The 72,089-nt window shown below is 46.7% G+C and overlaps 3 protein-coding genes across 4 annotated transcripts; 1 reads left to right on the forward strand and 2 right to left on the reverse strand.

Moving 5' to 3' along the window:
• Window positions 1–9,016: 9,016 nt before the first annotated feature.
• Window positions 9,017–30,032, reverse strand: PPP1R13L (protein phosphatase 1 regulatory subunit 13 like). Of its 2 annotated transcripts, none has more exons than XM_069942974.1 (12): window positions 29,932–30,032; window positions 16,817–16,908; window positions 14,756–15,039; window positions 14,143–14,641; window positions 13,664–13,756; window positions 13,498–13,586; window positions 10,778–11,647; window positions 10,540–10,677; window positions 9,866–9,999; window positions 9,609–9,775; window positions 9,324–9,520; window positions 9,017–9,225 (listed from the first exon to the last, which is right to left on the reverse strand). In XM_069942974.1, the coding sequence occupies exons 2-12, from the start codon at window positions 16,869–16,871 to the stop codon at window positions 9,187–9,189; spliced, it is 2,565 nt and encodes an 854-aa protein (XP_069799075.1). In that variant the 5' UTR covers window positions 16,872–16,908; window positions 29,932–30,032; the 3' UTR covers window positions 9,017–9,186. The 2 variants fall into 2 exon arrangements, with proteins under 2 accessions (XP_069799075.1, XP_069799076.1); XM_069942975.1 differs by lacking the exon at window positions 29,932–30,032 and adding an exon at window positions 23,416–23,516.
• An 82-nt stretch (window positions 30,033–30,114) lies between these two features.
• Window positions 30,115–45,520, forward strand: POLR1G (RNA polymerase I subunit G). Its single transcript, XM_069985561.1, has 4 exons — window positions 30,115–30,250; window positions 37,593–37,646; window positions 40,622–40,751; window positions 43,884–45,520. The coding sequence occupies exons 2-4, from the start codon at window positions 37,640–37,642 to the stop codon at window positions 44,284–44,286; spliced, it is 540 nt and encodes a 179-aa protein (XP_069841662.1). The 5' UTR covers window positions 30,115–30,250; window positions 37,593–37,639; the 3' UTR covers window positions 44,287–45,520.
• LOC138802355 (CLOCK-interacting pacemaker-like) lies at window positions 44,392–49,061 on the reverse strand. The gene is made up of 4 exons (XM_069985560.1): window positions 49,040–49,061; window positions 48,232–48,387; window positions 45,606–45,742; window positions 44,392–45,138 (listed from the first exon to the last, which is right to left on the reverse strand). The coding sequence occupies exons 2-4, from the start codon at window positions 48,359–48,361 to the stop codon at window positions 44,575–44,577; spliced, it is 831 nt and encodes a 276-aa protein (XP_069841661.1). The 5' UTR covers window positions 48,362–48,387; window positions 49,040–49,061; the 3' UTR covers window positions 44,392–44,574.
• Window positions 49,062–72,089: the final 23,028 nt, after the last annotated feature.

Below are 72,089 nucleotides of genomic sequence, written 5' to 3' on the forward strand. Positions count from 1 at the left end.
AGACCATTAAAGTCAATGGGACCTGTACCTGTCCATGTTCATTTATGTTGTTATATTGCCATGTATACATGTGACAGATGGCCCAGTTGTGATATGAGTGAACCATAAGTGAATTAAAGGGGTACTTCACTGAAACATAACTTTTGATATGTTGCTGCCCCTGGTGAGACTAACAATTCCTTCCATACTTGTTATTAACTATTCAGTCTCCTTCCCCCAGTTCTGAGCTGCTGCTTTCTGCTGATGACACAAAAATCTGTGTGTGAGCTTTTCTTTCTGTCTCCCCCTCCTCCCCCCTTCCTTCTGAGATAGCTGATGTAAACAAGTCCCTGGCAGGCTTTATCTGCAACATTGTAGTTTCTTTTTAATGTTGGGAGGGTTATTAATAGTGAGTTTATCAGCAACTTGACCTCAGATTAACCCTCCCAGCATTACAAAGAAGCAACAATGTTGCAGATTCAGCCAGTCAGGGACTTTTTTACATCATCCGTCTCAGTAGGTAGGGGGAGACAGAGAGAAGGGCTCACACACAGATTTTTGCGTCTTCAGCAGAAAGCAGCAGCTCAGAACTGGGGGAAGGAGACTGAATAGATAATAACAAGTATGGAAGGAATTGTTAGTTTTACCATGGGCAGCAACATATCAAAAGTTATGTTTCAGTGGAATACCCCTTTAATGTCTGGAACCTTTCAGGTATAAAGTATAATATAAGGGTGGGTTCATACTGGGGAATTCTGGCGGATAATGTCTGCGGAATTCCACTGTCTGTCCGCGCGCCTTTCCGCCGGCTCCATAGACACCATTCTATGGGCCATAACTCCCCAGAAAGACAAAAGCATATGCACAAAGAGGTAGCACATCACAAAAAATACTTTATTGTAACAATATAGAAAATGTCATAACAAACTATGCAGGAGTAAAGCAATAAGGGAGACAAACCCCAAACATTACCCTACATTAAAAACACTTAAAATGTCAACCTAGAACCTGCCGGCGTACCAGCCAGGTCTATACAACCACACTGACCCCGGACCATATGAATAATATTAGAGTTTAACAAAGCTGTCCAAGCAGAGTCCCTGTAGCATATAACATCACACACACTGTGGTATAGATATTAGACAGAGAAATCAAAACTATCACCATATGCAGTCCTAAAAAATAGATAGCAGGTCAGATAGGAAAGAGTCACCCCACGCGTTCCACCGCCCAGTGGCTTCCTCAGGGATGTGGGTAATGGAGTAAGGGGCACACTATATATACATGTAAAACATGTGGAGACAATACCCAACCTTAATGAGAGCATGTGCAGGAGAATCCAGCGTCCAGCGATAACGGGCGCCATCTTGGAATGCTGCGCGTGCGCAGAGCGTATAGAATGACGAGCACAGGAGGCCATACCACTCGGACTACATATGCATTGGTTTAGCACTCCTTAATTATAGCCGTGCCCACAATTTCTATATATATATACCATTCTATGGGCCGGCGTATTCCGCTATCCGCCGAAAGAAGTGACGTCACTTCTTTCGGCGGATAGCGGAATACTCCGGCCCATAGAATTGTGTCTATGTAGCCAGAGGAAAGGCGCGCGGCCGTGCGCGCAGACAGACAGCGGAATTCCGCTGACATTATCCGCGAGAATTCCTCAGTATGAACCCACCCTAATGCTGCAGGATAGTGATTCAGAATCCTTTGTGCTTTTTTCTCTCCCATAAAATCATCCTCGGTGTCCGTCCCCACAGGTTGTGTGTGTGTTTATGGTCCTACCCAACCAGGCCTGGGTATGAGGGAACACATACTGCACCCACTGCCGTTCCCCGAAGATAAAGGGTGAATTTACTTTTAAACATAAAAAATCCTGTAAGTGAGCGCCAAGGTAAACTGCAGGAAACATAATACAAACAGATTGTGTAAGCTGAGGTGCGGCCGCTTGTCCCACTGCCCAGATCCCGGATGCTGCTGTGCAATGACTCCATGTCTACTTGTCTGGGGATGTTCGGCCATTCTTCTCTGCAGACCTTCTCACGCTCTATCAGATTGGATAGGGGGCCATCAGTGGACGCCATTGTCAGGTCTCCAGAGATAAATGATCCATTAAGTTCAGGGCCACTCATTGATTTTAAAGTATTCTATATGAAAACAATAAAAACATTATTAAATAAAAAAAAGTTCAGGGCCACTCAGGAACATTCAGAGTTTTTCCTGTGTGGCCCTGGCTTTGTGCTTTGGGTCCTTGTCTTTTTGGAAGGTAAAGTTTTGCCCCAGTCTAAGGGTCCTATTACATGGAGCGATTTTTAACGATTAACAACTAACGATAAACGATCGCAAACAAGATTTATTGTTAACCTGAAATCGTTCACCATATTAGGGTCCATTTACACAGAAAGATTATCTGACAGATTATCTGCCACAGATTTGAAGCCAAAGCCAGAAATGGATTTGAAAAGGAGAAATCTCAAGCTTTCCTTTATGACCTGATCTGTGTTTCTGGTTTTGCCTTCAAATCTTTGGCAGATAATAATCAATCTTTCTGTGTAAATGGACCCTCATGCTGCGTTTACACGGAACGATTATCGTGTGAATTCGCACAATAACGATCGAATTCGAATGATAATTGTACGTGTAAACGCAGCGAACGATCAAACGATGAGCGAGAAATCGTTCATTTTGATCTTTCAACAACTTCTCAAATCGTCGTTGATCGTTTGCAAAAAATTCGCAGATCGTTCCATGTTTACAGTTGTTTGCCGATTTAACCAATGTGTGAGATAGGCTTAAGCGATCGCAAAACGAATTTCCGTACGATATATCATACCGCCTAAACGCTGATCGTTATGAAAAAAAAATAACGTTACTCCGACATAGTTAATCGTACGATTGGGCGAATTATCATTCCGTGTAAACACAGAGGAATAATCGTTAGTTACGATCGTTATTATGATCGTTTGCTTCATCTGATCCCAGCAAAACAATAGGCAATGTGCAATTACACTGAACGATTAGTAAAAATAATGCAGAACTTGAGCGAACCAATGTGGAATTACAAGGAACGATTAACGATAATTTTAGGTTGAGATCTAAATCAACGACATACGAACGATTTTTCGATCGTTGCCTGCAATTACACAGAACGAATATCGTTTAAATACGAACGATACAACGATTATTCACACGATAATCATCCCGTGTAATAGGGTCCTGAGGTCCGGAGCGCTCTGGGTAAGGTCTACATTAAGCAGATCTCTGTTCTTTGTTCTATTCAGCCTTTAATCCACCCTGACCAGTGTCCATGTCCCCCACAGCATGATGGTTCCCCACTGTAGGGGTGGTACGGGGAAGACGGTGGAAAAGAACTGTTTCCTCCAGCCATGACGCTTGGCCACTCTTGGTTTCCTGAGGGTATGTTCACACTAAGGAATCTGGGCAGATCACCTGCTGTGGATTCCGCAGCTCGCCCCCGCGCATCTTCATTCGTGCCATATGGGTCAGTTGGATTCTGCCGTTTGTCTAAAGAATGAACCTGCTCGCGCGGGGGTGAGCTGTGGAATCTGCGGCAGGTGATGCGCCCGGATTCCTCAGTGTGAACATACCCTTAGAGCAGAGAAACTTGTTCAGCATTTGAATACCGTTGGCTAAAGAAGTCGGATTCAGCACCAGGGAGTCTGGAAAAACATGGATAATGCCATAGGCTGTCTCCAGGTTTTTCAGGCAACCGTAGGGCTGCATCTAAGTTCTGCAGCCACTGGCATTCAAATGCTGAACGATTGGACTTGAGCGCGCTCCTGTTGTTCTCATCTCTAATCAAAAGGGCTGAGGGACAGACGCCAGATAGGGTAATCCTTATAGATATAAGAGGCCTCTATAGTCGGAGTTTTAGGGTATAATAAGGAGGCTTAGCATCAACTTACCTCAGCTCTTCAATGTGGCCACTTCTATTTGTATTGTTTGAATTGATTTTTGCCTTTCACTTACAGTGATGGTGGACAGTGGGAAAGACTACAGTATATGGTGATATATAGTATTAGCCCTTATATGTGATGTATTAGGTGTTGGCTATGTTCTCCTGTATACAGTGCTAGTGCCTATATGTGATGTATTAGGTGTTGGCTATGTTCTCCTGTATACAGTACTAGTCCCTATATGTGATGTATTAGGTGTTGGCTATGTTCTCCTGTATACAGTACTAGTCCCTATATGTGATGTATTAGGTGTTGGCTATGTTCTCCTGTATACAGTGCTAGTCCCTATATGTGATGTATTAGGTGTTGGCTATGTTCTCCTGTATACAGTACTAGTTTATATGTGATGTATTAGGTGTTGGCTATGTTCTCCTGTATACAGTACTAGTCCCTATATGTGATGTATTAGGTGTTGGCTATGTTCTCCTGTATACAGTACTAGTCCCTATATGTGATGTATTAGGTGTTGGCTATGTTCTCCTGTATACAGTACTAGTCCCTATATGTGATGTATTAGGTGTTGGCTATGTTCTCCTGTATACAGTACTAGTCCCTATATGTGATGTATTAGGTGTTGGCTATGTTCTCCTGTATACAGTACTAGCCCTTATATGTGATGTATTAGGTGTTGGCTATGTTCTCCTGTATACAGTACTAGTCTCTATATGTGATGTATTAGGTGTTGGCTATGTTCTCCTGTATACAGTACTAGTTTATATGTGATGTATTAGGTGTTGGCTATGTTCTCCTGTATACAGTACTAGTCCCTATATGTGATGTATTAGGTGTTGGCTATGTTCTCCTGTATACAGTACTAGCCCTTATATGTGATGTATTAGGTGTTGGCTATGTTCTCCTGTATACAGTACTAGTCCCTATATGTGATGTATTAGGTGTTGGCTATGTTCTCCTGTATACAGTGCTAGTCCCTATATGTGATGTATTATGTGTTGGCTATGTTCTCCTGTATACAGTACTAGTCCCTATATGTGATGTATTAGGTGTTGGCTATGTTCTCCTGTATACAGTACTAGCCCTTATATGTGATGTATTAGGTGTTGGCTATGTTCTCCTGTATACAGTACTAGTCCCTATATGTGATGTATTAGGTGTTGGCTATGTCTCCTGTATACAGTACTAGTCCCTATATGTGATGTATTAGGTGTTGGCTATGTTCTCCTGTATACAGTGCTAGTTTATATGTGATGTATTAGGTGTTGGCTATGTTCCCCTGTATACAGTACTAGTTTATATGTGATGTATTAGGTGTTGGCTATGTTCTCCTGTATACAGTACTAGCCCTTATATGTGATGTATTAGGTGTTGGCTATGTTCTCCTGTATACAGTACTAGTGCCTATATGTGATGTATTAGGTGTTGGCTATGTTCTCCTGTATATAGTACTAGTTTATATGTGATGTATTAGGTGTTGGCTATGTTCTCCTGTATACAGTGCTAGTCCCTATATGTGATGTATTAGGTGTTGGCTATGTTCTCCTGTATACAGTACTAGTCCCTATATGTGATGTATTAGGTGTTGGCTATGTCTCCTGTATACAGTACTAGTCCCTATATGTGATGTATTAGGTGTTGGCTATGTCTCCTGTATACAGTACTAGTCCCTATATGTGATGTATTAGGTGTTGGCTATGTTCTCCTGTATACAGTGCTAGTCCCTATATGTGATGTATTAGGTGTTGGCTATGTTCTCCTGCGTTGCAAGCATCCCGCCATCACCATGTAACACCCAAAATGTTCCATTATTCTTAAAAATACCCCCTATTCTGTTCATATAGGGGTCACAATACCTTGTTTCTCTAAAGAAAATCTATACCCCAAACCGTTCCTCTAGGGGTAAATACGCCCTTTCTATTCAGGGTAATTATATATTTAGGTATCTAGGGGTAACTATACTTCATTCTATTTATTTGGGTGTAAATACATCTTGTGAGTAACTGAATCTTGTTTTATTCACGTAGGCGTAACTACATCCGATTCTACCATTAAAGTGTTACTGTCGTTTAAATTTTTTTTTTTGCAGAAATCAATAGTACAGGCCATTTGAAGAAACTTTGTAATTGGTTTTATTAGCCAAAAAATGCATTTTTATCATGACAAAGCAGTTTGAAGCTCTACCCCCTGTCTTCATGGTTTTCTTATACAGAGGGGAGGGGTAAAAAGTGATGCGGCACAAAAACAGGACCAAGGGTTAATTTACAGCTACATCACCAGGCTATCTCCTCTGACAGTCAGCACTGACCTCTGAATACCGGCTTTCACACAGTTCCCGCTGTGTAATCCTTTGTTCTCTGCTGGTGGCTAATCTCCCCTCTCCCCTCTCCATAGGTTACACAGGGCTCGACTGATGTAAAAGAGTCAAGATTTCCTGATAATGAGCAGTGGATGAGAGAGAGGAGGGAGGGGGGACCTGGGGAAAGTCTTTTTGAATGCAGATAATGGCATATATGCCTAATAAACCCAATTACAAAGTTTCTTAAAATCGCCTGGACTATTGATTTCTGTAAAAATAAAATACGACAGTGACACTTTAAAAGTTTCACAAAAAACTTTTGACATGTCATAGAGACATGTCAAAAGTTTTGATCGTTCCAGGTCTGAGTGTTCAGACCCCTACAGATTGGCAGAGCCGGGAGAAGAGTGCCCAAAGCGCGGTCCTCTCCAGGCTCTGGATCAGTCAGACTTATAATGAAGCTCTATGGAGCCTGACTGATAAGTCTGACTGATCACGTGACAGGACGCTGGTTGACCTCAGGGAGATCAACCAAAACACCGCAGAGACACCATCACGTGTCTCAACGTCCGTGTATTCTAGAACATTGCCCCCTGGGAAATCAAATATGCAAAAGAACACTGCAGAGACACCATCACATGTCTCGACAACAGTGAACTAGCCAGACCTTCCCTCCGGGAAGGAACAACCAAGCCAAAGGCGTTCTCCAGTCAAGAAAACCACCTCAGCATATTTGATTTCCCAGGGGGCAATGTTCTAGAATACACTGACGTTGAGACACGTGATGGTGTCTCTGCGGTGTTTTGGTTGATCTCCCTGAGGTCAACCAGTGTCCTTTTGCATGCACTTACTAGTCATTGCTCCCACTAGCCAGAAACCTACTCCACACTGATAAGGGGCAAAACCCCGAAACAGCTGTCTGTGGATGGATACCTTGCTGAGGTGGTTTCCTTGACTGGAGAACGCCTTTGGCTTGGTTGAGACATGTGATGGTGTCTCTGCAGTGTTCTTTTTTATATTTGATCATGTGACAGAGCCTGGAAATCACTGCGTTTGGCGCGGTCTTCTCCTAGCTCTAACTCCTGATCGGTACAGGCCTGAACATTCAGACATTTGTTAAATTCCTCAACATGCCTCCTTTAACAACTTTACACCCCCCCAGTTTCACCTTTAGTTATCAGGGGCAATTTCTCTTTTTGTTATTTGAATGTCAATTGGAATAAAAAAAATTGAGAATAAAAGTGCTGAGAAGGGATTGAATGCATGTTGATGTGAGCGCTTGTTCCAAGCAGAGGTCAGGTACACGGGGGCACGTCCCACAGCGGTTACTGGGGCCGCTCCTCATTCCTTTCATTGAGCACAAGGAACACTATATAGGGGGAAGTAATCCAAAGAAATGCTGTCCATGGACTATACCCAGGACCTCCATCCCAGAAGCTTTTACTACATCCTTCCTCTCTAATAGTCAATGCTTTTATGTTTTATTTTCCTGAAAGGCTATAAAAATCCCTCTATGGCCAACATTTCTATCAGCCAGCTGAGAACTCTATGGCTGACCTTTCTTCTAGGAGTAAAGCTGGAGCCCCCTATACAACTTCTGGTAAAATTTATGGACTCCCTACACTTAGTGGACGCTTGATAAAGGCTGTATTGTTCAGCCACAACGTCGCTTATGTGAATAAGAAATTCTTCTGCCGTGGTGCCGTTACCATCCAACAACCAATCTACACACAGAGGAGGTCACCGGCCTTACTGCTTCATAGCAAATGCACAAACCCCAGATATGATACAAAAGGTATGATGGCTGGACAAGACTCGTCCAGTATGCACAAAAGGAAAATGTTCTTAAAGTGAACGTACCATCGGGTACATCGCTTTGTTTTTTTTTACCTTAACGGATCGCCGCCCGATTCCCAAGCTCTGGCACAGAGCACTGAGGGTAGGCGCACTGGCCCCCAGTGTGATGAAACCCCCTGCCCTCTTTGACGTGTCGGGCCTGCCCCTAGTGCTCCGGAATAGTCTGTTAAAAACCCAAAAGTGATGTCCATTCGCTTTAAGGCTACGTTCACACACAGTATTTCCATCTGTCTTTTTGTCAGTATTTTTCTCAACCAAAATCAGGAGTGGAACTGACCATGCATTATTATAATGGAAAGATTTCCCAGATTCTGTGTTTTCAACCCACTCCTGTTTTTGGTTGAAAAAGAATGACGGAAATACTAAGCCTGAATAGAGCCTAATGTTGTTCTAGATCAAGAAGAGAAAAATACTCTGGGATCATCTTGAAATGCCTAACAACCTGGGGACTATGATAAAAACATGGTAAAAAAAAAAAAAAAAAAAAAGAAAGAAAGAAAGAAAGTCGCCAATTGTATCAACTGAAAGAATTATACATGGAAATCCAACATGGAGTGCAGCAGAAGTTGCTGGTTGTTCCCATCCAGCTGTGTGTAAGATAAGAAAATAAAATTGGAAAAGTTATAGGAAAACATAATGAGAGTTAAAAAAAAAAAAAAATAGATGTCACAGCAGCAGAATGGAAAAAGAAGAAGTGGGTGGAAACGAAAATCAATGTAATAAGACATAAATAACGATATTTAGAGATTTACAGATAGAGAACATATAAGAAAACCTGAAACCTGTAACCTAAGTGGTGGAGAATTGGATGAAAGTGATATCGCTGATCAGTCACAATCTGCTTTGGCAAAAAAAAAAAAAATGTTGGAACGTTTGACTACGGCCATGATTGTGTCATTTAGGTAATATGAGATCCATTCATGTGTAGGAACAATCAGATCCGATAAATCCTTCAATAATCATTATTTTATTACAAAACAAAACCCTTTTATACAAAGTCTAAAGAAGCAACAAAGAGAAAGTGACTATTCACACACACACACACGCCAACACGCAACCGCCTGTAAACAACTCACATACATACACAACGCCGCTACATGTCTTCTGCTAACGCCATCACAGGGGACTGCGCTGGGGGCGGAGCCTCGGGTACATCTGCAACAGAGAAGAGATCGGTGAGGACAACATGACAAATGGGAAAAAAACTTTAAAAGAATCTATTGGAAAGCTATGAGCACCTATAATGTTCTTACCCCAAAATAGTTGCGTGGCACGTAGCCCTCTCGCCCACACAGCGCTGCCCACCACCAGTTGCCGCCTTCTTCGTCTTTTCTGAGAACGGTGACAGAGTCGCCCTCGCGTACGGACAGCTCATCGGCAAACTCTGCTGTATAATCCCATAAGGCATAGACCACTCCGCTCTGCGTCTCCCCCATACAGTGCTCCACCTCTGAGAGAATAAGGGAAGGGTAGGGGTCATGTAAAAAGCAGAGCCATGAAGATTGGGGGCGGGGGATCATCTGCCGTAGTAGTCTTACCTGTCAGGTAGGTGAGACATTCCTTGTAGCCATCTCTGTAGGGATCACATTTATCCACAGCTAAGCTGCCGTCACTGAACGTTGTAGCAAAGATGGCGGCACCATGCCGCACCAAAATATGGCAGATCTGGAGATCATTGCAGGAGGCGGCACAGTGAAGAGGAGTCCTGAAGAGACACAGATTATCCGCATCATTTCACGTTTCCCTATAAAAGTCCCATCACTTCAGGTCTCCATCACCCCCCCATCCCCCTTACCATCCATGGCTGTCGGCTGCATTCACATTGGCACCACTGTTAATCAGTAAGTTGACTAGATGATAATTGGCGCCACAGATGGCGTTGTGAAGGGCAGTAATCCCCTCCTCATTTGGCTGACTTGGATCTTTGACCTAAGAGATGAGAAGAAATAGAAGATACATTAACAGTAAGGAAATGGACATAATGTAGAAAATCCATTGATCAGTCCTGGTCATCGATGCTAGACTAGCCAGGACCAGGATCCCACTGGGTGTATAGAGAATGGTGTGATGAAGGAACATCAAGCGAAAAGAGATTGTATGGATGGAAGCAATATTAATGCTATTAAGATGATACCTAAGTATAACTGATCTCCAGCTAAGAATTCCTGCTCGGCTGAACTATGGAATGGATCAATGTCAGACGGCAAATTCTCTAACCAGACAATATAGACGTTCTCTGGGTCGGAGATCGATGATTAACAGCAGACGGCAGCTTACACATCCAGCACCTCTATCCCTGGGAAACACCACCCTCCTAAGCTCAGACCATGTGCACTGGGTGGAGATACTGATGGGATTTGATCCTTACAATGGAGACTTCTCAAATGTGCACGGGTGGATCTGCTCTTGAAAACGATAGAAACCACATACCAAGTGCCGCTGCCTTCACTTCTACATCACACAACCTACCTCCCGCAGAGCCTGGGTCACCACATCCAGCTCTCCGGTAAGGGCCCCATCGAGCAGCAGAATGAGGGGGTCCAGACGAGCACGTCGGGGCCGATCTCTGCGAGGAGAACTACGACCTCTTAAAGCCGAGCGAAGTTCCTAAAACAAAGTCGTGGTCATGTTGTTAATGATCAACCAACATCCAAACGCATCATAGAGGCCTGCAGGGTGTGAGTGGTGTATTATACTATTCTCTTACCGGGGTTTGGCCTCCGCTGACCACAACTGGGACACTGAGCTCCAGCTCGGGTGGTAGAGGAGCTGTGGCCCCCACCCTGGACTCAGATGCCTCCAGGATGATGCACATGGGGTCTTCGGGGCTAATGTAAGGCTTTTGGATAGAACTTTGAGGTCTTTCTTCAGTCCTCAGCTCCTCAGGGATGGCCATCATCCTGGAGATAATTTCAGCCTCTGCAGCTTGGTCCTCGGAGGACAGGGCAGCTTTGTTTCCAGATCCTTGAAGTCTCTCCTCAGTTTTTGCCTGTTCTAGAGCAGCGTAAGGTTTAGGAGGTGCCCTTCCAAAGAGTCGCCCCATGATCTGCCGATACTGCTTCCGGTCTGAAGGAAGTGGCTGGGCCTGTGCGGTGTGCTCTTGGGAGCCTCGTCTTCTTAGTGGTCGAGGAATATCTTCTAGGACTCTCTGTACCTCTGCTAAGGATGGGGGCAGATGTGGCTGAAGGCGGGTGGGACTTAGAGGCCGGGGGACCTCTTCTATTACAGTTGGGGACACAGGTGCTGCAGCTGGATTGGGAATTTCAGGGATCACAGGAATGGACACTGGTGCTACGGGTGGCATATTCATTGGAGTGGGTGAATACATTTGTGGTGGTGCCTGGTGCTCCCAGAATGCATTCTGAAGACGGAAGATCATGGAGAGGGGCAGTGGTCTGTGTGGCTGGCCCCGACCCCCAGGAGGAGGGACGGGAATACGAGAGATGGGTTGCTGAGAGGGAAAAGATCTGGGCAAGCTTCCTGTACCAGTCTTCCATCCAGGATCCGGCCCTTGAGGACCACGATCCAATGAGAACTTGTAGCCCCGAGGGAGGGTGGAGGAGGCAGAGATATCAGCCTGGGGGGGGGGGGGGGGGGGGGGGGGGGGGGGGGGGGGGGAGAGAGAAAGAAAAGAGTAAGAAAACAATGACTCAAAGCCATGCTGCATAAACATTGCCCATATTTAACAAGATAAGCTTGGACTCAAAAGCGCCTCCTCTCCATCCAATGAACTCATGACTGCCTCCTATCATAACCACAAACACATGAGCACCTCTCCTCCTAACCGTGAACTCATGAGCTCCTCCTCTCCTAACCGTGAACTCATGAGCACCTCCTACCCTAACCGTAGACACATGAGCACCTCCTCTCCTAACTGTGGACTCATTACACCCCTACACTCCTAACCGTGGACTTATGAGCTCCTCCTCTCCTAACCGTGTACTCATGAGAGCCTCCTCTCCTAACCGTGGACTCATTAAACCCCTACTCTCCTAACCGTGGACTTATCAGCTCCTCCTCTCCTAACCGTGGACACATGAGCACCTCAAGCTGGGGGCAAGTGAAGGGTTTTAATATACAGTGGTACCTCTTTTCTCAACCACAGTCCATTCGGGCAGACTGGTTGAGAACCGAGCAGTTTTTCCTATAGGTAGTAGTGTGGTTAATTATTTCCAGAATCCACCAACAACTACTACTGTGCCTGTATGTTTCAATGAAAAATTGTACAATTTCATCACTACAGTACTGTCCTTGACATGTAAAACAAACTAGTGCACACAGGGAGAACCGAATTGTTCGAGTTCAGAGCAGTTTGAGAACGGAGGTACCACTGCATTTTGTGCGGGCCTCCTTCGCCCAGCCATGACAGCACAGTCTTCACTATAGGAACATATAGCTGGTGGCGAGAGGTGAAGCTGATATATCGAGTAAACTAACTAGTTATTTGCCCTAAAGCCCCAAGTTGGGATTTATGGATCAAAAACAATACAAACCCGACCAGCATAAATGCCCCTAATTTCAGGTTAAACAAAACAACTATACTTATAATTTGTAAAAAATGAGGGTTATGTTGTAACACGTGGTGTGAACCATCACTTTGATTCTATGAAAAGCTTTGACTTATCTATAAAGAATTTTTTTTTCAGCTTCTTTTGTGTCAAGACACCTACACATCCCGAAGCTGTCATTGTCACTATGTTAAAGGTCTCTCCAACGAGTTTTGCCTCTAGTAATGTGTCATCAGGGGTCTGAGGATAGACAAAAAACGGTCTGCCTACACTAAATCTTACATAACCACTGTATTCTTCTCATATCATCTTTGTTACAGTCCTATTTCTGCCGCCAGCTATGATTCATCTACAAATAATTTATCTTTCCAGACTTTTGTGTCATTATCAGTAGTGACTGTAGGGCCCGGACAGCTGCAACGTAGTCGGACATTTACAGTCACTCGACATGCTTCGCCTTTAGCAGTGTGTCATCAGGGGCTTGAGGCTATACTGAACACCAGCCGTCTATGCTCAATCTTATGTACCTGTATTCCTCTTACATCATCGTTCTTACAATTGCCTATATATTATATATATATATATCCATCCATGTTGCACAATACACTTGGGAGCAGCTGTTCTTGCACACATAGGACGTTGTACTGACGGAGGCTGAAATGTTCCATCACACTAGGTGCCTGCGGTGCTGCACACAATGACTCACAAATGTCAAGCAATTACCAGATCAGCAACAACCTGGCTTGTGGGGGATATTCCAACCAGATCCCGTTGTACGAGCTAACGCCGGGGGCGGTGGGCTCAGCTTACACCAGTGCTGTATGTAGGAAATACCCGTCACCCCAGTGACCCCGCATTCTTCACATATGACAGTAACACCTCCCCATTGTAGTCTGTGAGGTCTGGCACCTTTCCTCACCTTGCTCTTCACTGGTGCCGGGTCCAGGCTGCTCTCCCTCCAGGCGGCTTTCATGACCGGGACTCCCCCCAGAGATGCTCTATCAGACCCTGCAGACAGTAAATGTAAAATAAGAGGGGACAACATCCTGCTGGGTTCAGGGCTGCTCTTGCGAGACTACACTCACTTTCTTGAAGGGTCTTCTTGTCGTACACGGTGTCCAGATCAGATTCGTTCCAGCTGCGCTGGGGAGGACGGCGCTGCAAGGAGCCGACATTATCTGTGATGGAGGGATGAGAACAAAGATCTGTAAGGCTGGGTTCACAATACGTTTTTCATCAGTTTGTGTGCATCCATTTTAATCAGTTTGTCTATGAATTTCCATTATTGAAAAAAACAACGTATCAAAACGCATTTTTTTTTTACATAAAAATGCGTTCAATCCCATTTTTTGTGTACGCTAAAAAAAACAGATGCGTTTTTGTCCTTTCTTTTATAATTTAAGTCAATGGAAAAACAGATAAACACAAATGCATCCGTTTTTTTCATCCATTTTTTTGAAAAACTGGTAAAATAAAAGTAAGCTCTGTCCTCAACAAAACATCCAGTAATGCAGTTATGGAGGTCGATGGCAAACAAATAATATTACCCCCTCCCCCCATTTACCTGAGAATCGAGGTGCAGGATATCCTAGAGAAGCTTCGTAGGCTGGAGGGGGTCGGTGTGGTTGAGGCCAGTCCGTGTACATGGGAGGTCCCTCGGGCGAGACCGGCTTGGGTCCATAGCCATATTCATAAGAACCAGTAGACAGGCGGGAGGGTGTGGATAATGTAGGACGTTCATAGTACGCAGGACGAGGAGAGGATGGGCGGCCCCAGGATGGCCGGGATGGGACAGTCATATATGGGTCACCACCCTCAGAGGTAAGGGACCTGCGGTTAATATTTGGGGAAGAGCTAAAGGATATGGAAGGCACGGTGGACGTAGAGTTCATGGTCAGTGATGTAGGCATTGGGGGCGCCAAGGAAGATTCTTGTCTGGGCCTGCTGGAATTTAGTGAAGACGTCAGGCTCATCTGTGAGGGGGATTGTGGTGCCATGGACCGGCGGGTGAGGGACGGCGACAGGGTGGGGTTAAAGTTTTGAATGGTAGAAGATTCTACACCCTGTGGAGAGACAGATCGAAAATTAGACACTTGTGTGGTTGGGTTTTCCGCTCTGACAGTCAGTGACCAGGGGGGCTCCCCGACACCAAGGCCGTTGGCTCCGCTCCATCTTACCTCCACCTTGCTGGGGAAAAGGAATGGATCTGGTTTGCTGGAGGAAAGGAAGTGATCTGGCTTGCTGGAGGAAAGGAAGTGATCTGGCTTGCTGGAGGAAAGGAAGTGATCTGGCTTGCTGGGCGGATGGAAGTGATCTGGCTTGCTGGGGGGATAGAAGTGATCCAACTTGCTTGGGGAATTGGATGACTTCCCCTTTTCCAGTTCCCAGCGCAGTTGATCCAGTTTGGCGGTGGCAGAGTCCAGTTCTATCTGTTTTGCATTCAGCTCCTGAGCTGCCAAAGCTGCAGAGAAACAGAAGAAAACCATCAGCCGCCATGGGTCCTCCCCAAAAATCACAGCTCAACCATCAACCCACACCGGCCAGAAACCTGATCCTGCCGAGACGTCTCACCCTCCAGGCAAAGGGCGAGGGCACGGCGCAGGGACGGCTCATCTGCTAGCAATTGTGGTGAGACGAGCCCGTGCAGCCCAGGGACACAATGTGAACATCTAGCAACCTCAAACGACCAACTCACAATGCACCTCAACCCTAACAGCACTTTATTATAGTCTGGTTGTGGATACAATGAAGGAAATCTTCCTAAGACCCTGTGCTGCGTTATCAGGGGATCTCTGCCTGTATCCACATGACAACACTTCTTGTCCATTCTCATATTTCACACACACAGCTTGGTGACAGCTACTGCATCCACTTTATCAGTCTATCGAACAATGGGGAGACTCCTCTGCTGTCCTGCACACGTGTGTACACACCGGGAGGACAGGAGGTTCTGCTCAGTATCTGTGTTGCCCAATGTGCCATTCCCATCCCTGGATGAACACTCCACCCTGCAATCATCGCATTAAATATATCGGCTACTGCTCGGGACAAACACAAGGCGCAGTGTATACCAGGACAGATCCCACATACATTAGCTTATACAGCACCCTATCCAGCGCTATACGCATCACACCTTATACAGAGCTATATGTATTACACTATATACAGCGCTATATGCATCACTCTATATACAGCACCCTATACAACGCTATATGCATCACACCTTATACAGAGCTATATGCATCACTCTATATACAGCACCCTATACAGAGCTATATGTATTACACTATATACAGCACCCTATACAGAGCTATATGTATTACACTATATACAGCACCCTATACAGAGCTATATGTATGACACTATATACAGCACCCTATACAGAGCTATGTGTATCACACCATATAAAGCACCCTATACAGGGCTATGTGTATCACACCATATACAGCACCCAATCTATTACTCTATATACAGCAGCCTATACAGAGCTATATGTATCACACTATATACAGCACCCTATACAGAGCTATATGCATCACACCTTATACAGCCCTATATGTATCACACCTTACACAGCTCCCTATACAGATCATTCCTTATACAGTGCTATATGAATCACACTTTACACAACCTATACAGCACCCTATATGTACCACAGCATACAAGACTTATAGTGGGCACTATATAAAATCCTATACCGCTATATGTATCACACTATACACAACCTACACTTAGCTCTATACATTATCCTAAACCCAACTATATGCGCTAGCACAAACACAGCCTATACCAACGTCTATACATCATCCCATATACAACCTTATACTGGCCTCCACAGAGGGTCCTATACACAACCTATACTGACCTCTGCATAGAATCATATACTGTGCTATATAATGCAACCTATGCTTGGCTCTGCATCACTCCATACACAACTATATACATCATCCCGTATACATTCTGCATAACACTTTATGCACAACTATTTAGCCCATCACCCCATGCATTGTCTATAATGAGTTTTATACAGCATCCTATATACATGACCCCATATAGAACTTTATATGGTCTTCTCAATTCTTCTTATATCTATATACTGCAGATGATATATACTGACCTAGGCAGATTGGTATATAGCACTCCTTAAATAGCCCAGGGCCTGCACACAACTTCATACATGTACAACCTATACACAAATTCCTACATACACAATCAGGTCTCTATAGGGCAGCACTTACACTGGAAGTCCATGTTCAGCAGGGAGTGCGAGGACTTGACGTTGTCGCCTGCCATCTTGTACACCGAATCCTTCCAGCCAAGCAGCTTGGTCCTGGGGAGAAGAACTTCCATTAGAGAAGTGGAGCAGAGAGCAGAGGAGGGAACATGAGCCGGAGGAGACAGTGTGTGAGGCAGGAGGAGATGTGAGGCAAAATAATAAGAGGAGCTGGTGACTCAGGCTCGGGGTGGGGAGACACCAGGAATGTGATAGATTCATGTGAACCTGAAGGGGAGAGGACGGACACAGGGCAACCGGGACTGTACAGAGGTGCCTCATACCCTGGGACAGGAGGGACACAGGGCAACCGGGACAATACAGAGGTGCCTCATACCCTGGGACAGGAGGGACACAGGGCAACCGGGACAATACAGAGGTGCCTCATACCCTGGGACAGGAGGGACACAGGGCAACCGGGACAATACAGAGGTGCCTCATACCCCGGGACTGTACAGAGGTGCCTCATACCCTGGGACTGTACAGAGGTGTCTCATACCCCGGGACTGTACAGAGGTGCCTCATACCCTGGGACAGGAGGAACACAGGGCAACCGGGACAATACAGAGGTGCCTCATACCCCGGGACTGTACAGAGGTGCTTCATACCCCGGGACTGTACAGAGGTGCCTCATACCCTGGGACAGGAGGAACACAGGGCAACCGGGACTGTACGGAGGTGCCTCATACCCTGGGACAGGAGGGACACAGGGCAACCGGGACTGTACAGAGGTGCTTCATACCCTGGGACAGAAGGGACACAGGACAACCAGGACAATACAGAGGTGCCTCATACCCCGGGACTGTACAGAGGTGCCTCATACCCTGGGACTGTACAGAGGTGTCTCATACCCTGGGACAGGAGGAACACAGGGCAACCGGGACTGTACGGAGGTGCCTCATACCCTGGGACAGGAGGGACACAGGGCAACCGGGACTGTACAGAGGTGCTTCATACCCTGGGACAGAAGGGACACAGGACAACCAGGACAATACAGAGGTGCCTCATACCCCGGGACTGTACAGAGGTGCTTCATACCCTGGGACAGAAGGGACACAGGACAACCAGGACAATACAGAGGTGCCTCATATCCTGGGACAGAAGAGGCACAGGGCAACCGGGACAATACAGAGATGCCTCATACCCTGGGACAGGAGGGACACAGGGCAATCGGGACTATACAGAAGTGCCTCATACCCCGGGACTGCACAGAGGTGCTTCATACCCCTGGACAGGAGGAACAAAGGGCAACCGGGGCTATACAGTGGTGCCTCATACCCCAGAACTGTACAGAGGTGACTCATACCTCGGGAAAGTAGGGACCACAGGGCAACCGGCACTGTACAGAGGTGCCCCATACATCAGGACGGGAGGGCAACTGGGACTGTACAGAGGTGCCTCATACCCTGGGACAGGAGGGACACGACTGGGGTTGTACAGAGGTGCCTCATGTATTGGGATAGGAAGGGGGCCACAGAGCAACCTGGAGAAGGGAAACACAACACTGACCCCAGGAGCTTACAATCTACATTCTCTATCACTCCCATTGTCCCAAACCACAGGAGCTCCCAATCTACTATTCCTATCATTCCCACTAGCCCTGGTCTCTCAATCATTGGGGAAGAACCGATGGTAAATACAGCTCCTGACGTATCCAACCATAGTGTGCACCCTTTGTTGGACATAGTGATTGTTGTGGTGGGCGAGTCAGACGTCGCTCTTCTCTTCTGTGCGCTTAAGGCCCTATTCCACCAACAGATCTGACGACAGATTATCTGCCAAAGATTTGAAGCCAAACCCAGGAACAGACTATAAACAGAGATCAGGTCATAAAGGAAAGACTGGATTTCTCCTCTTTTCAAATCTACTCCTGGGTTTGGCTTCAAATCTTTGGCAGATAATCTGTCCTCAGATCTGTTGGTGAAATAGGGCCTTTAGTCTGTAAACCTCTTCAATTATACTGGAATCTGGTTGTTCCTTATATACTACTGAACCCTATGTATAACGGACAGCACATCGGCCATACACATCAGGGTCTTTCCCGCAATTTGTACTGTCGACAGACACCGCTTACCACAGTACGAAAGGTCTCTAACTAGTAAAAAAAAGTGACTGAAACGCGAGAACATCAGAGCCTCGGGCTAAGCTCATGCAGTATGTCGCTAGTACCTGTCGTCATCCTGTCATAAAAGGGAGGATGACATATACTGTGGCGTACGCCAGTGGGCCCCATTCATTTGATGACTAGCGACCACATTCAGGTCAATTCCCATTGCTATCCTATAATCAAACTCGCAGCAGACCAGGTTTTTGAGTCTCGATAGGCGACTACATTAGGGCCACTGATATCACTGGGGCTCTCCGTAGCTGCACTGAGCATGCCCGACCCATATTACTAGGTCGTAACCAAGGGCAACAGGTTATAAAAATGCAGACGCATGAGGGATTAGCAAGTTTCTCTCGCTCATACAGACAGGACATTATCAGAAATGCTCGTACATTGGAAGGATTTTTCATTTCATCGTAATAATGCATCAGTTCTTAATAATATACACCCCCTTTAATTGCAGGTGGCACCTGGATTTGCCATTGTTTAAAACGGCAAGTTAGGACCTGCAATGCAGTATTGCACTTGGCAGCCGTGGCCCGTATCGCCATGTGTAAGAGAGCCCTGAAGCTGCGGCAAATCCACGATGGGCCCCTAGTTATTGGTAAATAGCAGGTGCTACCCGTGGCCACTAGGGTCCGCTATACCCCGGCTGACACTGCAGCTGGCCCCGGGTCTAAAGGCCCTATTCCACGGAACAATTATCGCCCGTATTCGGCCATTACGGCCGATAATCATCCCATGGAATTGACAGCAACGACCAGCCGACATTGTTCATTGCTGATCGTTGCGTCGTTTGTTTTTCAAACATGTTGAAAGACAAACGACTGATGATCTGCCGCCGCTCTGTGGAATGGGAGCTTCGGCAGCAGATGCTGCTGTATCCTATGGGCTGCCCGGACGTTAGAAACATAGAAGACCACTGGGTCCATTTAGTCCATGGGTCTCCAAACTGCGGCCCTCCAGCTGTTGCAAAACTACATTTCCCGTCATGACTGGACAGCCAAATCCAACACTTTAGCTGTCCAGGCATGATGAGAGTTGTGGTTTTGCAACAGCTGGAGGGCCGCAGTTTGGAGATCCATGATCTAGTCGGACCTATTAGTATTTCCCTTGTTATTATCCTAGGATAGATATATGTATATACCAGGCAGGTTTACATTCACTTACTGTAGATTTACCTACCATATCTGCTGGAAGTTTGTTTCAAGCATCTACTACTCTTTCAGTTAAGTAATATTTTCTGACGTTGCTTCTGTTCTTTCCCCCAGTAACCTCTCACTGTGTCCTATTGTTCTTGAGTTCAGTTTTTTATTAAGCATACAAATACATATATGCCTCCAGCTCCCCCAGCCTGTCCTCTCTGCTCCCCATCCGCCCCAACACTGTATGCCTGCAGGGAGGTGTGCCGCTCTGCTCCCTGTCCGCCTCCAGTGCTGTCCGTCCCACTGCCATATGCCTGCCGGGAGGTGTGTCGCTCTGCTCCCCATCCATCCTCCGCCGTATGCCTGCAAGGAGGTGTGCCGATCTGTTCCCCCATGCGCCTCAGCCGCCATGCCTGCCGGGAGGTCCCGTCCACCCCGCCGCCATATGCCTGCCAGGAGGTCCCGTCCACCCTGCCGCCAAATGCCTGCCAGGAGGTCCCGTCCACTCCGCCGCCATATGCCTGCCCGGAGGTGTTCTGCTCTTCTCCCCATTCACCTCTGCCGCCAAACATAGAGCTGGCCGACTCCTCACTCATTCATTCCATCATTTCCCTGAAAGGGGTCAGGGATTTGATCAAAAGATGGAACGGTGTGTTTATTTCATCATTTCCCAGAATTTGATCAAATCCCTGAGAGAGATAGATATATATATATATATATATATATATATAGCATACCATTATACCATTAGCTTTCCCTACCGCCTGGTTACACTGGTGACTTACAATATAGAGGTTATCTAGGAAAAATATATGCAAGATACAATATTGTACTTGATCAGGCTGCGGGGGACATGTTGGTAATGCATACTTACTTATCCCGTTCCCCCCCAGATCCCAGGCTGCCCGCTCTGCAACACTTTTGTGTTTTGTGAACATCCGATGACGTTGCGCTCCCATAGAAAACAGCTCCTCAGTATAGAGTCTATGCTGAGCAACCATATCCGGTGGGAGCGCAACGTCATTGTATGTTATGAAAACACAGGAAGCGGTGCAGAGTGGGCAGCATGGAATCTGGCAGCGGCGGGGGAATGGGACAGGTAAGTTTGCATTACTAACATGTCCCCCGCAGCCCCCAGACAACCTCTTTAAGGCTGTCAGAAATCACTACCTTCTCTACTGAAGTCTTTGCTAACACAGAACTGCCAATATGATAGAGGATTCCTCCTCCCCAAGTGCATTATTTTACATTTAGAAACATTAAAATGCATTCCTGGACCACCGTAAGCAACAGTGCCCGACTGAGAATGAGTGACCGTAAGCAACAGTGCCCGGCAGAGAATGAGTGACCGTAAGCAACAGTGCCCGACAGAGAATGAGTGACCGTAAGCAACAGTGCCCGACAGAGAGAGTGACCGTAAGCAACAGTGCCCGACAGAGAGAGTGACCGTAACCAACAGTTAATAAAAAAAGAGTGAGAATGAGTGACCGTAACCAACAGTGCCCGACTGAGAATGAGTGACCGTAACCAACAGTGCCTGACAGAGAGGGTGACCGTAACCAACAGTGAATAAAAAAAGAGTGAGAATGAGTGACCGTAACCAACAGTGCCCGACTGAGAATGAGTGACCGTAACCAACAGTGCCCGACAGAGAGGGTGACCGTAACCAACAGTGCCCGACAGAGAGGGTGACCGTAACCAACAGTGCCCGACAGAGAGGGTGACCGTAACCAACAGTGCCCGACAGAGAGGGTGACCGTAACCAACAGTGCCCGACAGAGAGGGTGACCGTAACCAACAGTGCCCGACAGAGAGGGTGACCGTAACCAACAGTGCCCGACAGAGAGGGTGACCGTAACCAACAGTGCCCGACAGAGAGGGTGACCGTAACCAACAGTGCCCGACAGAGAGGGTGACCGTAACCAACAGTGCCCGACAGAGAGGGTGACCGTAACCAACAGTGCCCGACAGAGAGGGTGACCGTAACCAACAGTGCCCGACAGAGAGGGTGACCGTAACCAACAGTGCCCGACAGAGAGGGTGACCGTAACCAACAGTGCCCGACAGAGAGGGTGACCGTAACCAACAGTGCCCGACAGAGAGGGTGACCGTAACCAACAGTGCCCGACAGAGAGGGTGACCGTAACAGTGCCCAACTGAGAATGAGTGACCGTAACCAACAGTGCCCAACTGAGAATAAGTGACCGTAACCAACAGTGCCCAACTGAGAATGAGTGACCGTAACCAACAAAGCCCAACTGAGAGTGACCGTAGCCAACAGTGCCCGACTGAGATAGAAAGTGTGACCATTATCAACAGTGCCCAACTAAGAATGAGTGATCGTAACCAACAGTGCCCAACTAAGAGAGAGAGAGTGACCGTAACAGTGCCCAACCGAAAGAGAGTGACCGTAACCAACAGTGTCCATCTAAGGATGAGTGACCGCACTCAACAGTGGACTGAGAATAAGTGACCGTAACCAACAGTGCCCAACTGAGAATGAGTGACCGTAACCAACAGTGCCCAACTGAGAATGAGTGACTGTAACCATCAGTCATAGTGTCCACAGTGACATAATATAAACCGCTAGTGGGGGAATAACCAAGTAATGACCGGGTTCCTGATCAATGACTGTGCCCACAATAACCCACATTATGTAATAGTAGAAGGTATCTAGGTCAGGGTTACACAGCAGACGCCTGGTATCACCGCTGGTATCATCTTCCCTGTCTGTGAACTTCCTTTTGGCAGCAGATGAAGGAAAAAGGTCTTCTCCTCTGCATAGGTGGGGGGGGGGGGGGCACCTACTAAACAACCTGATACCCAGTGACACACATAGCACATTTACTATCAGACCTATGAAGGCAGGACCCTCTACAACAGGGTGGTCTACCCCACTAGGCCCGCAGTGTAGGCAGGTTTGTATATGAGAACAAGGTTCTAGTATGGTAAAATAGCTGTCCTCCATACACCACCAAAGCCTCTCACCCTCTACTAATGGGTCTTCCTCCATACACCACCGAAGAATAGAACCCTCTGTCCTCCATACACCACCAAAGCCTCTCCCCCTCTACTGATAGAACCCTCTGTCCTCCATACACCACCAAAGCCTCTCCCCCTCTACTGATAGAACCCTCTGTCCTCCATACACCACCCAAGCCCCTCATACTTTATGGATTTATCCTCCATACACCACCAAAGCCTCCCCCCCCCCCCCTCTATTGATAGAACCTCCTGTCCTCCATTCACCACCAAAGCCCCATACCCTCCTCCTTCATCTGTGGGGCGCCCCCAGTCGTGTTGTGCACCCACCATATGCGGCTGCGCAGGTTCCGTCCTCCGGATAGTGACAGCATGCTCCCAAACCGAGAAAGTTTCTGCCTCTGCCGTGTCTGCACCATGATGTACTGGTCTGGATGTGAAGATGTGAACTGGGATGAGAGTAATACTGGGAGAAGGAGGTGTCAGGCAGCTGGATGAGCCATCCCAACATGTAGCTACACACCGGGAAGTACAGATGTAGCCTGTCACCTGGTATAATGAGCCATAGAGCCGCACTGTAACCTGTGGTGTTACATAGGACTGCAGGTGACAGCTACTACATTATCTGTACTCAGAGATATCACTGTTATCTGTGGTGTTACATAGGACTGCAGGTGACATCTAATACATTATCTGTACTAAGACATATCAATGTGTTATCTGTGGTGTTACATAGGACTGCAGGTGACATCTAATACATTATCTGTACTCAGAGATATCACTGTGTTATCTGTGGTGTTACATAGGACTGCAGGTCACATCTACTACATTATCTGTACTCAGAGATGTCACTGTTTTATCTGTGGTGTTACATAGGACTGCAGGTGACAGCTACTACCTTATCTGTACTCTGAGATATCACTATGTTATCTGTGCTGTTACATAGGACTGCAGGTGACATCTACATTATCTGTACTCAGAGATATCACTGTGTTATCTGTGGTGTTACATAGGACTGCAGGTGGCAGCTACTGCATTATCTGTAATCAGAGATATCACTGTGTTATCTGTGCTGTTACATAGGACTGCAGGTGACATCTACTACATTATCTGTACTCAGAGATCACTGTGTTATCTGTGGTGTTACATAGGACTGCAGGTGACATCTAATACAATATCTGTACTAAGACATATCAATGTGTTATCTGTGGTGTTACATAGGACTGCAGGTGGCAGCTACTACATTATCTGTACTCAGAGATATCACTGTTATATGTGGTGTTACATAGGACTGCAGGTGACAGCTTCTACATTATCTGTACTCAGAGATATCACTGTGTTATCTGTGCTGTTACATGGGACTGCAGGTTATGAGAGTTCTCACCATGTTATGTTTGGATTGTATTGTGTGCTGTGTTGTACAATCCCGGCGCTCGGCTCCTGACATCACTGGGCGAGGTCATTATCTGGTTTTATATAGAAAAACTCTTGAGTAATTCATCAGCCTAAAACAGGAGGAATCCTGAGGTTATATAATAACCCGGAGCCTCATCTGCCAGGAATCCGCCGCAACATCCCGGGAGATCCCTGACCAGAGTCACCCAGATAATCTGCCCCAGACGCATGGAACCTGCCCCCCTCCCCAGATAATCTGCCGCCGCCGCATGAAACCTGCCCCCCTCCCCAGATAATCTGCCGCCGCCACATGGAACCAGCCCCCCTCCCCAGATAATCTGCCGCCGCCACATGGAACCAGCCCCCCTCCCCAGATAATCTGCCTCCGCCCCATGGAACCAGCCCCCCTCCCCAGATAATCTGCCTCCGCCGCATGGAACCAGCCCCCCTCCCCAGATAATCTGCCGCCGCCGCATGGAACCTGCCCCCCTCCCCAGATAATCTGCCTCCGCCGCATGGAACCAGCCCCCCTCCCCAGATAATCTGCCGCCGCATGGAACCTGCCCCCCTCCCCAGATAATCTGCCTCCGCCGCATGGAACCTGCCCCCCTCCCCAGATAATCTGCCCCAGCTGCATGGAACCTGCCCCCCTCCCCAGATAATCTGCCCCCGCCGCATGGAACCTGCCCCCCTCCCCAGATAATCTGCCCCAGCCGCATGGAACCTGCCCCCCTCCCCAGATAATCTGCCCCAGCCGCATGGAACCTGCCCCCCTCCCCAGATAATCTGCCCCTGCCGCATGGTTCCTGCCCCCCTCCACAGATAACCTGCCCCCCTCCCCAGATAAATCTGCCCCCGTCGCATATAACGTGCCCCCCTCCCCAGATAATCTGCCCCCGCCGCATGGAACCTGCCCCCCTCCCCAGATAACCTGCCCCCTCCCCAGATAACCTGCCCCCCTCCCCAGATAAATCTGCCCCTGTCGCATATAACCTGCCCCCCTCCCCAGATAACCTGCCCCCATCGCATATAACCTGCCCCCCTCTCCAGACAACCTGGCCCCCTCCCCAGATAAATCTGCCCCTTCCGCCATGTAATGTAACCATTACAACAGGACGTCTCCTCTCTACACCGATAGTAATAATCCTATAACTGTACAGGACGTCACCTCTCTACACCGATAGTAATAATCCCCATTACTGTACAGGACGTCACCTCTCTACACCGATAGTAATAATCCTATAACTGTACAGGAGGTCACCTCTCTACACCGATAGTAATAATCCTATAACTGTACAGGAGGTCACCTCTCTACACCGATAGTAATAATCCTATAACTGTACAGGAGGTCACCTCTCTACACCGATAGTAATAATCCTATAACTGTACAGGAGGTCACCTCTCTACACCGATAGTAATAATCCTATAACTGTACAGGACGTCACCTCTCTACACCGATAGTAATAATCCTATAACTGTACAGGACGTCACCTCTCTACACCGATAGTAATAATCCTATAACCGTACAGGACGTCACCTCTCTACACAGATAGTAATAATCACCATTACTGTACAGGACGTCACCTCTCTACACAGATAGTAATAATCACCATTACTGTACAGGACGTCACCTCTCTACACAGATAGTAATAATCCCCATTACCAGTGGCATAGCCACCGTGGTCGCAGGGGTCGCCGCTGCGACCTGGCCCGGCGTCGAGGGGGGCCCGCGCCCAACAATCTATCCCCTGCCCCCGGCCGTCCTCCGCCGCGGGTTCCCGTCGCACTGATCACTCTTGTGACCACAAGCATTCTTTTGCTTGCGGTCATAAGAGTCAGTGCCGGACGGGTCCCCGGCGATGCTCAGCTTCCTAGTGGTGTCCCCGGGATTCACGGGCAGCATAGGCACCAGGGAGCTGTGTGCACCGGAGTTGTTACTTCCGGGTCAGGGAGCGCGTTGCTCCCTGACCCGAAGTAACAGCCCCGGCGGCGCACACTGAGCTCTCTTGTGCATATGCTGCCCGGGAATGCCGGGGACACCACTAGGAAGCTGAGCATCGCCGGGGGCCCGTCTGACACCTCAGAAGAATAGACGAGAAGGGAGCTGCGACGGGGGAGCGAGGTGTTAGGTGAGGTTTTTTTCTTTGTTTTTATCTGCTTTTCGGGGGACAAATATAAAAGGACAACACGGGCAATCTACAAGAGGGGTGGCAACATAAGGGGGCATGTATAGGGGAACAACACAGTGGGGGCATCTACATGGGGGGCAGTATAAGGGGGGCAACACAGAGGGGCCAGCTATAAGGGGGGGGGCAACATAAGGAGGATAACATAGAGAAGCCATCTGTAAGGGGGGGGGGCAACACAGGGGGCTATCTAAAAGAGAGGGGGCAACATAAGTGATCCATCTACAAGGGGGGGCAACATAAGGGGAACAACACAGGAAGGCATCTATAAGGGGGGGGGGGCAACATAAGGGGGCCATCTATAAGGGGAGGCCTTGTAAGGAGGGCAACTATAAGGGGGACAACACAGGGGGCCATCTAAAATAGGGGGAAGAGGGGGACAACACAGGGGGCATCTTTAAGGGGGAATACACAGAAATGGTCAATCTGTAAGGGACACTAGACAGAGGGGGCATCTATAAGGGGGACTATACGAGGGGGAATCTACTATAGGGGGACTACACAGAGAGGTGCTGTCAAGGAGATGCACAAGGGGCCATCTATATGGAAGACTGAGCTAGGGACCATTGACACAGAGGGGGGCATATACTATCATGGGGATCACAGAGTCAGCCTACCCACTTAAAGTGACTGTACCACCAGGCCCAGGCTGAAGCACTGGAGGCGGGCCGACCCACCCCCAGTGGGAAGAAACCCCAGCCCCTCCATGACGTGTCTCCATTAGAATCAATGGATCCCTATCATAGAGGTGCGGGGGTTTCCTCCCACTAAGGGTGGGTTGGCCGCCTCCAGTGCTTCATCCTGGGCCTGGTGGTACAGTCACTTTAATGAGGGTGTAAAGGGGCCAATACAGATGTGCAGTTTGTATAGTACTGAGGATGGTGCCAGTGTGAGGAGCCTAATATGTTTGTCTGTCAGATTCTGTGGATTTGTGGCTCGGAGAAGTTCTCATAACGGCCCAGGACGGATGGAGAAGATGAAAAGGAAACAACTCCGATTAGAGAAGACGTCCAATGTGAGTCACTTGATATAACTGCACTGTAATGGATATGGTGTACAGAGCCTGTGTAGGGCTGGGTCAGCCTCTATATGACTGGATGAGGTGATGGTGATCTGTGTACAGTGGATGTTAGTCAGTATGCGGTGTTGTTAGTCAGTATGTGGTATTGTTAGTCAGTATGTGGTGGTATTATTTGTTACTTGTAATCTGGTACTGTGTGTTTTATTGGTCTTAGTATACTAGATTTGGTCAGTAACAATATGGTGGTGATGGTAGTGGTGTGGCAGTAATAGTTCCCCCTTGTATACTGGTATTATTGGCAATATTGGTCTCAGTATACAGGATTTGGTTAGTAACAGTATGGCGGTAATATGTATGGTGATAATATTTCCTATATACTGGTATTATTGGTAATATCTGTCTCTTGCTATTATCGATGTATCGCATCGCTTGGTCGAGGAACGGGGGGGGGGGGGGGGCCAAGTTGACCTCTTGCACCAGGGCCCAAGGGACATTAGCTACACACCTGTCCATTACTGTACAGGAGGTCACCTCTCTACACCGATAGTAATAATCCTATAACTGTACAGGAGGTCACCTCTCTACACCGATAGTAATAATCCTATAACCGTACAGGAGGTCACCTCTCTACACCGATAGTAATAATCCTATAACCGTACAGGACGTCACCTCTCTACACCGATAGTAATAATCCTATAACCGTACAGGAGGTCACCTCTCTACACCGATAGTAATAATCCTATAACCGTACAGGAGGTCACCTCTCTACACCGATAGTAATAATCCTATAACCGTACAGGACGTCACCTCTCTACACAGATAGTAATAATCCCCATTGCTGTACAGGAGGTCACCTCTCTACACTGATCTTTATGGTAAGTAATCACATCGACACCATAGTCCCGCTCCCACGTGTGACACCTCCCTGCAGAACAGAGGATAATAGTCTGCAGAACTTTCCCCTAGTCAACTTGTTTACAGACCATTGTCCCACAACACTGCTCTGCAGAGTATTCTCCCAAATGATAGGTCTTTGCAGAACATTTCCTCCCTATAACAGCTTCCTGCAGAGCATCCCTGCGCATCACATCTCTGCAGAGTATCCCCCTATATGACAACTCTCTGCATTACAAATTTTACTCCTTTGCAGAGAATTCCCCCACAGCACCTCTCTGCAGAGCATTCCACCCTACATGTCACCTCCTGACATAACATTTCTCCATATGACACCTTTCTGCAGAACATTCCTCCTAGATGACTCCCCTCTACAGAGCATCTCCCCACAAGACACCTCTCTGCAGAGCATTCTACCCTATACTACACCCCTCTGCAGAACATATCCCTTATGCCCCCTTTTTGTAGAGCACCCCCCCAAAAAAAAAAACAACCTCCATGCAAAACAGCTCCTACATTTGACACCTATATGCAGAGCATTCCACTCTACAACACCTCTGCAGAACATCCCCCACATCACTTTTGTGTAGAACATTCCCCACACAATGAAGACACCTCTCTGCAGAGCATTCCCCACCACCTGACACCTCTCTGCAGAGCATTCCCCACCACCTAACACCTCTCTGCAGAGCATTCCCCTACACCTCTCTGCAGGGCACTCCCCTCCACCTGACACCTCTCTGCAGAGCATTCCCCTCCACCTGACACCTCTCTGCAGAGCACTCCCCTCCACCTGACACCTCTCTGCAGAGCATTCTCCTACACATGACACCTCTCTGCAGAGCATTCCCCTCCACATGACACCTCTCTGCAGAGCACTCCCCTCCACATGAAACCTCTCTGCAGAGCACTCCCCTCCACATGAAACCTCTCTGCAGAGCACTCCCCTCCACATGACACCTCTCTGCAGAGCATTCCCCTTCACGTGACACCTTTCTGCAGAGCATTCTCCCCATAAGTCAATCTTCTGCAGCACATTCCCTCACACTTCCCTGCAGAGTATCCTCCCATATGACACCTCTCTGCAGAGCATTCCCCTTCAGGTGACACCCCTCTGCAGAGCATTCCCCTTCACGTGACACCTCTCTGCAGAGCATTCTTCCCATATGTCACACTTCTGCAGCACATTCCCTCACGACACTTCCCTGCAGAGTATCCTCCCATATGACACACTTCTGCAGAGCATTGTGACACGACACCTCTCTGCAGAGCATTCCGCCCCATTATACCTCCCTGCAGACCATCCCCTCCTCCCCGTATTCCCCCTCTCTGCAGAGCATTGCTCCTCACCTGCTGCAGAACCTCTTCTCTCTACTTTCGGGGGACTTTTCCCTTCTTCCCTGCTCTCTCGTTACTTGTGAAGCCCCGCCCCCACATTCCTCAGCACGCAGGTATGTCTGCAGCCACAGGTGGGGCCGCCGCGCGGAATGCCGGGACTGGTAGTCCTCCTGCTGCCCCGCCTCCTCAGCGCTCAACGAGAAGAGATACTGGCGAACTACAAGTCCCAACGCACCCCGGGTCCACAGCACACCACTCCTCCCGACAGTGCCCAGGGCTGAGATACGGGCCGGCGTCTTCACGTGGAACTGGGAGTCTGTGACCCTGCCCGGTAGTCACCGGAAATATGGATAATGGGATCGAAATCCCCTCATACTATAAACACTGTATAATACCCTCACCCCTATATACACTGTATAATCCCCACACACTATATACACAGTATAATCCCCTCACCCCTATATACACAGTATAATCCCCTCACCCCTATATACACTGTGTAATCCCCTCACCCCTATATACACTGTATAATACCCTCACCCCTATATACACTGTATAATCCCCTCACCCCTATATACACTGTGTAATCCCCTCACCCCTATATACACTGTGTAATCCCCTCACCCCTATATACACTGTATAATCCCCTCACCCCTATATACAATGTATAACACACTCACCCCTATATACACTGTGTAATCCCCTCACCCCTATATACACTGTGTAATCCCCTCACCCCTATATATACACAGTATAATCCCCTCATACTATATACACAGTATAATCCCCTCATACTATATACACTGTATAATCCCCTCACCCTATATACACTGTATAATACCCTCACTCCTATATACACTCTGTATAATCCCCTCACCCCTATATACACTGTGTAATCCCCTCACCCCTATATACACTGTGTAATCCCCTCACCCCTATATACACTGTGTAATCCCCTCACCCCTATATACACTGTGTAATCCCCTCACCCCTATATACACTGTGTAATCCCCTCACCCCTATATACACTGTGTAATCCCCTCACCCTATATACACTGTATAATCCCCTTACCCCTATATACACTGTATAATCCCCTCACCCCTATATACACTGTATAATCCCCTCACCCCTATATACACTGTATAATACCATCACCCCTATATACACTGTATAATCCCCTCACCCTATATACACTGTATAATCCCCTCACCCCTATATACACTGTATAATCCCCTCACCCTATATACACTGTATAATCCCCTTACCCCTATATACACTGTATAATCCCCTCACCCCTATATACACTGTATAATCCCCTCACACTATATACACTGTATAAACCCCTCACCCCTATATACACTGTGTAATCCCCTCACCCCTATATACACTGTGTAATACCCTCACCCTATATACACTGTATAATCCCCTCACCCTATATACACTGTATAATCCCCTCACCCTATATACACTGTATAATCCCCTCACCCCTATATACACTGTATAATACCCTCACCCCTATATACACTGTATAATCCCCTCACCCCTATATACACTGTATAATCCCCTCACCCCTATATACACTGTATAATCCCCTCACACTATATACACTGTATAAACCCCTCACCCCTATATACACCGTGTAATCCCCTCACCCCTATATACACTGTGTAATACCCTCACCCTATATACACTGTATAATCCCCTCACCCTATATACACTGTATAATCCCCTCACCCTATATACACTGTATAATCCCCTCACCCCTATATACACTGTATAATACCCTCACCCCTATATACACTGTATAATCCCCTCACCCCTATATACACTGTATAATCCCCTCACCCCTATATACACTGTATAATCCCCTCACACTATATACACTGTATAAACCCCTCACCCCTATATACACTGTGTAATCCCCTCACCCCTATATACACTGTGTAATACCCTCACCCTATATACACTGTATAATCCCCTCACCCTATATACACTGTATAATCCCCTCACCCTATATACACTGTATAATCCCCTCACCCCTATATACACTGTATAATACCCTCACCCCTATATACACTGTATAATCCCCTCACCCCTATATACACTGTATAATCCCCTCACCCCTATATACACTGTATAATCCCCTCACCCTATATACACTGTATAATACCCTCACCCTATATACACTGTATAATACCCTCACCCCTATATACACTGTATAATACCCTCACCCCTATATACACTGTATAATACCCTCACCCCTATATACACTGTATAATACCCTCACCCCTATATACACTGTATAATCCCCTCACCCCTATATACACTGTATAATCCCCTCACCCTATATACACTGTATAATACCCTCACCCCTATATACACTGTATAATACCCTCACCCCTATATACACTGTGTAATACCCTCACCCCTATATACACTGTGTAATACCCTCACCCCTATATACACTGTGTAATACCCTCACCCTATATACACTGTATAATATCCTCACTCCTATATACAATACCCTTACTCCTATATACACAGTATAATCCCTCACCCTATATACACTGTATAATCCCCTCACCCTATATACACAGTATAATACCCTCACACTATATACAATGTATAATACACTCACCCCTATATACACTCTGTATATTCCCCTCACACTATATACACTGTATATAGACCGAATTCTCCAGATCATTCAGTATATTTTATAATTTCCTGCTCATTATAATATATATATATATATATATATATATATATACACACACACACACACCCTATAACCCTGTACACTGCATAATATACCCTATAATACACCACACTGTATACTACACCAGAATATTCAGTATACCAGTACACCTCTGCACCGAATAATATACCGTACAGCATTTTGCACAGTATATTGTATACAACTAGAGATGAGTGAACCTGGAGCATGCTGGAGTCGATCCGAACCCGATCGTTCGGCATTTGATTAGCGGTGGCTGCTGAAGTTGGATAAAGCCCTAAGGCTATGTGGAAATCATGGATATAGTCATTGGCTGTATCCATGTTTCCCAGACAACCTTAGAGCTTTATCCAAGTTCAGCAGCCCCAGCTAATCAAATGCCGAACGTTTGGGTTGGGATCGACTCAAACCCGATTCGCTCATCTCTATATACAACACTTCAACATATATGACACCACAGTATATTATATACCATGTAACACCTCACACTGTATAATATACAATATAATACCCCACACTCTATATCACTCCACAATATACCTCACGTCACACCCGGTATATTATACCATGTAACACCCCCACACTGTATATTACTCCACAACATACAATATACCTCACGTCACACCACAGTATACTCTACCATGTAACACCCCACACGCTATATCACTCCACAACATACAATATACCTCACGTCACACCACAGTATACTCTACCATGTAACACCCCACACGCTATATCACTCCACAACATACAATATACCTCCCACCCCGGTCTATCATACTATATATAACACTTCCCATGTATGTGACCCCCAGGCCTCTGCTCTCACCGCTGACTGGGCTCTCTCTCTGACCCTCTATGCTGCATCCTTCCTGCTGTTCCTGGTCTGGCCTGTAGGAGGGGTGTGTGTGCCTCTCCATGCTACTTAAAGGGCCAGTGTGCATACTCCTAATCTGCCCCCACCTGTCTTTCCCCAGCACCATCCCTGTCTCTGCCGCCCCACCCGCTCTGACTATTTTGTGGTTTATGATTTGGGATCGTGCAATTGCCCTGTGCCTGATCCTCTTCTACCATATAGTGGGAAACCTATGGAGTCCAGCCCCGCCCCCTTCCAGTAAGAGGCGCACACTTTCCGTACCACCATAGCTACATTGTTGTATGATGGTGTGAGAATAATGGAAGCATATAATTGTTATTATTGTGACCATCGCCGGGGAGCTCAGAGAGTCAGGTCTAAGAATAGAAGGTGTCCGAGTGCGTCCGTAATCTCAGGAATAGATGGAATTGTGGCCGCTAGCCAACGTCCCGCCCTTCATCACTGCTGACGGTCGTACCTTTCATCGCCACAACACCCTGTGCGTTATCAGACGAGGACGGGGCGATAGCATTGACTCATTCTTATAAAAGTAAGTAATGGCCGCCATACTCAGAGCAATAAAATCATTCTAACATAGTTTCATCATCTCATTGCTGTCAGGAGAACGAGAAGCCCTTAAAGGGGTAGTTCACCAAAAATATTTTTCTTTCAAATCAACTGGTGCCAGAAAGAGCCAGAGATTTGTAATTTACTTCCATTAAAAAAAAAAATCTCTAGTCTTCCAGTACTTATCAGCTGCTGTATGTCCTGAAGGAAGTGGTGTATTCTTTCCAGTGTGGAGAGCAGAAGCGGTTTTCTGTTCAATCTTTTTATTGAAAATTTTTCAAAAGTATTTTAACAAATGCCAAATAAAACATGTATTTGTACAAAGCGCGGCATAGTAGGATACAATAAAGCTTATGGTTACATGTGAGATATAGTAACATAAAAGTCCGGTTAACTAGGACCATGGTGAAAGAGGAGTAAACAGGAACAGATTTGCTGCTGCTCTGGACAGTTCCTGACATGGACAGAGGTGGCAGCAGAGAGCACTGTGTCAGACTGGTGAGAATACACCACTTCCAAAAACAATCTCCAGTATTTCAGTACTTATTAGCTGCTGTATGTCCTGTTATGTACTGGATTACTGGAGATTGTTTTTTATAGAAGTACAAATCTACAAAACTTTTTGGCACCAGTTGATTTGAAATATTTTTCCCCCTGAACTACCCCTTTAATTGCACACCACACCTGAACTGGGGTCATGAGCGGTGCTGTCTCTGGAAGAAAGTAGCCATGTTTTTGTAGAGCTGGATAACCTCTTTAATGCAGATATGACTCCACCTTCTTGATACTCCAGTCTCTTACGTTTCTGGTCTCTGGTTTGGCTGGTTGTAGTTTCCTATTGCCAGTCCCACTAACCATAGGTAGTGACATCTGTCAGCGGTCATGGACTTCCTGAGCTCATCCTGTATATACAGGGTAGTGTCCTCCATCTTCTCTCAGGCTCAATCGGTCCCGTTCTGCTGGGCCTATCATGGTAATGCTGCTTTGGTCAGTGACTGGCACACTATTCTATGGTGGTGGTCCCGCTCCCATCCCCCGATCTTGTGGTGCTCCCTACATCACCTTTTCTGGTGCCACAGAGCTTGGCTGGTCCTTAGTCTCCTACCCTGACGTCCCCAGCAAGAAAAAGGGCTTCTTCCCCATTGTCCATACAGCTGTCCAGTGATACTCCTGCCTAAGACTTGTCACCCTCGTGCAAGGGCCTCTCTTTGACTATATTTTTCTACATTGGCTACCAAGGTCTCTACTATAGATGAGCGAACCGGGTTCGGGTTCGAGTCGATCCGAACCCGAACCTTCGGCATTTGATTAGCTGGGGCTGCTGAACTTGGATAAAGCTCTAAGGTTGTCTGGAAAACATGGATACAGCCAATGACTATATCCATGATTTCCACATAGCCTTAGGGCTTTATCCAACCTCAGCAGCCACCGCTAATCAAATGCCGAAAGTTCAGGTTCGGATCGACCCGAACCCGGTTCGCTCATCTCTAGTGCGATCACATCCTGCAGTTTCTGAGCCAAAGCCAGGAGTGGACGGCGTAATCTGCCGGACCATAGAATGGAGCCTATGGGACGGGCAGATCTTCAAGCAGGGTGCACAGAATCCGCACATTTTCCATAAGGTACAAGAGCCCTTATGGTGCGTTAACACACAAAGATTATCCGACAGGTTTTTGAAGCCAAAGCCAGGAATGGATTTGAAAAGAGGAGAAATCTCTCTCCTTCATGACCTGTTCTGTGACATAGTCTGTTCCTGGCTTTGGCTTCAAAGATCTGTAAACGCACCATTACATAGGCTCAAAAACTGACATGTGACAGCAGCCAAAAGTTTCCTCCTAGCATCTACTACTAGTCAGTAAAGTGATATTTTCTCATGTTGCTTCTGATCTTTCCCCCCAATAACCTCAGATTATACCAGGAAACCTCTCCCAGGACTGGATCCAGCTTTTCCAGGCACCCAGGGTGGAGCGGCAAAGACTTCATAGGCAGCCGGCTGATAAGCAGATTGCTGAGCTAATGAAGTGATTCCCTTTGTATGTGCTGAATTCCATGAGCACTCATAGTATTGCTTATAGAAGTCCCATAATAAAAATATAAATCACTCCCCCTTTTTTCCTATTTTTTAAATAAAAATATAAACTAATATATATTTGCTATTGTCACATATTATACTATTATTATATCACATTCCTGATCTCGCACAAGCACAAAAAAAAAAGTGCTAAATGGCTGATTTTGGTCTTATCACATCTCAGAAAAAATGTAAATAAAACCCTCCTGATATTTGAAAAGTTGCTCTTTTTTTTTCCAATTTCAAATTTTTTTTTGCAGTTTTGTAGCATATTTTATTGAAAAATTAAACATGTCATTACAAAGTACGACTCATAGGTGTAAAAATTGAAAGCAATATGGTGTACTAAACACCGGTAGGAGAAAAGCAATCAGTTTAATCCATCATATAATAATTCATGCCATATAATATATATAATGACATATAATAGTGCTATATATATATAATGTCATATAACAGTGCTATATATATATATATATAATGTCATATAATAGTGCTATATATATATAATGTCATATAATAGTGCTATATATATATATAATGTCATATAATAGTGCTATATATATATATAATGTCATATAATAGTGCTATATATATATATATAATGTCATATAATAGTGCTATATATATATATATATATATATATATATATATATATAATGTCATATAATAGTGCTATGTATATATATATATATATATATATATAATGTCATATAATAGTGCTATATATATATAATGTCATATAATAGTGCTATATAAAATGTCATATAATAGTGCTATATATATAATGTCATATAATAGTGCTATATATAATGTCATATAATAGTGCTATATATATAATGTCATATAATAGTACTATATGTGTGTGTGTGTATATATATATATATATATATATATAATGTGATATATGACATTATATATACATATATATTATATCACATTATATATATATATATATATATATATATATATATATATATATACACATATAGCACTATTATATGACATTATATATATATATATATATAGCACTATTATATGACATTATATATACATATATATTATAATGGTGCACACTGTATACTGGATAGTATTCCACACATTGTATAATACAGTACTTGTATTTTATACTTATATATTATGTAGAGGGGTCTGGCACGTATCACCCTGCAGGTGGCGCTGCTGCCTGTATTTTACACTTAGTCCTGATGGGCATATTTCTGGGGGTGGGGCCTTAAAGCATTGGGCGTGGCTAAGGCGCAATACACGTGTTGTGGTTGGTGCGCTGTTACACTTTTGGGCGTGGTTTCAAGCACATTGTTGTACCCGGTGTCTCGTTGAAGGGGTTGTGACGTGTTTGTGGGCGGGGTTTTCTCCAGTCACTTGAGGCTCAGTCAACGACGCTCTCATGTGTTTCTCAGAGATGTAGTTTTCCCTCTAGTGTCGCTGTCAGCGGAAGTGACGTCACCTGTCACAACAAGCGGAGCGATGGAGGGTAAGATGGCGGCCCCCGTGCTCCATGTGCCGGGGAATGTGTGATGGATGGAGAGCCTGTCTGCAGTATGTGGGCTCCCTGTGCTGAGTGATGATGATGACGACAGTGGTGATTGTGATAATGGGTTGGAGGAGGATGGAAGTAATGGCTTTGGATGAGGAGAACGATGCAGAAGTTGGTTTCTTAGTCACAGGATTTTTCTTTTTCGTCTTTTAGCCGTATTTCTTACAGAAAATCTATAATAATCATATATGACCCATAAGTGAGGAGCCCTGAGAGGAGTGGAGGTAAAAAGGGACAGAAGTGCCCAGTGGTTGGCATAAAATGGGCATCAGCGGTAAAAGACAAAATTGGGGGGGGGGGGGAGACTTTGGACGACTGAAGCAACATTGATACCAGACGGAGAGGGGCGCCGTCCAGCCTGGCCCAAAGTTGTTCTGGATGTAAAAAATGGCACCAAACTGGGCAGATCAGTGGCCCAAATACATTAACCCTGTGAAAACACCAGTTATTTACCAAAATCAGGAAAAAAATACCCATATGCCAGTGTCTACACCCAGAACCACTTTGGGCCAGGCTAAACTCTTGTGTGTGATGCGGGGCCCCCCCTCACTGTGTAGTATCAGTGTGATGCGGGGTCCCCCTCTCTGTGTAGTATCAGTGTGATGCGGGGTCCCCCTCTCTCTGTAGTATCAGTGTGATGCAGGGTCCCCCCTCTCTGTGTAGTATCAGTGTGATGCGGGTTCCCCCCCTCTCTCTGTAGTATCAGTGTGATGCAGGGTCCCCCCTCTCTGTGTAGTATCAGTGTGATGCGGGGTCCCCCCTCTCTGTGTAGCATCAGTATGATGCGGGGTCCCCCCTCTCTGTGTAGCATCAGTGTGATGAGGGGTCCCCCTCTCTGTGTAGCATCAGTGTGATGCGGGGTCCCCCTCTCTGTGTAGTATCAGTGTGATGCGGGGTCCCCCTCTCTGTGTAGTATCAGTGTGATGCGGGGTCCCCCCTCTCTGTGTAGTATCAGTGTGATGCGGGGTCCCCCCTCTCTCTGTGTAGTATCAGTGTGATGCTGGGTCCCCCCTCTCTCTGTGTAGTATCAGTATGATGCGGGGTCCCCCCTCTCTGTATTATCAGTGTGATGCGGGGTCCCCCTCTCTGTGTAGCATCAGTGTGATGCGGGGTCCCCCTCTCTGTGTAGTATCAGTGTGATGCGGGGTCCCCCCTCTCTGTGTAGTATCAGTGTGATGCGGGGTCCCTGTGTAGCATCAGTGTGATGAGGGGTCCCCTCCTCTCTGTGTAGTATCAGTGTGATGCGGGGTCCCCCCTCTCTGTGTAGCATCAGTATGATGCGGGGTCCCCCCTCTCTGTGTAGCATCAGTGTGATGAGGGGTCCCCCTCTCTGTGTAGCATCAGTGTGATGCGGGGTCCCCCTCTCTGTGTAGTATCAGTGTGATGCGGGGTCCCCCTCTCTGTGTAGTATCAGTGTGATGCGGGGTCCCCCCTCTCTGTGTAGTATCAGTGTGATGCGGGGTCCCCCCTCTCTCTGTGTAGTATCAGTGTGATGCTGGGTCCCCCCTCTCTCTGTGTAGTATCAGTATGATGCGGGGTCCCCCCTCTCTGTATTATCAGTGTGATGCGGGGTCCCTCTCTCTGTGTAGTATCAGTGTGATGCTGGGCCTCTCTGTGTAGTATCAGTGTGATGCGGGGTCCCCCTCTCTGTGTAGTATCAGTGTGATGCTGGGCCTCTCTGTGTAGTATCAGTGTGATGCGGGGTCCCCCTCTCTGTGTAGTATCAGTGTGATGCGGGGTCCCTCTCTCTGTGTAGCATCAGTGTGATGAGGGGTCCCCCCTCTCTGTGTAGCATCAGTGTGATGCGGGGTCCCCTCTCTCTGTGTAGTATCAGTGTGATGCAGGGTCCCCCCTCTCTGTGTAGTATCAGTGTGATGCAGGGTCCCCCCTCTCTGTGTAGTATCAGTGTGATGCGGGGTCCCCCCTCTCTGTGTAGCATCAGTGTGATGAGGGGTCCCCTCCTCTCTGTGTAGTATCAGTGTGATGCGGGGTCCCCTCTCTCTGTGTAGTATCAGTATGATGCGGGGTCCCCCCTCTCTGTATTATCAGTGTGATGCGGGGTCCCTCTCTCTGTGTAGTATCAGTGTGATGCTGGGCCTCTCTGTGTAGTATCAGTGTGATGCGGGGTCCCCCTCTCTGTGTAGTATCAGTGTGATGCTGGGCCTCTCTGTGTAGTATCAGTGTGATGCGGGGTCCCCCTCTCTGTGTAGTATCAGTATGATGCGGGGTCCCCCCTCTCTGTATTATCAGTGTGATGCGGGGTCCCTCTCTCTGTGTAGTATCAGTGTGATGCTGGGCCTCTCTGTGTAGTATCAGTGTGATGCGGGGTCCCCCTCTCTGTGTAGTATCAGTGTGATGCTGGGCCTCTCTGTGTAGTATCAGTGTGATGCGGGGTCCCCCTCTCTGTGTAGTATCAGTGTGATGCGGGGTCCCTCTCTCTGTGTATTATCAGTGTGATGCGGGGTCCCCCCTCTCTGTGTAGTACCAGTGTGATGCGGGGTCCCCCCTCTCTGTATTATCAGTGTGACATCAGTCGCCCAAACGTAATTTTTCTTTTAAATCGCAGTTTTACAAATTTTAACTCCATTCCCCTCGGGGCTCCTCACTTACGGGTCAGTTATGATTATTGCAATTTTTTGTAAGACAAATGGATAAAAAAGGAAAAATCCTGTGAATAAGAAACCAATGTCAGCAGCGTGTGAGGAGATGGATGGTGGTGATTGTGACAGGGAGTAGGATAACAGTGGAAGAGGATGATAATAATGGTGGTGATGAGGAGGAGGATAGAGGTAATGATTATGATGGGGTGAGGAGATGGATGATGAGGATGGTGGTGGCAGTTGTTGGGGGAGTAGTTAGTGGGTGCACACCTATCATGTGACCGTGGTATTGATCAGCCTTATGTCCCACAGGTGGCGGCCGTCGTAGCTTCCGGTGCCCTTTGGACTTTAACCCTGTGGCGGACTGTGACGGGACGGTGACCTGTGAACCGGATACAGAGTTCTGGCTGATCAAGGCCCCGGCAGACTTTACCCCTGAGAGGTGAGGGGGCAGTGGATGTATGAGAGATGTGTCTGTGGGGTTTCCCCACCCATCATTCAGGGGTCATCAGAGATCTGTATGGGTGTATAGTGATGCTGGAGGGTTCTCAGCCTTTGGCCGCGCTGTCGATAACCCTACACACTGCTGTGATGCGCTACGAGCACTTACAGGTGACCCGGGCAGATCTAGGAGATCACACAGTCTATGTGGCTGTAACACCGAATAAGAGGGGCCACTAACTTCTGGCCGTGTAGTGTAGTTATGGTGCTGAATGGGTTGGCCAGCTTATACATAGAGCTGTATGATGGGAGTTGTGGTCCCATTCTGTGGTGTCCTGGGATCCCTAAGAATTAGTGGCACTCTAGGGTTATACAGAGGAGGACCGATGAATGGATTATCACCATGATGGCGGCTTCTAACAAACCAGGAGACTCCTCATCCGTCCGCAGTACTATGTGATCCTCACATCCTCTGGCAGCTTATCAGAGCCAAATCCTCGTCTGAGCCCAACCATTCTACACCCAGTATGATACTTCACTATTCTGTATCCTGCAGGTGGCGCTGTTGTGTTTACATCAGTAAAGTGACATACCTTGTGTATCTGTCAGAAATCAAGCAAGCAGAGAGATGTCTTAAAGGGGTACTCCAGCATATAGATTTGTGAATGACTTCTATTTAAAAATCTCCAGTCTTCCAGTACTTATCAGCTGTAGCAAATCCCCATAGAAACCTCTCCTGCTCTGGACAGTTCCTGCCATGGACAGAGGTGGCAGCAGAGAGCACTGTGTCAGACTGAAAAGAATACACCACTTCTTCAGGACATACAGCAGCTGATAAGTATGGGAAGACTGGAGATTCTTAAATAGAAGTAATTTACAAATCTATATAACTTTCTATAACCAGTTGATTTAAAAGAAAAACTTTTTTGCTGGAGTACCTCTTTAATGTATACTGCAGAGTACCCATAGAGATGTATAGACCGGACATAGTCTGTATGATGTTTCCTAGTACGGACGCTCTGCCGGTGTGCTGGGTTTCCTTTCATATTTCTGTTGTCGGTGAGACAGTCTGCTCCAGGTCTGTTCAGAAGAGGAGGAGGAGCGGTGAACTGCTGTATTTGTGGGACAGAATTGCATTGGTTCTATCCATCTTTATGGGTTCAGTATATATTGAGGATGGTTATTTATACACACGTATGGCTTTTTGCTGATGTGGACGTAACCCTATACTAATCATTAGACTTGTTACCTCTTATGTCCTACAAGTGGCGCTGCAGCATCTAAGGCTGTGGAGCCACACCGCATTTTTGGTCATGTGATGTGATCACACAGTGACATCACACCTAAAGATTGTGTGGTCACATTGCAACAAGCGACATAACACATATGTGAGACCGCGATCTGCATTTATTATACTCATCATTACACTGTTACCTCCTGTGTCCTGCAGGTGGCGCTGATGCATCTATTATACTGAGCATTACACTGTGTTACCTCCTGTGTCCTGCAGATGGCGATGATGCATCTATTACACTGTGTTACTTCCTGTGTCCTGCAGGTGGCGCTGATGCATCTATTATACTGAGCATTACACTGTGTTACCTCCTGTGTCCTGCAGATGGTGCTGATGCATCTATTACACTGTGTTACCTCCTGTGTCCTGCAGATGGTGCTGATGCATCTATTACACTGTGTTACCTCCTGTGTCCTGCAGATGGTGCTGATGCATCTATTACACTGTGTTACCTCCTTTGTCCTGCAGGTGGCGCTGATGCATCTATTATACTGAGCATTACACTGTGTTACCTCCTGTGTCCTGCAGGTGGCGCTGATGCATCTATTATACTGAGCATTACACTGTGTTACCTCCTGTGTCCTGCAGGTGGCGCTGATGCATTTATTATACTGCGCGTTATGCCAGTGTTCAGCAACCTGTGGCTCTGTAGCTGCTGGAAACCTACTGCTCCCATAATGCCCCAATAGTCTTTCTAGTTTTGCAGCAGCCATGGTTTGAGGACACTAAATTACACCATGATACCTGCAAAGGAAATTTAAAATGAATGTACCATATGATATGTACAGTACAACCTTATCAGTACTGCAGAGCTGATTCTGCCTGTCTGGTCCTTTTTTTTCCTTTCATCTACAGCCCGGTTCCCAATGTTTTTTGCTGTTTTACACTTAGGATAATGCACTGGAGCCCCCAGCGCATATAGGGATGTCCGCCTCCTGGTGACAAGTCTTCTGTGTTTCCCCCAGCCGTTGCTGGACGGATGCTGGGGCCAGGGGAACATAGAAGGTGCAAAGAATAAAATAAGGACTAGACAGGCAGAATCAGCTCTGCAGCACTGATAAGATCATATAGAAAATGTAACATATGTATTCATGTGGTACATTCTCTTTTAAAGGGGTTTTCCAGGCAGAACATACTGAGCGGCAGGGCACCTGGCAACCCCACCAGTCAACTGTTAAAAGGGTACACCAGTGAAAGCCTTTTTCTTTCATGTCATCTGGTTTCAGAAAGTTATACAAATTTGTAATTTACTTCTATTTAAAAATTTTCAGTCTTCCAGTACTTATCAGCTGCTGTATGTCCTGCAGGAAGTGGTGTATTCTCTCCAGTCTGACACAGTGCTCTCTGCTGCCACCTCTGTCCATGTCAGGAACTGTCCAGAGCAGCAGCAAATCCCCATAGAAAACCTCTCCTACTCTGGGCAGTTCCTGACATGGACAGAGGTGGCAGTAGGGAGCACTGTGTCAGAGTGGAAAGAATACACCACTTCCTGTAGGACATACAGCAGCTGATAAGTATGGGAAGACTTGAGATTTTTAAATAGAAGTAAATTACAAATATATATAACTTTCTAAAACCAGTTGATTTTAAAGAAAAAGATTTTTGCTGGAGTACCCCTTTAAGCATCTGTTACACCAATCTTTACACTGTTACCTCCTGTGTCCTGCAGGTGGCGCTGATGCATCTATTATACCGCTCATTACACTGTTATCTCCTGTGTCCTGCGGGTAGCGCTGGTATCTGAGTTTTTGCAGACATGTTGCAGGGGGGTGCATGCAGTACTGGTGTTGGGGTGTGGATACTTTTGGGTGTGACACTGTCATCTCTTCCTGTCTTCAGCTTTGACTCTCACCGTTTCCCGTTATCGGGCTACAAGATGCAGAAGATCAAGGTTGACGGCGTTAAGAAGTATTACCACATGGTGTCCTCACCCGGTGCAGCACTCCCCATGCAGGCCTTTCTGCGGCCGTCAGAGGACTCTGCGGACAAGCTCGTGGCGGCCGCTCCTCTACAGGGTGTCATCACTCTGGCCGAAGCTCACGGAGACCACACGGCTCTTCATAGTATTCCCGACCGGCCGCCATTAGCCATCCCTCCGGGACTGAAGCAGCGCTTTCGTCCATTTGGCGCCATCGCCTCCGGGGTTATCGACTCGAATAGAAAAGACACGCAATTATCGGGAAGCAGCAAGAAAAAGAAGAAAGCGAAGAAACGTCGGCACGAGGAGGCTCTGGACGCCTAAACCTGGCCTCTGGCATTGGGCCTGGCCTGCACTACCCAAACTGGCCACTAGGACTAGTTGTTCAGCTATTATAGGTCACATGGAGGCAAAGAACCAATCAAACAATTGTCAGAAATTCATGTCATGATGAGACAAAGCAGATACAGATTGTAGCCAACACTTCATCATTTCCTGCACAGGGGGGCGACGGTGAGTGACAGGCATCCATAAAATAAAGTTTATACGCTATAAAAATCTAAATGTACAAATAAAGGGGCACAGCCCCATGAGGTAGGCGGGGAATGGCGGTCATGCCGCGCCCCCGGTATCATTGTCAGGTGGCACTGCCTCTGATGTCATAGATTTCTCGGGTGATGTCACATTCTGTTCTGACTTTGTCTCTGGCTTCTCTTCTGCGGAGTTGTCGTCTGAGGTGTTGGAGTTGGACGCCTCATCCGTGTCCATTGCTTCGTCCGTTCTGTCTAAGCAGGTTGCAGGTGGAACTTTCCGGTAGCCTCCGCTTCTTTCCATCGCCCTCCGAAGCCGCTCCCATCCACCTTCCTCACCTTCCAGCGCCCTCTCGTAGAGTCTAGTGTGAACCTTCAGCTCCCGAATAGAGCGCTGAGTCTCTCGTGTCCGACGCAACAAGGCCAGAGAGCGTAAGGATACGTCGAGAAGCTGTGGTGCTGTCTGCTTGCACGTTTTGGAGGTGGGAGGAAGGGGGTCAGTGTCTTTGGGACAGTCGGGTTTGGGGCTTAGAGGGGTTACACGTGGCGCAATCTTGGGGTAAGAACGCAGGATGGGAAGGTAGGCGGAAGGGGCGGGTCTTTTACGATGGCGCCGGAGAGGAGGTTGGACGAGGAGAACGTGAGGCTGAATGGAGGAAACATGGAGAAAAGTTAGCCAATAGTTCACCACAAGGGCGGCAGTATAGAGACATTTACATGATAAAACAACATCCTGCAGTGACTGTCATCTCTGGAACTGAAGATACAAGTGGAATTAAGGATTAAGACTCTGTAAATATTGGGGGTAGCACCTCACGATCCCCTCCGACATAATAGCGCCATGTGATGTGTATTATTGGGTCTACAGAGTTGAAGGGAAGGCTGGACCGCCAGAGTAGGATCAAGTCGTAGTACCAGACATGGCCATGAATGGGAGGGGGGGCACTGGTTCTGGGCATAGTCTTCCCTCTAATCCTGGAGACCCTCATAAATATTGTAACCGTTTAATAAACAAGTTATTTCTCAGATGTTGTTTTTTGCCTTTTTATCCTTTTTTATTTATTTTTTTTTTGCTTCCATTGAATAAAACGTTTTTCTCCTTTGCTTCCTCACCTGTTTGAGGACGACATTCTGCAGGATGTAGATAGGGGTGTATGCAGTCTGTGTCTGAGGGGTGTCGCTGGTGGTGGTGGTCTCACTGCTGGTTGTTGATGGCGTCTCCTCCGAGCTGAAGCTTTCCGAGCTGCTGTCTGTAAGGAGAACATGGGTTATTAGGTTCCCTCTATACACCATATAAATGGTCTGCCGCAATCACCCTGAAGATCTAATGGTCATATACTTCCAATAACTGTTGTTTCTCCCGACTTCCCCGTGTATGTGAACATTCAGTGTGACTGGTAATACAAATTCAGCACACTCATCCCTTCTCGCCACTGACGTGTCGGAGAGTCGGGAGGCAACTATGCACCTTCAAAAGTTGTCCACACCCGGCTCAAGTATAAGGTGTATGGGCATCTTTGTGTGGCAGCCCCAGTGTAGGAAGGGTCACTGGACATTACACTGAGAACCCTCATATTGACCCTTCATTAGAGTACACCAGCGGGAGTCATTACATAACCAGAACAATGACTACTTAATCTGGAACCAAGACAGACAACGTTGGGACCTGCAAGCAATGGTCAAGAGGAGTCACCAGTACTATCAACATTAATGGGCCCAGTCTGTGACCTCTTGGCTATTAACCCCCCACCCCCCTGCTTAGTTTATGAAGGTTGATCTGCAGTGTAGGCCCGGGAGACCTCTGTGACCCGATAAATCATACGGTGCTCCGGGAGAATTCCATAGGGTGCACGTACCCTCACACTACATTCTTCTACATCAAGCTTTTTTTCTTAGGGCGATTGTCTTGCTGTATACCCCACGTTCTCTGGAGATTCAGATCATAAAGACATTTGCCTTTGCAATTTGTTGGTATATCTTATATGGTGATAGATACTTAGTATTTTAGGAGTGATACCTTTATTGGCCAACAAAAAAAAGTTAAGGCCCTATTACACAAGACGATTATCGGCCGTATTCGGACGATATCAGACGTGTATAATAGACGGCAACGATCAGCTGATATGAACGATGTCGTCTGATCGCTGCAGCCGTTCGTCTTTGAACATGTTGAAAGTCAAAAGACTAATATAGCAGCGATCCGCTGCCGTCGCTCTGGGCTGCCAAGACGATCTAGCAATCACCTGGGGGGCTGCCCGGACGATCTAGCGGCCCCACCCTGGACTCACCTGCTTGCTGCCGACGTGTGTAATAGCGGCGGCAGAGATTGTGAGCCCTCGCGGGCAGGGTCCTCTACCCCCATGTACCAGTCTGTCTTTTGCCTTCATGTAATGTTTTCTGATCTTGTATTGTTCCTGCCTGTTGCCTATCTATTGTATAGCGCTCTGGAACTAAGGGCGCTTTATAAATAAATAATAATAATAACAAGGAGCAAGCGAGCGATGACAGCGCTTGTTTGCTCCTCTCCCCATGTAATAGGGGCTTTAGACTTATGAGCTTTTGGGATTCAAAAGATCCCAGATCTTTGTCAGACACGTTTCCAAATGAACGTCTTAGGGCCCTATTACACCAACAGATTATCTGACAGATTTTTTCAGCCAAAGCCAGGAGTAGATTTGAAAAGAGGTGAAATCTCAGTCGTTCCTTTATGACCTGTTTTTGTCTTCTTTGTAAAATTCTTAGTGTCACTGTCGTGTTTTTTTTTTTTTTTTTTTTTTTGCAGAGATCAATAGTCCAGGTGATTTTAAGAAACTTTGTAAGTGGTTTTATTAGCCAAATATGCAATTATCTGCATCCAAAAAGACTTTACCCAGCCCCCCTCCCCTCTCTCATTCACTGCTCATTATCAGGAAATCTCGAACCTTTTATATCAGTCGTGCCCTGTCTGTTCTATGGAGACTACTATACTCCTTGCTCTTGCTCTTGATCATTGTTGATCGTCCGTTCTTGGGGGTTAATAATGGTCTTGAATCTCCTCCATCTGTACACAACCTGTCCAGCTGTGGATTGGGGGCGTCTGGAGATGGCTTTATAACCTTTTCCAGCCTGATGATGATAAATATCTCATCTCCTGAGTTGGGGCCAGCTTTTCTAGGCACCCGGAGTATGTGGTAGCAGGTTTCAAGAGCAGCAGGCTAGCAAGCCGATGAGTGAGCTTAAAGGGGTAGTTCACCAAATGTTTTCTTTTGAATCAGCTGGTGCGAGAAAGTGCCAGAGATTTGTAATTTACTTCTATTATTATGCTGCTGCTGCTCTGGACAGTTCCTGACATGGACAGAGGTGGCAGCAGAGAGCACTGTGTCAGACTGGAGAGAATACACCACTTCCTGCAGGACATACAGCAGTTGATAGGTACTGGAAGAATGGAAGTTTGTAAAAAAGAAGTAAATTACAAATCTATATAACTTTCTGAAACCAGGTGACATGAAAGAAAAAGACTTTCACTGGTGTACCCTTTTAACAGTTGACTGGTGGGGTTGCAGCTGCTGCTAAGTATTGGGAGACTGGAGATTTTTTAATAGAAGAAAATAACAATTCTCTGGCACTTTCTGCCACCATTTTTTTTTGCTGAACTACCCCATTAATTGAGGGTTGTAGTATAAGATGTGTAGTTTCGGATACATGTAGACTGACAGCGGGGATATCAGTGCAGTGTGTGGCAGATATAGTGGGCACCTACCGGAGTAGCCGGAGTCCTTTTCTGTCTCGCTCTGTGCCTTCTCTTTGGTTGTTGCCGGCGGCTGTTTGGCCTCCACATTTTTGTCGTCTTCCCGGTTGGAAGGTCCGGTCTCTGTTGGGGGGGACTTCATGGTGGGAAGCTGAGAAGAACCTGAAACTAAAGCACAAGAAAAGTTACATTCAGGCTGTGGGAATATGGGGGGGCAGCTATTATATACCCTATTACCCTGACCCTGTCCAGAACCTTCATCTATTATATACAGTGCTCTTGTGTATAGTACATAGTGATCCTGTGTATAGTATATAGCGGCAGTGCTCCTGTGTATAGTATATAGCAGCAGTGCTCCTGTGTATAGTATATAGAGGCAGTGCTCTTGTATATGATATAGTATATAGCAGCAGTGCTTCTGTGTATAGTATATAGCAGCAGTGCTCTTGTATATAGTATATAGCAGCAGTGCTCTTGTATATAGTATATAGCAGCATTGCTTCTGTGTATAGTGAAGTATATAGCAGCAGTGCTCATGTATATAGTATATAGCAGCAGTGATCTTGTATATAGTATAGTATATAGCAGCAGTGATCTTGTATATAGTATATAGCAGCAGTGCTCTTGTATATAGTATATAGCAGCAGTGCTCTTGTACATAGTATATAGCAGCAGTGCTCTTGTATATGATATAGTATATAGCAGCAGTGCTCCTGTGTATAGTATATAGTGGCAGTGCTCTTGTATATGGTATAGTATATAGTGGCAGTGCTCCTGTGTATAGTGCAGTATATAGCCTGAGTATAGGATGTATAGTTACCAGCTGCGGCAGTCTCTGAGTGTCCGCTCGCTCTGGCAGGTAGTGCTGAGTACAGTGCGGAGGTTCCGCCCCTGGTTGTACAGTACACAGAGTACAGTTTTCCCTACGGATATTATGACTAACCCTCTGTACTGTACTCTCTGTGCCAGCTCCTCCTGTACTCCGCACACGTGGAGAACAGCGTGTGTACAACCGAGACACCAGCCCTGTTCTCCCTACCCACAACCGACTGCAGGCATGTAGCACTCTCCCCACCTGTCTGTCTCTTATCTCCGTGTGTTCAGGACAGTCTGTCTCTTCACCTGTGTGTCACAACATATGTGTGTGTGTATATGTCTCTGCGTGTCTGTTCTGCCGTCAGGTCCCCACCCCTCAGGTATCTGCCTCAGGGTAGAAGCCCCTACTTTTCAGCATTATAGATTAGCAGGTTCTACCTTCTTATTACTGAAAAAGCTGAAGTCCTAAAAAAAGAAAAAAAAATCTATGAAACCAAAAGTAGGTTTGGAGGAACGGCGGAATCCCTTTGTGCATAGAATAGAGGAAATGCGTTCGGTCGCAAGCTGCGGAATCCGCAATGGGTTTTTTGTCGGGATTCCATAGTGTGCACATAGCCTTAGATGGGACAATCCAGTGTTCGGAGCAACTTACGGCCCTTTTACACTGGACGATTATTGTGCAAAAAAGTTAAAGTTTAAACGATAATCGTTTTGTGTAAATGCAGGCAACGATCAAATGACCAATGAGAAATTGTTCATGCGTCATTGATCGTCGATTTTGTGCTGACATCCAAATCATCATTAGTCGTTGACTAATCGTTCAGTGTAATTCCACATTGTTGGGAGCAGATGGAGGCAACGATTGTAGTAACAATGGTAACTGACGACTATCGTTCTAGGTAATATGATGAGCGATTTCAAGCAGCTCTCGTTTATCGTTAAAAATAACTTTGTCTAATAGGATCCTTACAGCGATGCCTGGTTATCGGGGCAAGACGAGCAAGGGCCGGGATCTCGCTGCAAACATTGTGAGGATTTCTCAAGTAGCGGTGTAGCGAGTATTTGGGGAAGAACATCCAGCGAAAGGGGATCCTGTGGATGTAAAGAACCCCCAACACTGATAGGAGGATGTCTGAAATCGTTAGGAGGAGCACAGTCAAGGAAATAGCAAATGATAAGCTCCAAAGCCATCAAGAGGTATGGGGGGCTCCCAACTCTTCACTGACAAATATGCTCCAAAGCCATCAAGGGGTATGGGGGGCTCCCGAAACTTTACCGACTGGTCAGGCGAGCTGAATTGTTGCCATTTAACTATATTGTTCTGGGAGTCATAAGTTTCCACCAGAACTGTCTGGCTGTGGTTTTACCCTGCTCAGAGGGAAGATAAACATTCGACTGTGAGTTAGGGCCGATTCCACAGGACGATAATCGTTAACGGTAAACGATCCAAACGACCGCTATTGCGAAAGACCTGAAATCGTTCACCCATTTACATGGAAAGATAATCGGTACTTATAATCGTTCTTGCGGTCGACTTGTCATCGCTATTGCGTTCGTCACTACTGCGAACGACCGAACGACGTCTTATTCAATGCGAACGATGGGTCCAGGTCTTATTAAACGATCAAAGATTTCTCGTTGGGTCATTAGTCGTTAACTGCTATTCAACCGAACGGTTATTGTTTAGATTCAATTGATTTAACGATAATCATCCCATGGAATAGGGCCCTTACTGAAAGTGTATGCCCAGCGTAAGAGAAACGAACAAGACTCCAGTCAGCAAGAGAGGGCAAAAATTAGACCGATGACCAGTGAGGAAACATTGCCAGATCTACAGATGTTGTTGGGAGGGTCAGAGTTCAGCATGAATCATCCATTCATTCACCCTACTGTGAGGTGTGAATAGGTCAGGCTCGTGAAGGCGTGTAAGGGGGTCTTGGTGCACAGTGGCTCCTCTAATACTTATACATAGACATTTGTACACTTGTCTAAGCATTGTGGGGACTAAGTTCATCCCTTAATGGCAGGTGTTTTCCCTATTGTAGAAGGAGACTGTCAGCAGGACAACGCACCATCCATGAGGGCCGTATAGTCATAGATTGGCTCCATGAACAGGACTGTGAGTTTCTTTCCTGAGCCCTTATAACATTCCAGTTTCTCTCTCTCTCTCTCTCATATGTCGTCGGTGAAAGGAGGGTTCCTCTGTGTGTGACACCAGTTGTCAAACATGGAGGAGAATGTTTGTGAGAGAAGGTATGAGACATATGTATAGTAAGAGATAGGGAGAAGGTATGAGACATATGTATAGTAAGAGATAGGGAGAAGGTATGAGACATATGTATAGTAAGAGATAGGGAGAAGGTATGGCAGCTCGAATTGTTCAAAAGCTTTAGAACACCTAATTTTTTCCAGATTTTATTGATATCCACACAGTTTAGGGGGGTATCTGGTGTAAATGAGTAAGTAATGATGCTTCCAGGGGAGCAGGGACACAACAGCGCTGTATACTTACCCGCCCTGCTCCGATGCAACTCCCGGTTCCTAGGCCACCTGGTGCCGGCCGTGTCTGTCCTCTTCTTTGGAACTTCCTTTTTGCAGACAGAAAGTGACCCTATTACCATAGACCTATAGTGCTATGCTGAGCAATCATTTCCTGTCCGCACACCACGTCTGCTGAAGTTCCAAAGAAGAGGACAGCGGCAGACACCAGGTGGCCTGGGAATTGGCAGTTGTATCGGGGAAGGATGGGTAAGTATACAGCTGTAATGTCCTCCACAGCCCCTGCTATAGTCTTTCCCTGGCTTTGGCTTTGAAGATCTGTCAGATAAATCTCTTTGTGTAAATGCACCATAAAGCTTTTGAACAATGTGAACTGTCATACCTTCTCCCTATGTCTCTTACTATACATATGCCTCATACCTTCTCTCTCTCTCTCTCTCTTTCTCTCTCTCTCTCTCTCTCTCTATAGATAGATAGATAGATAGATAGATGTATATCTCTCATACCTTCTTTCTTTCTCAATAGATAGATGGCTCTCATACCTTCTCTCTCGGTCTCCACCAATGTAGTTTGCATACCTCTATCTTTTATATATACCTGAGGAGCTCTTATACTCTCTCTGTATATACACATGTACAGTTTTCATACCTTCTCTCTATATACACAGTTCTCATAACTTCTCACTCCATAGTTTATAGTAATAATTGTATAGCACCAACCGATTCTGCAGTATATACATATGGAAAGCTCTCATACCTTCTCTCTCTATGCACAGTTTTCATACTTCTTTTCCTATATATACTCTTTCTAGCTATATACACATGTAGAGCTTTTATACCTTTACGCTTGGTATAATATATATACAGTATAGTGCATATATATATATATATATATATATATATATATATATATATATATTACCTTGCATACTTTCTTGCCTGCTCTCTATATATGTAAAGTTCTCACACCTCTCTCTCTCACTTACTATCTATCTAATGTACAGTTCTCATACCTCTCTATAGTTGTCTATGTAATGTATACATGCACACTTGTCACCCCTTCTCCCCGTCTCTATGTATATACATATGTAGAGCTCTCATACCTGCTGCTCGCGTCGTGCTGTCGCTGTGGTTCTGCTTTCATGTGTTCTTCTCACTCTTCTGTGTTGTGGTTCCTCCTCTGTGCCAGCCCTGTTCTCCTCCTCCTCCTCCTCCTCTTCTTCCTCGCCCTTCCCTCACTGTATTGGATGATGATATTACAATTATTTCTGTCATTTCTTACATTCTCTGACTGTACATCACCTTACATAATAGATGTGACCACATGGTCAGCATTAGGTGGACTGGACACCGTACCCATGTGACTCGCCTGGAATTACACTGTAGGAGTGACCCCGGGGATGAGGGATATGGGCACTGCCCAGTGCTTGTGTCATCTATCTATCTATCATCTATCTAACTATCTCCTATCTATCTAACTGAGAAAGACCCCAATGGGGTTGAAAAGTCGCAGTTGTCCCTGAGTGGATAAACACATTTGCTTTTTGAAACTATCCAGTACTGCGGTGATTTCGTTAGACTATCTCCTATCTATATATATTCATCTCACGTCTATCTATCTATATGCATCCATATAATTTATCTATGCATTTTTATATCTATCATGTATCTTATAGCTATTCTTTCATCTATCTATACATACATCAATCCATAGTATATCTATGAAAACCTCTCAGTATATATCCTATCTCTCTAGTATCTGCATTCATCCACCCCTCTCAGGATAGTCATCCGCCAGCCCCTCCTTGCATCGTGTCTGTGTGTGTGATGCTGACGTACAGTAACACTCGCTCGGCCATGTGCTGGGGATTAACCACTGACTGGAGGGGTAGGATTTGCAGTCACGGAGGGGCGGCGGGGGGTGAGCAGGAGGCTGGTGTATAGACTGCAGTGAGTGATTGTCATCAGGGTGTTGGGGGCTCCTGAGAAGGCTGGGCCGTATGGATTACCCAGGGCCTATAAGCAGCAGGGGGTGTATAAACGATGAACACTCAGGGTATAGTAGGACGTGCAGCCATCGAGGATTTACTGTACGGCTCCTCCTCCTCCTCTTCTTCCTGCTCCCAGATGTTCTGCCTGTAAATAGCAATAAACACTCTTACATAATGTTTGGATTGTACAGTAGGAGCGAGCGGTGGCCACAAGGTACACAATGCTCCAGTCGACAGCGCCGCCCCCATATGTCCCGGGACGGGAGCCAACAGGAACACGAGGGAACTGACAGTAACAGGAGCGGGGCCAAAAGTACAACGTGTCTGCAGGGAAGCAAACCGGGTTCCCCGAGAACCAAATATTTTAATTAAAAAAACCTGTAGTGCACTTGGCCCTAGTGCCTGAGGGGCCACGTTGTTTGCCGCTTAAGAGGACAGCGGTGGTCACCAAGCTGTTGTATGTGAGACTGCGTCTAGCATGGGCTGTGCCGGCATGATAGGAGCTACAGGTTGAAGACCAGCGGATGTACAGGAACAGAACGTGTCGCCATAGGGGCAGTGGTGGTGGGGGGTCAGTACTGTCTTAATGGCTTCCTGTATAATTGGCCCCAGTTAATAACTGTGGAGAGGAAATGTGATAAAACTAAGATACGAGCTGAGATCGAGGGAGATTTATGGCGCTGTCTTATAGCAACCAATCACAGACCAGCTTTCATTTCTCACACTGCTCTGCTAAAATGAGAGCTGAGCTGTGATTGGTTGCTATGGGCAACACAGAATCTTACTATAAGACGGTGTGATATATCAACCATTGCTTCAGAGCTAGGGTAAGGCCGAGACAAGAACAGTTTTGGGGGAGATTTTATGGCGCTGTCTTTAGTGAGATTCTCTATGTTGCTCATAGAACCAATCACAGCTCCGCTTTCATTCCTCACATTGCTCTGGTAAAACCTCCTTCAAAGCAAATGTACCATCACGTACATCTCTGCGCGCTTTTTTACCTTGAAGTGACACTGTCTCCCCCTTTCTGGATGAGAATTTCTCTACACAGCTGTAAAGCCTAAATTCTGCCGTTTTCATACCTTACTTTTATAATTTTATTTCTTGGTCCAATGAAAAATGTTTTTTATCCTTGGTGGATTGTGCTACATGGGCGGGGCTTTACTTGGCTCCACCCAAATCAGCAATATAGGTCTGCCCCCTGTGACATCATCGCCTTCTAGGCCCTGACCCCTCAACGGCCATAAGAATGGGCTGGCCTAGAAGCCTAGGGCCCACCCCCTCTAGGTCGGCCCATTTCAATGGCCACCGTGGGGGTGGGGCCTAGACATGGAGGGATGGGGCCTATGGGTTGATGTGGGTGGAGCCAAGTAGTGCAGCGCCTGTAAAGTCACGCCCAGGTGGCACACTCCACCAACGATAAAAAGCATTTTTCACTGACTGGATACTTACCATCCCTCCGGTGACGATCACCAATTAAATCTCCCGCCGGCCGCATCCCCGTCATTTCCGGCTGCCGTCCTCAGATCTCCATCACTTCTGGGTTGCGGAGCAGTGAATGTGAGAGAAAAGGCTGCTGGTGTGCATGCGCAGCGGCAGCCTTTACATCGGCTGGAGCGCATCACATGACTTCCAGCTTGCTCAGCCAGTCAGGGCTAAGCAAACTGGAAGCCATACGATGCGCTCCAGCCAATGAAAAGACTGCCGGTTATACAACTTTGTGTGTTAAATAAGCTTAAAAAGTAAATTTGTAGTTCCTATGAGAGAGGGTCAAGCCACAGAAGGCGAAGCTTTTACATCTTCCAGGCTCTGAGCTTAGTCCACTTTAGCTCAAGACCAAAGTAACTGTGAAAAGGTCTAGCAAAGCAAAGGAGTCTTTGCCTCTTCAGTCTTTGTCTCTGAACCTGAACCAGTACCAGTTAAGCTGCTACAGACTAGTCACTGCCTTGTTACCAGTCCATGCTGTGAGGGTAAAGTTCATGTTTTCCACTCTAGGAAGGAGAATCGTTATTGTCAAGGGCTGGATAATTGCTGAACAAAGGGCCCCCTGGCATTATACAAATCTCATTCGAGGCCTATGATATAGTCAGAGATTACTGTCCCCTAAAGTATAGTGTAAAAGACTACAGTAAAAAGTACAAGCATTGCACCATAGTAAAGCCAATGTGTGGAGATCCCCAGAGGCAGAGTACTGTATTAGCTAAAGTAGACTTTAAAGTGTACCTCTACCTTTAGTAACTACACTCAGCAGACCAGAAACCTTTGTCTTTAGTAAACATATTTAAAAAGCAGTTTTCTCACTCCCCACCATATCATCTTTGTCGTCTAGCACATAACAGAGCTCGACGCATCAACAGATGGCCCTGGCACCAATCTAACCAAACAACAGAGGCAAGTGCCCGAGGGCTGCAGAGCGGTGCTGGAAAAAAAAAACATTCTAAAGAAGACCTCCAGACATACAAGCAAGCGCTCCTTCATTTCTTCTGGAACAACAGAACTTTTGTCCCATTTCTGATCCAACTCATTTTTCAACCACCTGCAACTTGGCTTTCCCGCACCATTCCATGGAAACTTCCCTGACCAAAGTGACCAACGATTTGTTAATCACCGGAGCCTCACACCAATACTCTGTGCTCCTCCACCTTGACCTCTCCTCTGCCTTTGCTGCGGTTGACAATTCCCTCCTCCTACAAACTCCTTGATCCCTTGGCATCACAGGCTTGGCCCTTTCCTGGATATCATTGTATATTTAATGTCTCCCACTCACACACCTTCTCCTTACTTCACCCCCTCAATGTTGGCCTTCCCCAAGGCCCTGTCCAAGGGTTTCTGCCCTTTTCTATCTATACCTCTTGGCCTGGGGCAGATCATAGAATCTCATGTCTCCACTTTTATGTGGATGACATCACATCCATTCTGCAATCCAGGATCCCAGAGTCTCCGCAGCTGTACAGAATCTATCTCCTTCTCACTTTCTAAAACTCAACATGGACACAACAGAATTCATAATTTGAGATGATCACATCTTGAGCATTCTCGTGTCCGATTGTTCAGCATCTGGATATAGGTGGCTGAAGAAGTTGGATGCAGCCTAGGGAGTCCAGGAAAACATGGAGACAGCCTATGGCTCCCTTTCCTCTCTGCCAATCCCTTACTGGGTCCCCATTGCCCAACTAATTCAGTGTAAGTTGTTAATCATGACATACAAGGCCTTCCACAACCTGTCCCTTCTATACATCTCTGACATGACATCCTCATACCGCCCCTCTCGCAATCTCCGATGCTCAAAAGAGCTCTGTCTATGCTCTCCCCTTGTCTACACCTCACATAACTGGAACTCACTACCCCAGCACATCCGGCTCTCCCCTATCTCCCATCTCTTCAGCATAGACTACAACATACAGTAACCCTGCTGCCCAGTCTGTCTTATTCGGTTTATTCAGTTTTCTTGACTATATGTTACATTCTGTATGTTAACCCCTTATTGTATGTCTCTGAATCCCTAATTATTGGCACCAACATTCTTTGCGAAACGAGCGTGCAGAACGGTTTTTGAATCAAAATTGGATAAAATGTTGGTGTGTTACAGAGACATCAGAAGAAGATGCCGGGAGAAGTCAGCACTCAACGCGTTCTTTTTTGACTCTAGTGATGGCCAGGATGGCCGCATAATGTAAGCCTATGGAGCCGTCTTGCTCACACAGACACAGAGTTACCCATGGCAATGTGGTCCTTTCCCTGCTGGTTCTCCGGATTGGTCGCAGTCTGAACACTCAGACCCTGACTGATCAAAACTTAACGTGTCTCTATGACATTATCTATACAATCCAATAGAGCACATCCAAGACTTGTTTGGTGGCTGCAGGAACGCTGAAACGTTGCATTTGGAAGCACTGATGGAATAAACCACTTTTCCATTTCACCAACAATCGTGATTTTGGATGGTTGGCGTAACCGTGTGCATCCGCTATACTCTATACCAGCTACTTGTGGACATTGCTATACGGTGTTACTGGACTTTCTATATGATGTCTCTGTGACAGGTACGCTTAAAATCAGACAAATATTTTGTGCTGTGATCTGTCGCTTTTATTGGCACCATTTTTGTATAGATAGGATTTATTTATTTTTTTTCCCCCCCCCTGCAATTCTGCAGTTTATTTTTTCCCGTTTGCCATGCATTTAGATAATTGAAATAGCTTGCCGTTTGGATGTTTCCGCATGCAGTAATACAGAAAAAAATTGTCTTTTTTTCCTCTTTACTTTTTTTTTTAAATTGGGAAAGTTGGGGTATCTAGATTTCTAGGAGTACAGTGAGAGATGATACAGTGCATGGATAACACAGACAGAACAGTGACTGGTCTCCCACCCAGCAAGGCAGCATCTCTGATATGATCCTGGGAGCGGGGGAACTGTATGGATATGCGCCGTGCTGTAATAACAGTATCTAATCGCGGACATGGAGAGAGAAAGGAGCTGCTGTACCTCACACCTATGGCTGACACTAATGCCTCTCGGCTAACACCAGGATGCTGGTATATAATTTGATCAAACCATATTGCCTCATGTACCATGTGCTGGTCCCCTGGCCCACATGAGTCCCTACACTTAATCAGCACTGTGTCGGTCAGCGACTGCTATTCCCGCAAAGCGAGCACAAGCAGGGAAGGGAGGCCACAGAATGGCCCTGCAACCCCACTGTTAGCGGGGTTAGCGGTCGCTGACCGATACAGTGCTGATTTAGTGTAGGGATTCATGTGGGCCAGGGGACGCACGTGGTACCTGAGGCAATATGGTTTGATCAAATTATATACCAACATCCTGCCATTTGTTTTTAAATGTGGCCGAGTGGCATTAGTGTCAGCCATAGGTGTGAGGTGCAGCAGCTCCTTTCTCTCTTTCATTTTTAACTTTTCTCCCTTTTCTGAGTGGCTAGCACTCCTCCTGGTAAGACCCATGTGACCCCAATTAGCATGAAGCACCTGTGCACACATGGTAAGTACCTCCTATTCTTCCCATTCAACCTGCAGAAGCAATGGTGAGTAGTAAGACCTTGTTCACTCTTGTGTTGCTTGGTGGCCGCTTTCTCCGCCGGCGGCGCCTGCTAGGTTTGGGGGGGGCCCTTGGGGTTTGGTCCTGTGACAGTGGGGTTGCAGGGCTATTCTGTGGCATCCCTTCCCTGCTTGCGCTTGCTTTGCAGTGTTGGTGGTCGCTGACCGACACAGTGCTGATTAAGTGTAGGGACTCATGTGAGCCAGAGGACCTGCACGTGGTACATGAGGCAACATGGTTTGATCAAATTATATACCAACATCCTGGAGTTGGTTTTTAAATGTAGTCGAGAGGCATTAGTGTCAGCCATAGGTGTGAGGTGCAGCGCTCCTTTCTCTCTCTCTGTCCACAGTATCTAAGCGAAACCATCTCTTTAAACAGTTGAAATGGTCCAGCCAACAGAGATCAGACCTTCGCTATACACCTTTTAATGCCACCCTCTCATACATGTAATTGATTTGGGATTCTTTACAGAGACACCATAAATCTGGATCAGTTGTGTGCCCCTTTATGGCTATTACAATGGCAGATGTGCGGCCAATCAGTCTTCAGCTAGTCAGAACGGCCTGATCATTGTCCCTGTCAGGCTGATAATTGTCCCATGTGATAGGGCCCTAAGTGTCTCCTCATCTGCATTATCAGTGCTTGAAGTATCAGCTGCGCTGGAACGTGTCAGCAGAGAAATTCTCTCTCCCTCGGGCTATGAGTCACAGACAAATGGTCTCTAATGGCTTGTGTTCAGCCTGAGCCTTTACTTCAGTCCCATAGATTTGCTGACAGCTCCTTGTTGTACAGACCACGTTACACCGATTGTATCTTGTATCAGTCTTGGGCTACAGCTCCACCTTCTGGACCTTCTTATTATTGTCACTGGAAGTTTCCTGAATTTTCCGGGTAAACTCCACAGCCAATGTCGGATTTGAGGAAGCGTCATGTTCCTTTACCAGATGAATGTGAGCGTCCAGATCATATAAACCTTATATTCAGAAGATATTATGGCCTCCTAATCTTCATATACTCTATATCTTCCTGCTTCATTTAAGCTTCAAATGGAGCATGTACAGGGCACTGGAGGGACACTGAGCATCCCTCTGTCATCATCCTCTCCAGCAGCCACAGCCCGCACAGCTCTGGGAGTCGGGGAGTGACATCACCATGTTATCCAGGAAGTGACATCACCATGTTATCCAGGAAGTGACATCACCATGTTATCCAGGAAGTGAAGCCTTGATGCAGTAGTAAGTGCAGGGAAAAAGCACTTTATAAGCATTTCCCATAATAAGTGTATATTGGTGATTTCTATAACTTTGGGGAGGGGGGGCAATACAATACTTTAATAAAAAATTTCGCCGGATGTCCCTTTTAAGTATTATCATCCAAACCTCCTGCCCAGTTCTTATCATCAAATGGTGAGTTACCATCCTGTTCCTGTTACCTTTAGGTATTGATACACACTTTGTATGTTTTTCTTTTGACTCATATTATTTTTGCTCCACTATAAGTCCTGGGGGCCATATAGGGAGTAATATATGGCCTAGAAGGTGTGCAATGTTAATGGATTTCGGGCTGCGGGTTGCGGTAATTCTGACACTGCGCGGTTTGTGGTCTTTTCTTGTGCTGTTGTGGTGACAGTGTATGGTAAGAGGACAAATGGCAGCATTGTGAATAAGCAACAAAGAAACGGCAGTTTCACAGAGTGGAGGATCTCCTACAGTACAGCAGCTCACTGCTATAATGACCCAGGGCTACAAGACATGTCTAACACAACAGATCAGTGATCCCCACTGTATATGGGACTTCAGGGCAGACAGAGGATCACTGTTCCTCTGATAACCAAGTTGCATTCGCAGAGAAGACTTTAATTTTCCGAGCTGTATAAGAGTTGAACCCCTGCTGGTAAAGGGTTGTCTTCTCCCCTGATTGGTAAAGGGTTGTCTTCTCTGCTGTGTAAAGGAACAAGGTCGTGTCCATTATCCCCTACCTGCTGCAGGTCGCTCTGTCCTGTGGTCATCTGCTTTTACTTATGGCCCTATTCCACGGGCCGTTTTAGAGGAGCAAACGAGCGCTATTAGCGCTCGTTTGCTCCTCGTTCGCCGCTCGCTGCCGCCGCTATTCAACGCGGCTGCAGCGAGCGGGTGAGTGCGGGTGGGGCGGCGGGGAGCTGCGGGGGGGCTGCTCGGAGGATCGCTGATCGTCCGGGCAGCCCATAGGATATAGCAGCGTCTGCTGCCGATGCTCCTATTCAGCGGAGCGACGGCAGCAGATCGCTGCTATATCAGTCGCTTGTTTTTCAACATGTTGAAAAACAAGCGACTGCAACGATCAGCCGACATGAACGATGTCGGCTGATCGTTGCACTCTATTCCACGGAACGATTATCGTCCGTAGCGGTCGATATCGTCCGAAAATGAACGATAATCGTTCCGTGGAATAGGGCCATTAGTGTGTTTGTCTTCTGGCAGTTTCTCTTGTTCTGAGCCTCCTGGAGGATTGGGTTCCCTCTAGTGGCAGGCATGTGCCTGTTCACCTGTATTTATAGCTCAGCCCACAGGTTCTGGAGAATTCCAGGCTGTTCACCTTAGAGTATATATAACCACAACTTCCACTTCTCTGCGTTCAGTTGTTCTCCAGTACTTCTTCACTACCAGCAGTCGGTGGTCACTCTGAGCGTCACACCCTCTGAGGGTAGTGACCCCTTTGATCGTAAAGGGTTGTCTTCTTCCCACTTGGTAATGGGTTGTCTTCTTCCCAACTGGTAAACAGTGGTCTTCAGTGCTGATCATAAAGGGTTGTCTTCTCCGATAAGCCACGTTTTCTGCTTCATAAAATGGATGGATGTTGGTCTGTCTTGAAAGACATATCATAGAACAAACACCCTACAGCCATTGTTTGAAAAAAAATAAGCTGGTTGGGGCAGCGTTATGGTCTGGGGGATGTCCTCATGGTGTTCTCTGGGCCTCTCATCCATGTTTAGGTGCTCTCAGCTGATCTGGGTGTGAATCCACCCGTCTGTAGATCACGTACACCCATACATACTGATTGTCTCCCCTGGGGTGGATGGGATGTTCCAGCAAGACAATGCAACATGTTATACGGCTAGAAATGCCCAAAACTGTTTGAAAGAGCATGGCCAAGACTTTCCAGCACTACCATACAATTATGTTATGTATTCTATCTGTTCTTCTTTTTGTTGTCCCTTGGAAAGTTGGTTGATCTGTGTCCCTTTCTCCCATTTGAGGCTCTTGGTACCACATTACCATCTAGTGGTTATTCTGTGTAACTACTGGACCCAAAAGTACAGTACCTTATTCCATCAAGACACAGTGAACTATAGCGGTGACAACATAGAGGGGCCACACAAGACATGTCTTGTCCAATGGTTGTGTAAGTCTGTAAGGAGGGACTGTCCTTGCTTCCAAAAACAACAAACTCTGTTCTTGTATTTCTTCTTGAATTATCAGCCCAGAAGAGTTACGACAAAACCAATGGCGATTATCGTTGCTTATAGACCTACTTCCTGTACAGTAGGATTGATGAGTGTTTCCAGAGAGGTGATTCTTTGGACTTCATTCCATATGAGACCTCTACAATTAACGGGGTACTCCAGCGTGGGGGCCAGGGAGGAGGTGGCTGAAAGAAAATACGTCCACTCGCCTCCCTGGTTCCAGCGGCGAGACGTGACATCTCAGGTCCGCTTAGCCACTCAGTGAAGGAGGCGGGATCCGTTTCAAGTCCGCTCAGATCCCGCCTCCTTCACTGAGTGGCTGAGCAGACTTGAAACTGATCCCGCCTCCTTCACTGAGTGGCTGAGCGGACCTGAGATGTCACGTCTCGCCGCTGGAACCAGGAAGGTGAGTGGACGTCTTTTCTTTCTTTCGTAGCAGAGCCCAGCCTCGGCTGCTAAATGGCTGAGCTGCCTTGAGACGTCACCTCTCAAGCTGAAGCCGGACAGGAGAACAGGGCGGTGCAATCTGGTACCTGGCGCTGGAACCGGGGAGGTAAGTGACCGGCGCCTTCTATATCCACCCCCTCCCCGGCCGTACAATAAAAATTACCCCAGCCCAGAGTACCCCTTTAAGCTTCAGAGAAGACAATAAAGGAGTCATTAAATCTTCTGAGACCAGAGAACGAGATACAAGGAATCTGGACTTTTTTTTTTTTTTTTTTTTTTTTAGGGCTCTACTACACGGGAAGATTATTGTGCAAATTATCGTTATTTCGTTCATATTTAAACAATAATTGTTTTGTGTAAATGCAGGCAACGATCAAATAACTAATGAGAAATCTGTCATCGTTCATTTGGTGCTGACACCAAAATCATCGATAATCATTCGCTGGAATTCTGCAATCGTTCAGTGTAATTCCACGTTGTTCCTTCATTTGCTGGGATCAGATGGATCAAACAATCGTAGCAATTAGAGATAAGTAAAGCGCTCATCTAAATGAAGCAGAGCACTTTGTTTAATCTGCGCTCCACTCATCAAGCCGTCAGTCTTTCAGCGCTGCTCCACTCCCTGCCGCTCCTCCCAGGATGCTGGGAAAAGCTTGATCAACTCTTAGGAAACTTCTTCCAGTTTCCCAGGATTGGATCCAGCTTTCCCCCGATACCCTGGGTTGAGCGGCAGGGAGCGAGGCAGCGCTGAAAGGACGGCGGCTTGATGAGTGGGAGCGCTGATTTAACAAAGTGCTTCGCTTCATTTAGATGAGTGATTAGCTCATCTCTAGTAGTAATGATCGTACTAACAATGGTAACTAACTAAAATTGTTAGTTAAGGTCGACAGGTTAATGACAAAACTATCATTAGCGATCATTAAAAATCGCTTGGTCTAATATGACTGTTAGAGCCCTATTCCATAGTAACGATAATCGGCCGGATCGCCCCCATTTGGCCTGATTCGGCCGATTATCGGTGAAATAGAGAGAACGATCAGGCGATGATCGTGTCATCGGCTGATCGTTCATTTAGGGCCAGACATAAAATCATTGTTCCCCCACCGCGCATCGCTACGGTTGAATAGCGGTGCGCGGCGAGCGACCGACGATTTGACAAGCAGCAGCATACATTACCTTTCCAGGCTTCTTCTCCGTGCTGTCTTCATCCCCGGGTCCCGCGCGCTCTATCTTCAGAATGGCCTGTCAGCTGATGGTGCGCTCAGCCAATCACAGGCCGGGACCGCCACGGCCTGTGATTGGCTGAGTGTGGCCTGTCAGCTAACCGGCCATTCTGAAGATCTGAAGACCTGGGGATGAAGACAGCGCAGAGAAGAAGCCTGGACAGGTAATGTATGCTGCTGCAAGGACATCGGTAACGATGTCCTTGCAGCCCTCGCTCAACGATCATCGGGCCGTGGAATAGGCCCAGTAAACGAGCGTCGATCTAGCAGATCGCCGCTCGTTTACATCGTTGATCGGGCCCTCCTCGGCCCGTGGAATAGGACCCTTACTCTAGTGAGTCCAGTAACCTGATTAGAGCACGGTCAAAGTGTCTGCTGCCAGACCATCTACTACTTTTAGAAAAAAAGGTTATGACCATGTTTTGACTTCTATCAGGTAAACAAAACAGTTATGAAGAATTGACATTCTCTACCCTTATCTGTACAATCAACTACAAGAGAATCGTTTCTCCGTACCTCTCATGTCAGTCACGTCCTTGCAAAAACTTAGAGACGGTCTTCTCCATGCTGAGACAGAACAATGTGTTTTGAAGGTTCCCAGATGGACCTTCAGCCAAAGACCTTGAAAGCATTACAACATTTTCTTGGTTTCGTTTATTATTATTGTAAATTATTAAAGGATTCTCAGACTTGGCAAAGTCGCTCACTGACTCAACATACAAAAAGAGCCAGGGTTGCTGTTTGGAAGCCGAGTGATGTTAAAGTATCTATTGGTTTAGGAAATGTTTTGTATCCTCACTGATAGTAATTTAGCCAAAATACTCATAAATCCTTTGTTGTGGATGCGGATGCTTGAGGTTGGGGTGGGAGCTGTACTCTCTCGTTGCTCTATGTTTACCGATTTCTATCGTTGCACTTATGTTGCATGAAAATTTCCCTTTCGCCCTATGACTGCACCCCTGTAGAGGACCACCTCCTACTCCCATTGGACAGGAAACAGGACCACTGGACCTTAAAAGAATCGCCTCCTCTCACCAACACCAGTTACAGTTTTCTGTCCCGCGGGAGCAGGACGTGGAGGAGTCTCTCCTCCAGGACGGACCTTCACAGGGCTGGGGATCACCGATGCAGTGGGACTCACCGACTCCCAGGCAGCTTCTCTGCCCAAGACTGGACTCCAGCTCCGGCACCTCCAGAGGAACGGGTCTTCCTGGCCCCTCCGGCATCCCCTGGGCAGGTGCTGCCTGCCTGGTGCGCGCGCGCTAGCGGGGGGGGCGTATGACGTCATGACGCGGCTTGCGTGGCCGGAAGTGGTGTGCGCTGACGCCATGGGGGGGTTCCGGCCGGATGGGGGAGGTCTTGTGGGCCTTGATAGACAGCTTCTGGGCCTGGAGGCCTGTCAAGAGTCTGACTGCGGGAGGGTGTGCCGCATCAGCGCCGCGGCGGGGGGGCGGAGCCAGCCAGTCCTGAGGCGTGTTTCCGGCGCCAAATTTAAACCAGCAGCAATGGAGGCTCAGAGTGCCTTGCACTTCTGTGACAGTCTCTGGTTGTTGCTTTTTTTGCTGCCGTTCTGTTACTGTAATTACGGGCGGTGGGACCATACTACCTACTATCCTGGGTCAGATGGAGTCCCAAGGCGCTGATGCTACCAAAGCCTCTTCTGCAGATAATCCAGCGGTATGGTGGGGTAAGAGGGGATCTCTCCAGATGCATACTTTAATCACATTTGCTCACTTTAGTTCATTGTTTAATTTTATGAGGAATCCACTAGGAAGGAACGTTCTAAAGTTAAGGAATGTCCTATCTGCAAAAAGAGACTTAGCAGCTCCTATAATAAAGTTCTTGTGGGGGCTGCATGAACCGTGTTTTGGAAGACCAGGGACCCTCTTTCATGAGGAATATGAGGGAAATGGTTAGGCATGAAATTAGGGCCTATCTTCCTTCCCGCCCACCTCCTTCTGATACGACGGCTACTGCTGAGGTCTCCCCAGCACCCCTTGCTGACACCCAACCTTTGGAGGTCGCAGGGCCTAGCCAGTCTGTTGCTCTTCCTCCCCCAATTGAGGAGGATCAGGAACTTATGTCTTTGAAGACCAAAGTGAACTGACTTATGAGGTGGAGGAAGCTTTCGAGGAAGATTCCCCTACTCCCCCCTTTCCAGCGGAGTACATAGACTCTTTAATAAAAGCAATCCGCTTAGCTATGGAGATAGATGATACTCCTCAACCGAAAACCAGACAGGATATGATGTTTGAGGAACTGGCACCTAAGAAACGGTTGGAGTTTCCGGTTCACCAAAACATAAAAGCCCTGATCAGCCGTGAATGGTTGAATCCAGACAGGAAATTTTTCATTTCTCAGGCTGTAAGTGGGTGATAGATACTACCTGTCTGGTCATATTGTTAATATATGTTCAATGTCTGTTGTTTTTTTCCTTTTTTCTCTTATAGTATAAAAGGAAATACCCCTTCAGTCAAGAAGACTGTGAGACATGGCAAGGTGCACCTAAGATTGACCCACCTGTGGCCAAAATAACCAAAAGGAATGCACTTCCATTTGAAGATTCAGGTGTTATAAAAGATCCGCTGGATAAGAGGGCAGAGGTGTACCTGAGAAAGAATTTGGAAGCTACATCATCAGCTTTCAAACCCCTAGATGCTACAACTTCTGTTGCCAGGTCCTTAAAGGTGTGGATGATGGAATTAAAGGACAAGGTCAGAGAAACTAACACTAGTCAGGATTTCACCCAGGCCTTCTTCACAATGGACAATGCCATATCTTTTATGGCTGAGGCCAGGGCCGATTCTGGGGTCTCCGCCGCCTGAGGCAAACCGCAGGCGGCCACCCCCTCACTAGCTCCCGACCCCCCAGACCACAATGTGTACCCGGCACCCCCGTATACAAAGAACACCCCCCCCCCCCCCCCGCGCACGCTCCAGCTCTGCATCCGCTCACCTGTCCTGCCGCAGCACTCCCGCCGCCAACGCTCACCGCTGTCCCCTGCCGCGCTCCCGCGCCCTCAGTCAGCGGCTGTCATCGCCGCCATCCCGCCGCCAACGATAACCGCTGTCCCAGCTCATCGCGGCCCCCGCTGACCCCGGGCACTCACGACTTACTGGAGGACTATGAAAGCTGCTGACTTGACAGCGCGGGAGCGCGGCGGGGGACATCGGTGAGCGTTGGTAGCTGGACCGGACGGCTGCCGCAGGACAGGTGAGCGGCTGCAGGGCGGCTATCTGCCGCCCCCTGCAGGGCCGCAGAATCTGCCGCCTGAGGCGGAATACTCATTCCGCCTCATGGCAGAAGCGGCCCTGGCTGAGGCATCTGCGGATGCATTAAAACTAACTGCACGCTCAGCCGCTCTTTCCAACTCCGCTAGATGTACTTTATGGCTGAAGGACTGGAAGGGGGATACAACTTCTAAAGCTAAATTATGTGGCATCCCCTGCGAGGGGAAGTTTTTTTTTGGGTCCGCACTCGACAACGTGCTGGAGAAAGATTCCGACAGGAAGAAAGGGTTTCCCATCATCCCTCAGCAATCCAGTACACCTGCCAGGGGAAGAGGTAGGAAGCCCAGGGGTGGGGGTTCTTCCACTAGGAAAGATTGGAGGCCAGCCAAGAAAAGTAAAGGGTTTCTTTTCCCCTCTTCTGATAGCAAGAAACCAGCGCAATGACATGAGGTCCCTGTGGGAGGGCGGTTGTCTTATTATGTTTCACAATGGTGTACCATCTCTGCCAGTGCATATGTTTTGGACATAATAAAATTTGGCCTAAAAATTTCTTTCTCGTCCTCCCCAGGGGAAAGGTTCGTGTGTACCGATTTATCCTCAGACCCACACAAACACTCTGCTCTTGTAGCGGAAGTGTATTCATTATTGCAGAAGAGAGTTCTTATCCCAGTGCCAGAAGCTCAAAAGAAGGTGGGATTCTACTCTACACTTTATTTCTGGTTCAGAAATCCAATGGATCATACAGAACCATTATTAACCTCAAACCTCTGAACAGGGCCCTCACCTATGAAAGGTTCAGAATGGAATCCATCTCCTCTGCTATTCTAAACCTCTCAGAATTTTGTTTCATGGCCACGATTGATCTTAAAGATGCATACTATCACATCCCGATGCATCCGGATCATCAGAGATTTTTGAGAGTCGCGGTTAACATGGGTGAGGAGATTAAACATTTTCAGTTTACGGCTATGCCCTTTGGAATCTCCCAGGCCCCGAGCGTATTGACGAAAGTAATGGCAGAGGTTATGGCCCATGTTAGGGAAAGGAACATCATAATCATTCCTTATTTAGATGATTTCCTGATTGTTAACAGTTCTCAATCTGCATTACTATCAGATATTAATTTTGTTCAGTCAGTTTTCTCCTCATTAGGCTGGGAAGTTAATGAGGATAAATCAAATAAGATTCCAGCCTAATGTTGTAAATTCTTGGGGATCTGTTTAAACTATTGTTTACAAAAATCCTTCCTCCCAGATAACAAGGTTTCATTAGTAGAGACTAAGGTCAGAGAAATCAGGTCCCATCCCCTAACATCTTTCAGATCAGCCATGTCCCTGCTGGGGTTATTAACATCCTGCATTTCAGCGGTTCCCTGGGCACAATATCATACTAGAGTGCTTCAATCACAGATTTTAGCTGAATGGGATGGATTGCCTGATTCCCTAGATTCCCCTTTCATTATATCTCCACAGACTGTAAGATCCCTGTTCTGGTGGGAACAACAAGAAAATCTTTGCAAAGGGCTCCCCTGGAACATTCAGGAAGTGGTAACGATCACAACAGATGCCAGCCCATCAGGTTGGGGGGCTCATTCGAATTCCCTACTCCTACAGGGAAGATGGAGTGCGGAATAAGCAAGACAGTCCCAAAATGTAAGAGAACTGAAAGGCGTTTTTCTATCTTTGACGCAGGCCCTTCCAGAACTACAAGGGAAAAATGTAAGAGTTCTGTCCGACAATGCAGCAGTCGTAGCCTACATCAACCATCAAGGAGGAACAAGATCTCCAGACCTGATGAGAATAACTCACTACATCTTCAGGTTAGCAGAACCACACTTCCTCTCCTTGACAGCCTTACATCTGAGAGGAGTAGACAACACGACAGCAGACTATCTCAGTCGACAAAGACTCAATCAGGGGGAATGGGAATTGTCCCAGGAGGTTTCAAACAAATTTGCAAACTCTGGGGAACCCCGAAGATGGACTTATTCGCTACACGGGCCAACAGGAAAGTTCAGAAATTCTACTCCCTTCGCCCGAAGGACAGACCTGTAGCTGTGGACGCGCTGGCACAGTATTGGGGGGAGAATCTGTTATATCTCTTTCCTCCGATCAGACTTCTTCCCAGAGTCATTCGCAAGATCAGACAAGACAGGGCAGATACCATTCTAATTGCACCCTTCTGGCCCAGAAGGGTGTGGTTCAGTTGGTTGAGAAGAATGTCGATAGCCGACCCATGGGTGTTACCGGAGAGACGGGATCTCCTGTGCCAGGGCCCAGTTTACCATCCCACAGTTCAGAATTTACATCTGACAGCCTGGCGTGTGAGAGGCAGCTCTTGATTGATAGACGTCTGTCCCCCCAGGTGATATCTACATTGCTTGCAAATCGTAAGAGGGTAACATCCATGATTTACCTCAGAACCTGGAAATCCTTTTGTGCATTTGTGAACCATCCTATTAATGTACTAGCCCCTCCTGACATTCCACTGATTCTGGACTATTTACAGGAGGGCCTAAAGAAGAAATTGAGACCTAGTACCATCAAAGTCGAAGTGTCAGCACTTAGTGCTCTATTTGATTACAGACTGGCAGAGCATCCTTGGATTAAGAGGTTCTAAAAGGCCGCAGTAAGACTTAATCCTACCTCTAAGTCCAAACTACCACCATGGGATCTGAACATTGTTCTTTCAGCATTAACACTTGCCCCATTCGAACCCATGTCTGATTTACCAATTAAATTACTATCTTGGAAACTAGCTTTTCTATTAGCCATTATATCAGCTAGAAGAGTTAGCGAAATTAGAGCTTTTTCCATTGTCTCTCCCTACATGACCATCAGAGATGACAGAATTATTCTGTCACCCGATCCTGCTTTTCTCCCTAAGGCCCCGTTCCCACTGAGCAAAACTAGCGGAATTCTGCAGTGGAATGCCGTTAGCCTCCCGCTCATAGTGGGAGTCTATGGGAGGTGCGCGCTCCTGCCCTGTCCGCGCTGAAGAATGAACATGTTCATTCTTCAGCGCGGACAGGGCAGGAGCGCGCGTCTCCCATAGACTCCCATTATGAGCGGGAGGCTAACGGAATTCCGCTAGTTTTGCTCAGTGGGAACGGGGCCTAAGGTTGTTTCCAATTTTCATAGAACCCAAGAAGTAGTTCTTCCCTCCTTCTGTAACAATCCCACTAACGAGAGAGAGTCAGCCTTCCACACTCTAGATGTGAGACGTATCATTTTACATTACCTTGATGTTACTAGAGATTGGAGACATAGGAAAAAAAGGGGAAAAGCAGCTACATCACAGACTATTTCTAGATGGGTCAGACAGGCTATTGGAGAAGTCTAGTGGGAAGGATGTTCCGGTGGGCTTTGGGGCACATTCAACTAGGGCAGTGGCCACTTCATGGGCAGAGAGGGCTTCTGTCCCCTTAGAACAGATTTGCAGAACAGCTACATGGAGCACCCCACACACTTTCTTCAAACACTACAGACTACAACTGTCCTCCACAGAAGATCTTACATTTGGAAGTAGGGTTCTTCAGGCAGTAGTCCTCCCCTAGGCGGGGAAAAAGATTCCTAGTCTACTCTCCAGGGGTGCCGTCATAGGGCGAAAGGGAAAACATAAATTACTAACCGGGTAATTTCTTTTCTTTGAGCCCACGACGGCACCCCGCCTAATACCCACCCTGTTAAGTTTCATATTTTGTCTTTAAAAAAAAAAAAATTATAGATATATATATAGATATATATGTATATACACACACACGCACAATTTTGTTCTATGTTGTGTTTATTAACCTTCACTCCTAGGAACCTTGCTAAGAAACTGGTGTTGGTGAGAGGAGGCGATTCTTTTAAGGTCCAGTGGTCCTGTTTCCTGTCCAATGGGAGTAGGAGGTGGTCCTCTCCAGGGGTGCCGTCATGGGCTCAAAGAAAAGAAATTACCCGGTTAGTAATTTATGTTTTTCATCCATGGGAAAAAACATATGGGTAACCATGGCTTACTTGTTACTAAGTTCCTCTTTGAGGAATGGAGCCAATTTCTTATATCCATGCATTCACCAAACTGGTTAAGGAGGCTTTGGCTTTAGGGTCCTTGTTCCTGAATATTTATCAGCTGGGAAACTGACATAACCCTTCATGTTACAAGTTCTCCAAGAAACACATTGGCCATCAAAGGATTTCTACTACTTGCAGAATGCATCGTTTATCTCTTTATACAACACGTTGTCGGGTTACGTGGACCAGCAAATAATTGTAGTTACTGATCGACGATCGGTGATAATTTACAAAGGTTAAAAGTTGGTATTCTTGTTGGCCTACCAACCTAAAACCAGGGACCAATCTGACTGAACCGGAAACAGAATTTTAAAAAAATTATTTTACATAACCAACCATCAATCTGATTGGGTCACTTACCTTCCATAACCTGATTAGACTAGGAATCTATAGGAATATCTTCATTCTTCTGTAACTATGGCTTCTCACCATTACTATCCTGAAGCTGAGAATTATACGAATCAATGCAAAACATAAAACAATCCTCCGTGAAGCTGAAAGAAAGTCTTGAAGTTCCATTAGCCCATTGTAGAAGAGGGTGTTAGTGTAATGAACATATCCCTCTGTGTTTCTGTGGCTTCTTTTATGACACGGGTCCCCTCAGTGATGCTGGTAGAAGGGCTGAGCAGTGTGTCTACACTGTGCATACCGACCTGCCAGTCACAGGACTTTGCCAGGCAATACATTAGCAGGTCCATTTGGTCAAGAGGCTTGGACAGCAGACCAGTTTTATGCCAGTTATTGCACCTTGCATGTTACCTGGTGCACAGGAGGACTGGTATCTCAGAGTTCTGACCCAGCTACTCACTTGGATATTAACCCCTGATGCTCTGTATAGGTTTTGACTTCCTGAATTCTCGTCTGCGTGACATCCTGCTTTATCAGTTCCTTTTGGCTACTTGACTTTGTTCCCGTTTGTGTATCTAGGTTCCTTTTGGCTTTGACATATTTTTGACTACCTAATAGATTCTTCTAACCAGCATGTCCAGAGCCAAGACTCCGAAAAACAATATATTGACAGTGTATTCCCAATATAATTACAGGTGTTATGGATAAAAAAAATATCATTGTCACTGGTCTCTTGGACTTCCTCTGTGCTGAAACTACTGTGCA

The sequence above is a fragment of the Dendropsophus ebraccatus genome, chromosome 10 (assembly GCF_027789765.1).
Source record: "Dendropsophus ebraccatus isolate aDenEbr1 chromosome 10, aDenEbr1.pat, whole genome shotgun sequence".
NCBI classification, from domain to species: Eukaryota; Metazoa; Chordata; class Amphibia; order Anura; family Hylidae; genus Dendropsophus; species Dendropsophus ebraccatus.

Excerpts from the sequence above, each read along its gene's own strand:
- PPP1R13L (XM_069942975.1), bottom strand. The coding sequence starts at position 23,504 with ATGGTGCAGACACGGCAGAGGCAGAAACTTTCTCGGTTTGGGAGCATG. Across the intron at positions 13,757-14,142 it reads TCCTGCACCTCGATTCTCAG|ATAATGTCGGCTCCTTGCAG; the intron begins GTAAATGGGGGG and ends CCTCCATCACAG. Across the intron at positions 10,000-10,539 it reads TGACCCAGGCTCTGCGGGAG|GTCAAAGATCCAAGTCAGCC; the intron begins GTAGGTTGTGTG and ends CTCATCTCTTAG.
- POLR1G (XM_069985561.1), top strand. Across the intron at positions 40,752-43,883 it reads GCAGACTTTACCCCTGAGAG|CTTTGACTCTCACCGTTTCC; the intron begins GTGAGGGGGCAG and ends TCCTGTCTTCAG.
- LOC138802355 (XM_069985560.1), bottom strand. The coding sequence starts at position 48,361 with ATGAAGTCCCCCCCAACAGAGACCGGACCTTCCAACCGGGAAGACGAC. Across the intron at positions 45,743-48,231 it reads AAAGGACTCCGGCTACTCCG|ACAGCAGCTCGGAAAGCTTC; the intron begins GTAGGTGCCCAC and ends TTCTCCTTACAG. Across the intron at positions 45,139-45,605 it reads AGAATGTCGTCCTCAAACAG|CCTCACGTTCTCCTCGTCCA; the intron begins GTGAGGAAGCAA and ends TCCTCCATTCAG.